Source organism: Mesocricetus auratus, unplaced genomic scaffold (assembly GCF_017639785.1).
Source record: "Mesocricetus auratus isolate SY011 unplaced genomic scaffold, BCM_Maur_2.0 Super-Scaffold_100676, whole genome shotgun sequence".
Lineage (NCBI taxonomy): Eukaryota > Metazoa > Chordata > Mammalia > Rodentia > Cricetidae > Mesocricetus > Mesocricetus auratus.
The window spans coordinates 131,691,295-131,755,395 of NW_024429266.1; the positions used below are offsets into that span (position 1 = coordinate 131,691,295).

At 40.0% G+C, this 64,101-nt stretch overlaps 5 gene segments (V, D, J or C); all 5 read right to left on the reverse strand.

Moving 5' to 3' along the window:
* Positions 1-13,224: 13,224 nt before the first annotated feature.
* Positions 13,225-13,800, reverse strand: LOC121136542. The segment is given in 2 exon segments: positions 13,225-13,547; positions 13,670-13,800. Coding segments are annotated over 2 exon segments (378 nt in total).
* Positions 13,801-26,300: 12,500 nt separating this feature from the next.
* Positions 26,301-26,886, reverse strand: LOC121136543. The segment is given in 2 exon segments: positions 26,301-26,629; positions 26,765-26,886. Coding segments are annotated over 2 exon segments (378 nt in total).
* Positions 26,887-40,464: 13,578 nt separating this feature from the next.
* On the reverse strand, positions 40,465-41,199 carry LOC121136544. The segment is given in 2 exon segments: positions 40,465-40,874; positions 41,066-41,199. Coding segments are annotated over 2 exon segments (459 nt in total).
* Positions 41,200-54,722: 13,523 nt separating this feature from the next.
* Positions 54,723-55,507, reverse strand: LOC101842437. The segment is given in 2 exon segments: positions 54,723-55,153; positions 55,348-55,507. Coding segments are annotated over 2 exon segments (465 nt in total).
* An 8,255-nt stretch (positions 55,508-63,762) lies between these two features.
* LOC121136545 overlaps positions 63,763-64,101 on the reverse strand; it is a 598-nt gene continuing 259 nt past the window's right edge. Inside the window, 1 exon segment of the V gene segment in view lies at positions 63,763-64,085. Within this exon segment, the coding sequence occupies positions 63,763-64,085 (323 nt within the window).

Sequence of the window (64,101 nt, forward strand, 5' to 3'; positions counted from 1 at the left end):
ATGTTACAATTCTACTTCAGCCTTGATCCAGGATATTGTTTCTTATGTTTTATTAGACTGTTGGTGATTTCTTTGTTCTGTGTGTTGTAATTGATATACTGAAATTTCATTTCCCAGTATTTCAATTGTGTTTTTCCCTTACTTACTTTTTCTTCCAAAGGCGCTGTTTTTATCCATCTTGCTTATGTTTGCCTATATCTCACGCACTTTCCTCCCTACAGCCTTGACTGAACAATTTTTAATTGTATATTTTGTATTGATTCATTATTTTATGAATACAATTTAAAAATCTTCACTCAACATTTTATGTATTTTGGTCTTTGAGGTGAGCCCTTGAAGGAATTGTGATCCTTTGGGAACATCACTTTGATTTGATTTTTAATGATCTTGTGTTTCTGTGTTATGATCTGTTGTACTATGTATTATTTATCTGTTAGCTTAAGTGCCTCTTTTGACTTACCTAAGGTTTTTCTAAATTTAACAATCTACACCCAAGGTTTCACTGCCCAGAACTACTCAGAGAACCATTCAGCTTTAAGATACTTGAAGATCTCCAGCCATTTTATATAGTTGTAAGACACTTGTTTCCTACCATATCTCCAGGTATTTTTACTGTGTACTTTTTCCCTACAGGTTATATACATCAAGAAAGTACAGAGAAAGAACACACAAGAGAAAAGAGAATAAAAAGGAAACCAACAAGAGAATGTGTGAGTATCCTTTTCCCTAAACCCCCTCAGATAGCAAAGTGTAGTTAATGCCAACTCTCAAAGCCCCATGTTGCTGGAGGCTAGCCACCCTGAAAACATTAATGGATATAATTTTTTGTCAGCAGATGCTGCCTTCTGGTCTTCACATTTCATATCATTTAATAAAAGTTAATTTTTAGTTAGTTATTTTGTGTAAACTCTGTGATGTCTATAATCAGGTTCCCCTTTCTTTCCCGACCTTGTGGGTGAAGGCCTGGAGATTTAACCTGGTACCCCTAAGTTGGTACTCCCTTCCAATACACCGTCATAGCCTTACTTGTTGGCCAGCCTTTGAGGGCAATCATTCAGGTCCCCTTTACTTTCCTGACCTCAGTGGATCAGGCAAAAAGCTAGAGATTAATTTAATACACCCTTCAGCTGAGGGCAATATTGAAATTACAATGCGGTTAAATTTTGCTTTTCAAGTGAATGATTATAATGACTACAGGTAAGAAAAATGTTTCTCATCTTCCTTACATGATTAAATACATTTCATATTACAGGGAAAAAACAAATTATCCCAAGGACACATATACACTCTTACCCAAGCACCTGTTATAGATTAACTGTATGGCCAAGCAAGCTATTCTTGTCAGGTCTTTTACTATAAGGTTGCATTTTGCAGTTACATAGAAAGGGCCATTAGTTTATTACTTATCTTGAAAGGTAAATCTTATAAGAAGTCTTAAAGAACTCACAAGCCTAAACTTTTATATATGAAAAAAGAATCAGTCAGTTCTACTTTAAATCTTTAGGGTATATACCCACTCATCAACAGTTTTTAATATAAGAAGATTGAGAGCAAAATGGGCATAAGGTATTAATCATAAATTTTGGTCATTAACCAGACCAGCAAGGAAAGCTATCAACCATCAGGCCACTTAGTATTTTTGACCCTAGCCTAATGAGTCAGACAACTCAGCCATTTGTCTTCAGGAACTTTAGCCTGATTTATTGGGCTATTCATCTTAAAATTCTTAGTAGGGCACCTGATCTAACCTGAAGTTAATTTGAAATTTTGTTTTAATGAATACTACATTAGTGCCTCTTTTCAGCACTAAGAGAATTAGAGCTACCCTGACTTCTGGACTCATGTTTATTTTTTTATTTTCATCATTAACCTGAGCAGTTGCTAAGGTAGAACTCATGAGCCTCAGCTGTAAAACATGTCCTTGTAAATTCTGTATAGGCTATCATTATTGTTGTCAAAATAGAGAGCAGAATTTAGGGACAGGTTGTCATCTTCACAATTCACAGATAAAAATTCCCAGTAGAATGGGATGTTTCCAAGAGACAAACGTGTTCTATTATAGGCAGTTGAGATCTACACAATTCTACTTACAACATACTAAACACCAGAGAAAGGGAGCTGCAGCAAACATGTAAAGGTACAGTAGAAGCAAAAGACATTCCAGGGTCTACAGTCCTGTGGCCTTGCCTAAATGAGGTTGAGCCATCGGGGAGCTTCCTTCTGGTGGGCTGACACCCGCAACTTCAGTTGCCAAGCAATGCTCCTCTGGCATGGCCAACAACAATTCATCATTAGAGTGAAGGGATGTTTCTCAGTCTCTACAACTGGCAACCAGATATGGAGAGTTCAGAGGGAGATATGACCCTAGAAACAAAGGCAAAACATAACACATTTTCTCTCATTTCAGGTCCCAAGAATGTAGAGTTCATATCTGTAATGTATGTATGCGTGAATTACTACATGAATGCATGTGTACAAGTAGGTGTGTATGTAGACAGTATTTTCTCTCCCACTCAGTCTTGCATCTATTTAGTCCTAAATAAACACACACACAGGCTTATATTAATAACAAACTGAGTGATATCTCAGGTTTCTTATTGGCTAACTATCTCTTAACTATTAATCCATTTCCATTGATCTGTGTATCTTCAGGTAGTCTTAGCTTACCAGTGATGTTTAGGTTTATAGCTTCCTCTGCAGGTACATGGCATCTCTGTGACTCACTTACTAACTTTCTCAATCCACATTAGGATTTCTTTCATAGCTAAATCCTGCCTGCCAATTACCCAAAATGGTCTCATTCATCAACAAATAAAAGAAATAAATATTTAGAGCATACAGAACATTCCCCATCATCTCCTCTTTTCAGTCTAAATAAAAAGTAAGATTTTAAATCTAGCATCATAAAATTATATGTAACAAAACAGTTATTTAGGAAGAACTATAGTTAACAATATTTAGTCCACTAACATTTTCCAAAATTTAAAGAAAATATTCTATCATCTATCTTATCTTTGTGAGCCTAAAGTTTAATAAGTAATGCATCTTTTATCATAACTAAGGAAAACCATAACCACATCTGTCTTCAACGTCCATCAAAGACCACAGGAGGATAATATATAAACTCCAGAATTGAGAGAAACATCTCACTGCCAGGACAGTCACATAAAGTTCGTCTGTAATGCTGAGCAACCGTCTTTAGCCTATATGCCCAAAACATCTATCAGACTTTTTATGAAGCAGGAATCTTGAAGGAACATTCTGTCCTTTGGCAAGCTCAGCAGTCACTTTTCTTTGTAACCTACTTGTCCAGTTTGTACAGCATGCTCTATAGCAGTCCAAGCAAGAACAGTTTCTTGTCCAAATGGATACTCTTGTCATGTTGAAGATAAGCTCCATAAATGAGTTTCTTTGATGGCCATCTTTCCTCTCTGATGTAATTGATGTTATCATGCTCATTTTCATGACAAACCCTAATAAACCATTTCAAATGCCATGTTCTGTAGGTCTTTGGAAGGTTTTGAAATATACCTCTGTATATCTAGAATTCTTAACTAACTTAAATTTTGACTATTATAAGTGACTATAATTTGTTTTTAATTATACATTACATTTTTAAATGAGTGTCAGGGACCTCCAGCCATCAGTCAGCTAGGCTGTATCACGTACTCATAGAGAAGACGTGACACTAAGACCACCCTGCTACCCCTTCTGACATAAAGCAAATTCCAAGTAACAAGCCTGGTGTTACCTGTCAGTTAAAGATTAGCTTAGTTTGAAAACTACAAGGTCTTCAGGAGATAGGCCTGAGCAGTAGTAAATTGTAATAGATAGGAACGGACCCTGCTGTCAGGTTACAAAGCAACATAGAAGGTCCTACACCTGACCTCTTGCCCTGTAGATTAGGTTGCCAGGCAACACAACAGGCCATCTTTCCCACTGACCTCTTGCCCCTGCAGCTGCAAATACACCTCTCCCATTCCCCTCCTCACTTCTCCTATATAAATCCCTTTGGGATGAAATAAAGTTGTCACCTTGATCAGAACCTGTCTTGGCATCCATTCCTGTATCCCCTGTCCTCCATCTTTCTCCTAGGTGTCTACCAGACCCACGTTGAATGTCCTGTGGGTCAGGACAAATGAGCAGTATAAATACAATGCATAAATAATATTACAAGCATACACATAACAAAATTGACCTTAAATTTGTATCAATAAACCCAAATCCATACCAATGCAAAGTATTCATTTTCATATCATATTCCCTTTTTCTTTAGGAAAATATTGCCTGTGATCACTAATCATTTCTAACCAAACTAATTTAAATGGAAGCAAGTATTTTATAAACAATATTTGGGTATTTGGTTGTAGTTTTCTCCAAACTGCTTCCTGCTGTTTGGGAGCACTATCAATCCCAAGGGGATCCTGAGAAAACCCAGAACATTGACCAAATCTGGCTGTAGTGGTCTGTGAAGCTGCATGGTCTCAGCTGTCTTTGATGTTGGAACACGTGGGCCACTGCTTCAGGGGGTCTTGTTTGATCAACCATATTCATCTAGAAGGAATCCACAGCTTTCTATCTGTGGAAACAAAAGCAGAAACTCCTTGCCAAAGTAACATCCTTAGATTTAAATTCAAAATATATAGGTTGGATTAATTCAGTAACATTTATAATCAAATGTTTTTAGCAGCTGCTGTGCCTTCCTCACCAGTCAAACAATTCAAAGACAACACAATAACATACACTATCTGGATGCTCCATGTCTTCTCCATCTTTACACTACCTTTGTTATTACTCTATTTATTTTATTTCATTTTTTACTTTAGGGAATTTTTGAGACAGGGTATCTCTGTGCATCTGTGGCTGTCCTGGGACTCACTCTATAAACCAGGCTGGACTTGAACTCACAGAGATCTGCCTGCCTGTGCCTCCCAAGAGCTGTGATTAAAGACATGTGTCACCACACCCAGCTACTCTATTTCTTTAAGGAATTCATCCTTTTCCTTTACTCTCCCAAGCCTACATATATTTCTAACACACTGTAGAACACTTCGAGGTTGTTTCTTCAGCTGAATCAGTCTTTACTGTATATCTCTATCTTTTTGACCACGTGAGTCTTTGATCTGCTAAAATGCAGGGCTAGTATTAAAGTGGCAGCTGTTTCTGCACCATTCCTTGGCTTCTTGAGAGTCTAGCTTCATAGTAGAGGTACTAGTGGAAGCCATGTTTATTTCCATGACTCTGCAGAGTTTCTAGGTCCATGAAACCATTCAGAAGAATGTCCCTGGCTCTTCCTAAACAACATACAATTGTTTTGCAGCACAGCCTCTTAAAAGAGTGTTGTGGTTTTCACCTCATACACTGAGTCAGGAAGCCTCTCCTAAAAGAACCATGCCTCTGTTTACCTCTAGCAAACAGAACACACATGAGAAAATGCTGCTACCTGGAAGCCAAGCTTGATTCTGTTCTTTTGTATTTAAAATCCATTTTTAAGCTTTTGTCAGGTTTTACATGAAAGTCTTGCCAAATGTTTGGGTGCCACATATAGACAAGTTACTGTCTCACATGGTCCTGCATCCATTTCAAATAAATACACAGAGGCCTATATTAATTATGAACTGTTGGGCTAATGACTCAGGCTTCTTATTGACTTACTATCTCTTAATCATTAAACCATTTATATTAATCTGTGTATCTAATGTGATCTTGGCTTACCTGTGTTGTCTGGGCCCCTTGCTTCCTTGGCAGCTACATGGCATCTCTTTGACTACACGTGTTAAATTTCTCTATCCTGTCTGAATTTGCCACCTGACTAAATTCTGCCTGTCCACTATCTGAATTAGTTTTATTATCAACCAATAAGAGAACCATATATTCACAGTATACAGGATATTCCCTCATTGTGTGTATGTGAATATGTGTGTTATTGTATATACATACATATATGTGCATATATGTATATGTATGTGTTGTATTGGTGGATGTTGGTATATATGTATGACAGAAACAGAGAGATAACAGTAGAAGAGAGACTAGACAAGAAAAGATAGCAGGAATGGAAAAGGGAAATTGTAAGGTTAGTGCATATGGTCAAAATATATGATACACTGTAAAAACATGGCTTTTAAGAAAATGGGGTAAAATGAATTTGCATCAATAAAGGATTTAAAGCTAAGATGGATCAAATGGCAAAGACACTTGCCACCTAAGCCTGATAGCAAACCTGAGCTTGATCTCTCAGAACCCAAGTAACAAAGAGAAAATCGAAAGTGGTGGGGCAAAGACTTCCTTACCATGATACAAAGAACAAACAAGTGTAATTACTTCCTCAATACCCAAAACAACAAGTAACCAAAGCCTAAACAAAATATTCTGTTGTTAAGGTAAGAAGACATCCATTAGTTACTTCTTAGGCAAACACCCTGGTATCAAAGCAAAACACACAACAGCCAGACCTTAGAAGAAACATTCTGTAGTTTGACTTTCAAAAACCAATGATAGGCTCTAACTCTCTGACCTAGTGTCAAGATGGAAGAGATCTGCTTCTAAGGGCCCCAACAATTACCCCTTTTTAATTTAATTATTAATGCCTGTGCTTCTGTCACAACACAGAGGACTGTGTCTATCTTAGGTTTTCTTCTTCTACCATTAAGCCTTACCTGTCATTAGTACACACATTACATTATGCGTGTCCTTTCTTGGGCCAACTGAAGGCAAAAAGATCTTACCCATCTTTGACTACCAGACTCTGCTTTAAAAGGTTAGGGGAGAGTGAATAGCTTGACGTCATGCACCTTTGACTCAAATTTCCATCAAGAGTTCACAAGCAACTTGATAATCATAGGCAAGGATATAATGCCAAGCAATTCTCATGTTCCTGTATCTACAATATCTCCTATAAAAGGAATAAAGAATGAACAACATGGAGTGGCCTATATAAATTTGTCCAGGATGGCTCTAGCAGTTTTACCTGCATAAAATCCAAATCTGCTTTTTTCAATCACCTCTGAATCCAAAGTCTCATTTGTATGATGCCTAATTTCTCTGAGAATGAGCTCTGACATTTTTCTATCCATTAGCATACTGTAGCAAAGTTGTAAACATTAAGAGGACATTACCATAATTATAGCATGATTATTAACTCTGAAAACACCATTGGCTAGATTACAATTCTCATAATTTTGATTCAGTCAAAGGACAACAAAATGTGCTTGTGATGGGTGAAATATGAATCTTTTTCATTTCCTAAAGTACAATTGCATTGATGTTTCTAACTTCTGAAAAATAAGTTTGACCTGCTATAGTCCTTGAATACTGAAAACTCACAGAAAGCTGTTGTTCCATTTCTCCCTATCAGGTTGTGGGGCCCCTTAAGTACATGCAATTTGGTTTGTCAACTCTTATACCACCTAATTCTGAATTCCAGTGATATTGTTCTGAAGAGAGGATATAGCTACACATCACCTCTATTATAGTGTTCAATTGTTACAATGGGTTTCTTTTCCAAGAGAAGAAGTCTCTGAGGCACTTGTTCTATTTCAACAGTAGAAATGAGTTTCAACTGACAATAATGAGTTCTACATCCCAATATATAGTCATGTATAAACTGCCAAGCATTCAGTCCTTGGTTGGATTAATAACTAAGTAAGAAGAGTAAAAACTCACAAAGGTTTGGAAACTTGGTACAGCAGGTTTGACAAGATGGTGGTAATAACTATCTGTCATCATAATGAACTTTCCTTATAGGTCTATAGAATGATGACATCAGAGGATCAGGAATATAGGTTCAGGATTCAGACTGCCCAGAGACTGCCAGCAGCGTAATTCCTTTCTCCACCCAAGGGGATAGGTAGGCCTGGGCCTGTTTACAGCCTGCCTTCCGGTGATCTGCACACAACTAGCCAAGGACAGGGTACTGTGCACTGCAGCTCCCATCCCAGCAGGAGCCAGACCACCCAGAGACTGCAAACATCCAAGTCCCATTCTCCACCCATAGGATAGGAAAACCCAACTACTGGTGCCATAAGCAGAATCACTGGAGACCTGGGCCCTGCACACTGTGGATCCCATCCCTAGAGGGTCCAGCCTTCTTAAAGATTGTGAAGGCCCTGGGACTAGGACTGCCTGTATCAACACAAGAGGAAAGCCACCAGAGTAGTGGACCTGCTCACACCCACCAGAAAAGAACCATGGTCCCATACCCACCAGGAGAGACTCATTCTGCATCCACTGGAAGAAATGATGGGAAGGAGAAAATGTAAAAACACACCCAGCAACAGAGGAACCAATATGACACCACCAGAGTCTGTAGGCTCTCCACCCACAAGACCTGAAAAGCCCAATGCAGATAAAGCAGATAAGAAAGACTGTGCAAACAATATCATTAAAATGATAGAGGTCCTCAAAGAGAATATGAGAAAATCCTTAAAGAAATTGAAGAAAAAACAAACCAAAGATTGCAAGAAATGGAAGGAAAAGACAAAACCAAAAATCCAACAAATGCAAAAACAGAGAGAAAAAAACAAAGTAAAAATTTCAAAAAACAATTCAAACAGTGCAGGGGTTGAAAGCAGAAATGGGGACAATAAAAAATCCTCAGACTGAAGGAATGCTAGAAATAGAAAAGCTGGGAAAAATGGTCAGGTACAACAGATGCAAGCATAACCAACATAATACAAGAGAGAATGGAAGAGAGAATCTCAGGTGGTGAAGATACACTAGGGGAATTAGATTCATTGACCAAAGAAAATCTTAAGTCCAACAAATCCCTAACACAAAATATCCGAGAAATATGGGACACTGTGAAAAGAGCAAACCTAAGACTAATAGGTAAAGAAGAAGGTGAAGAAAACCACTTCAAAGGGCAGAAAACATATTCAACAAAATCATAGAAGAAAACTTTCCCAACATTAAAAAAGTAAATGCCAATGAAGGTACAAGAAGCTTACAGGACACCAAATAGAATGGATCACAAAGAAAAAACTCTCTCGCCACATAATAATCAAGAACTCAAACATACAGAATGAAGAAGGAATATTAAGTGCAGTGAAGGAAAAGTGCCAAGTAGCATATAAAGGCAAATGTATCAGAATTGCACCTAACTTCTCCATGGAAATTCTAAAAGGCAGAAGGTCCTGGATAGATATTCTACAAACACTAAGAGACCACAGACTCCAGCCCAGATTACTATACCCAGTGAAACTCTCAATCACAATAGATAAAGAAAACAAGATACTTCCATGTAAAAATATTTTTACAAATTTAAAAAATTAAAAAAATTAAAAATAAATAAAACAAATAAAAAAATAAAAAAGATATTTCCATGAAAAAAACAGATTTGCACAATAAATATCCACAAATTAAGCCCTACAGAAAGTTCTGGAAGGAAAACTCCAACCCAAGGAAGTTAACTAAAACCAGTAAAATGTAGGCAACAGATAATCCCAATTTACCAACAGCCAAAAGAAAAAAGGGATGGAAATCCACATATAATTCCACCAACAACAACCATTCCAAAACAGAAAAGAATAAGCAACCAATGGTCATTAATATCCCTCAATAGTAATGGTCTTAACTTGCGCATAAAAAGACACAGGCTAACAGAATGAATTCAAAGACAGAACCCATCCTTCTGCTGTATACAAGAAACACACCTCAGCCTCAAAGACAGCAATTAACTCAGAGTTAAGGGTTTGGAAATGATTTTTCCAATCAAATTGTCCCAAGAAACAAGCAGGGGTACCATTATTCTATTATCGAACAAATTAGAGTTTAAAATTAAATCAATCAAAAGAGAAGGAGGTCATTTCGTACTCATCCGAGGAGAAATCTACCAAGATGAAGTTTCAATTCTGAACATCTAAGTGCCAAATACAAAGGCATCCACATTCATAAAAGAAACATTACTAAAACTCAAATCATATATAAAACCCCACACACTTATGTTAGAAGACTTCAACAGACCACTTCAACCACTAGACAGGACTACCAGACAGAAACTTAAAAAAGAAGCAAAGAAATTAATAGATGTTATTACCCAATTGGGATTAACAGATATCTATAGAACATTCCATCCAAATAAAAAAAACATACCTCTTCTCACCACCACATAGAACCTTCTCAACAATTGACCACATATTTGGGAACATATCAAACCTCAACATGTACAAAAAAATTGGAATAGCTCCATGCATCTTATCAAACCACCATTCAACAACAACACAAATTGCAGAAACCCTAAAAAACTCAGGAAAATTGAATAATATGCAATTGAACCACTCCTGAATTATAGATGAAATAATAAAAAGAAAGTAAATGCTTCTTAGAATTCAATGAGAATGAAGACAAAACATAAGCAAACTTATGGGACACTTTGAAAGCAGTACTAAGAGGGAAGAAGAAACTAGAGAATAGTTGCAATAGAGAATTACCAGCACAACTGAAAGCTCTAGAAGAAAAGGAAGCAAACTCACCCAGGAGGAATAGGTGCCAGAAAATAATCAAACTGAGGGCTGAAATCAATAAAGTATAAACTAGGAAAACAATACAAAGAATCAATATAACAAACAGTTGGTTCTATGAGAAAATCAACATGATAGACAAACCTTTATCCAAACTTATGAAATGGCAGAGTGTGAACATGCATATTAACAAAATCGGAAAAGAAAAGGAGGACATAACAAGGGACACTGATGATACTTTGAAAATCTGTACTCCAAAATTTGGAAAATTTAAAGGAAATAGGAAATTTTCTGGATAGATACCACTTGCCAAAAGAAACCATCTTCAACAAATGGGGCAGACATAATTGGATGGTGACATGTAGAAGACTGCAGACAGATCCCTGTCTATTGTCAGGTACAAAACTTAAGTTCAAATGGATCAAAGACCTCAATGTAAATCCAGCCACACTGAACATCTTAGAAGATAAAATGGGAGGTACCCTTGAAGGAATTGGTATAGGAGACCGCTTACTGAACATAACTCCAACAGCACAGACAGTGAGATCAACAATTAATAAATGGGACCTCCTGAAACTGAAAACTTTTGTAAGGCAAAGTACACAGTCAACATGGGAAAAAGACAGCCCACAGAATGAGAAAAGATATTTACTAACCCCCATCTGACAGAGGGCTGATCTCCAAAATTTACAAAGAATTCAAAAACAAGTCTCCAAAACACCAGAGGGTCCAATTAAAATTGGGGTTCAGAACTAAATAGAGAATTCTCAATAGAGGAGTCTTAAATGGCTAAGAGACTCTTGAGAAAGTGCTCAACATCCCTAGCACTAGGGAAATGCAAATCAAAACAACACGGAGTTACCATCTCACTCCTGTCAGAATGGCTAAAATCAAAAACACCAATGACAGTTTATGCAGGAGAGGATGTGGAGAAAGGGGAACACTCCTCCACTACTGATGGGAGTACCAACTTTTACAGCCACTTTGGAAATCAGTATGGGGATTCCTCAGAAAAATAGGAATCAGTCTACCACAAGAGCCAGTAATTCCACTCCTAGGCATATACCCAAAAGATGGCTATTCATACAAGAACATCTGTTCCACTATGTTCATAGGAACATTATTTGTAATAGCCAGAATCTGGAAGCAACCTAGATTCCACTAAACTGAAGAATGGATAGAGAAAATGTGGTACATTTACACAATGGCATACTATTCAGCAGAAAAAACTGAAATCTTGAAATTTGCAGGCAAATGAACAACACTAGAAGAAACCATCCTGAGTGAGGTAACCAAGTCAAAAAAAACTAACATGTTATAGACTCACTCATATATGGATTTTAGACATGGGGGAGTGCCAGCCTACATTCCCACTGCCAAAGAGTCTGGGAAACAGAACCTTCATCCAGTGATTGATGGAAGCAGAGGCAGGCACCCACAGCTAAACACTGAACTGGAATCCAGTGACAGAGAGAGAGAGGACTAATGAGCAAAGGGGTAAAGACTGGGATGACTTAACCCAAAGAAACAGCTGAACTGAACAAGAGGGATATCTTAGACCCCAGACTGATGGTTGTGTGGAAAGCATGGGACTGATTAATATTCCCTGAATGCAGGTGTCATTGAGGAGGCCTAGGAAATCTATTGGGCCTTGGGTAGTAGATCAGTATTTTTCCCTGGCATAAAAATTGACTTTGGGAGCCCAACCCACAAAGAGGGATGTTCTCTCAGACTGAACTATTGGGAAGAGCCTAGGCTCTATCGACTCTGGATATTCCCCATGGAGGACCTCACCCAACTTGGGGAGTGGAGTGGGGATTCAGTGGGGGACTAGAGAACCTGGTGGGTGGGGCAAGGGAGGAGGGAGGGAACTGAGATTGACATGTGAAACAAGCTTGTTTCTAATTTAAATTAAAAAAGAACAAATTTAGAAACCTCTTTAAATCATATTATAAAAAGAGGAATGTCATGATATACATAGAATTTAAAAAATAATCTTTTTCTTAATATGCAAATGTATTGATGTTTACAATCTTCCAGAACAAAGAGCACTAACTTATTTTGTCTTCCCAATAAAATGATAGTTATATGACTGTTGCTGGTGATTTCTGGACTACGTATCTTTTCTCAGAAATACTCTTATGAGCCCTCACATTAGATCTGAGAGTTGGAAAATGCATAGTACAATATCTAACAAAAACTGTAGACAGATTTAAGGATATAGGTAAGGGCTACAGTATCACCATCATGCTATTGCAGAGAGATGGGAGGCTTGGCACCCCAAAGTTATGCTACAAGGCCAAGTATCAGGAGCATGTGTTTACCCAGTCCACAAGTTCTTTGGTAAATGAAGTCTAAATTCTACTCAACCAGACTATCCCTCACTTACATTGCCAAGTTTCCTGAACACCTAACCCAACTCGATTTAAGCAAGTTAATGCCTGCAGAATGGATCCCAAATCCTGGCTTCTTGAAATTGTGCTGTCTTCTGTTTTGTTACATGATCTCAACTGAATATACAGCTCAGACCAACAAGTATTATAACCTATGCATTTACTGAAATTGAGATTGTAATGGTTTTTGGGATGTTGATGCTGAAAGGACTAACAATTGGGACACATGAAACTTGCTTGGCTGCTTATACTAACCACTCCAAAGTGTTCTTCAATGCCTCACAGTGCCTGACAATAGTTCTCAGATGATGCAGATACCCGAAGATGCAGGTGAGGCAGCACAGCCTCACACTTCTGCTTCTGTGGATGGTTTATGACATGGCATGTATCACTGTGGGAGGGTAATCATAACCTTGCTGACAGAAATAAATGCCAGCATCATCAGCCTGCATACTGCTGACTGTGAGAGAATACTGTGACCCAGACCCACTGCCACTGAACCTCGATGGGACTCCAGCTCCCAAGCTTTTTGCACCATAGATCAGGAGCTTAGGAGCGTTCCCTGGTTTCTGCTGGTACCAGTTTAAATAATTGCTAATGCCCTGACTGGCCTGGCAAGTGAGGCTGATTGTGTCTCCCAAAGATGCAGACAGGGAGGATGGAGTTTGTGTCATTTGGATGTCACATCTGCCACCTGAAATTAAAATCACAAAACACAGCCAATGAGTAAGCATGTGGAAAAACAAATTACCTGATAAATTCAGTTAGGACTAATCACATTGGGCTAAGCAAATGACCATTGCTGTGCTTCCTTACCTGGGAACCAGAGCAAAAGGAGCACTAGGAGCTGAGTGGGGAACCCCATTTCCATAGTGTGACCTTCTCAGAACTGACTACAGCAGACTGGACAGTCTTATGAAGAAGTCCTCAGGGCAGTGGGCTGTGCTCTGAGCACATGCAAATCCCCATGGGCTGTGCACAGCTGCAGACCTGGTTCAGTTCAGTAATTCAAAAGCAATCAGGGTCCCCACGAGTCTCAGGACAGACCAGTCATGAGCATGTTTTTGTAGAAAGAATGTGTGTTTCTCTGGGGAAAAGGGGAGCACATGAATCTTGAGTCTTGAGAGATGCATGTTATTTCTAATATTCCTTGTTTTATCACATTATTTTATTGGTACAGTTGTATCTAGGATGTGATCATTCAACATGGCACAATCTCAGATGTGCAAACAGAGTCATAGACTCATTTGTTTTCTTGATACCTATCAGTATTTTGGATGGCTAATTTTCCTTCTTTTAAAGGGAAAGTGGAAGAGTGAGTCAGCAGGAACTCAGAGTATTCTCCTAAGACGAAAGATGAATTTCTGTGCATAAAGTTCCTCAAGGTAGGAGTTTCTCTGAGACTCGGTCAGGTAGGTATCATTTGCAATGTGGTTAGAACCTGATGATCGTCAATGGAAGAGTATTGGAGTATTACAGCTTTGTGGGTATAAGTTAGAAAGATGCTTACATGGGAGGTGTAAGAGCTGATAACAACTACATATTGGTTTTAAGCTGAAAGATGGGACAAATACACAAGTTAATGAAAATAAAAGTAATTGAATATTGATTTAAAAGACATTTAATTTTTTCAGAAATGCATACATGAGTCATGCTTTTATACCATTTCACCCCACGTCCTTATGTTCCAACTCATTCTCTATGCCCCCAATTTCCCTCAATTAATGACCTCTTCTTTAATTTCTATTTGCACATAAACACACACACACACACACACACACACACACAGCTCACTACTGAGTTTTGTTAGTGTTTCTATATGGAATTATTTAGGCTGGGCACTGGGGAATAGAAAACCTATTGAAAACTCAGATAGTGTGCTGTAGATTTATCATTTGAGAATTGTAGCTTGATAAATTGATGCTGGCCACATCATGGTCACTTATTGTCTACATTTTGAACAGTTATATAACTCTGTAATACTTTATATTTAAAATAGAAAATTCTTTAATGAGGATTGAGAGCTTCAGATATTTGAGGGTACAGGCATAATTATTCATAATACACTTAATGCTTATATTGGATGAGAAAAATAGAAACTGTGTAAGTTCTCTACTAGGGTCGACGGATGCTCCAAGCAAAAATACTGCCTTACTTAACATTTCCAGGCATGAATACCCTCCCACTGAGCAAATCTTAAACCCATATGGGCCATCATTATTCACTCCAAATACAAAATGGCCACTACTGCAACATTGAGGATATCCTTCTGAGTTAGTTATTGCTGTGATTCTTGGGCTTTAGAGTCAGGAAGATCTGTCAAGTATTTTTCTCCCTGGGCAGCTTACATAGAACCTTACAGTAGTGGGTGATCTAATTATCGTAGAGGAGTCTTCTAAGTCAGATCCTGACAGATTCTTCAAATTCCTGTGAACAAAATGTGTAGTGTCTTTCTAAATAGTGTCTTACTTAACCTTCAAATTCTTGGGGGCAACCAAGGACAACAGCATTAGCATACAATGATTTGGGACTCTCTAGGAATTCTCTGACAAATAGCTCAAAAGGAAGTCCCCCATTTTTGACACTGGAATCACTGTTTGTAGCTCTTAGTGGTAGCATTATCATCCAATGTTATGTAACTCTATTTAAAATTCATATATATGTATATACATACATTTACATACATTGTATATGTACTGCAATGTAAATATAAAATTATTTATCTCCTTATAGTATTTCCAAACATATTTAATGTCAGTTTTTCTCTTTTCATCATTCATTTTACCTGTGTCTGACTATCTCTCTTTCTAGAACTTCTCCCTTCTCCATGGTCATTTTTTACTTTACTCATTTCTGCAGCTCTTTGAGGATATGTACTTACTTCTTGAGATTTGAACTTAGGGCCCACAAAATACACAGTATTCAAGTGTGCCTTCCTGGGATACTCATTAAGTTCCTTCTATAAGCAGATTTTTCAGCTATAATGAGAGAAGATGTCATTAAGAGAGAGATTATATGAATGGAACTAACTAATAACAGGAGCCCTTAGAATCCACATCTCAACTCAGAGAAATGCAGAAGTACTCATAATATAAACAGGACTTGATTGAGGAATAGTCTCTGATGATGGCCTTGGAATGAAGGGGGCCATGTATCAAATCATGACAAATGCATCAATTCAAATCTTGAAAGAGCTTGAACTGTGAAACCAGCCACACAATGCTTTGATATGAATGACTAATGTGAAATGAACATTCTTGAATTGTTTCTAAACCTCTTCTTCTGCCAATGGTTATAACCATAAAAATGAGAATACTTCAGATCAAATCAGTGTTAAAAACATAAACATGTTATTAAGATAGGCAAAACTAGGATTAAAACAATTTATTCATCTTGACTTAAAGGGCTATCTCCATTAAAGGATTAAAGAACACCATAGCCCTGAATGCTCTCTTGGACTCTTAATTCTAGTCAGGAATGAAGCAGGGCACACTGGTCTGTGATGATAGATCATTTATGATTTATTAAAGTTTGCCTGTGAATTCAAAAACAAGCTAAAGAGGTCAGGTGGTGGAGTGGTGGTGATACACACCTTTAATCCCAGCAGCCAGAAGCTAGTAGCTTTAATCCTCAGGATTAAGAGATAGACAGATCTCTGTGAGTTCACAGTCACCCAGATCTATACAAGACTGACCCAGTCCTAAAGAGAAACAACTCCTGACTTTGATTCTAGAACCTGGGATCACATGTCTTTAATCCCAGTTTTAGGGAGGTATATAAGGCAGGAGCAAGGCCTCAGAGCTGCCATTGTTTTCCCAACCACACTGAAAATAGGAAAATTCAGTATCAGGCATTTATTCTCCAGCCACATTGGCGATAGGAATACAATGAAGTCTCAGGATTCTTCAGTCACATTGAGGAAAGGTTACTGTCTGAGACTTGGTGGAGCCAGGATCAGCCCTTTCACCTGAGGTAGTGGTGAAATCTAGTGGCTTCAATGGCTTTGATTTTCAGGTTTTCTACTTGAAGCTTTAATCATGAATGATATATAACCATACTAATCCTTAGGCAGAGAGCACAATATTAGAATAGGCTGTGCAGACAGAGAAAAGCTGCTTCCACAGACACTGGCTGACAGGCTGAGCTTTAAATGCAGTTTGTGTTGTATGCTGAATCTCTGAAGAGGACACTACAACAATATTCATAGTAACAACCTGTCACATCTTCAGTCAGAATGCTGATTGTGATGAGAGTGAACTCTGTCCTAGACCCACTTCTACTGGACACATCAAGACGCCCTGGTAGATACCCTGATGAATGGAGGAAAGGCCTACTTCTACTTTTCTCAGTATCAGACTAAATAACTTGCTATTAGAACTCTGTGTAGACCCCTCCAAACTTGCATCTGATTGTGACCCTCGTTTTTGCAGACAGAGACCAGGAGACTCTCCAGTAAAACCAGTTCCCCCACACCCCCTCTAGTCCTCTCTAGTCTCCCCCTGAAGAAGCCTACTGTTCATAGCTTCTCCTTGAGGGAACAACTGGAAGTATTGTTAGCTCCTAGATCTGTTAGAGTATGTTTTAATCTATGCACACATTCAAAAATGTATCTAGAATTCCAAAATATGTAGTATATAGACACGGCTATGAGTTACAATCACTTCAAAATTCATTGAGTTTTATTGGCAGGATGGCTGCTGATGGCGAGTGTTGGTATAAGAACCGTTTTGACTGGCATTCCTATCACTTTTCCTAAGATATTTCCCCGATATATTATTATTATTCTTAACCTGTCACGTATTGAGATTTCAAGAGTCACATCTCTACTCAGCTTACTGACCAGGGCCTACAATCCAAGCATTTGTGAGGCTGAGGTAGGAGGAGCAGGAGTTTGCACCAACCCATACTAAACACTATATGCTACATAGGAACACAGTTAGACACTGTCTCAAATGTATGTATGTACACACACTTATATCTCCTATTGCATAGAGATCCATTAATGTGTTGTCATTGATATGAAGTTAACAACTTAGTTTCCTGTTCCTTATCACTGATTATTTCCCTTCTTCAGTGCTCCTGTTTCTATCACAGTCACCTGTATGTGTTTCCATAACCACAAAATCAAACTGAACTCGACATCCACAAATGCACAGATAGAAATAGTAACATTGAAGAAGGTCATTTTGTGTCTGTTCTGTGTTCATGACCATGTTCAATGATCACCAGAGGAACTCTGGAAGTTTTCTCTAAGGACCAGGAAAGAACTGAGGACAATCCAAGCTGCACTTCATTGCTGCTTACACTTTTGACAAATCCCCCAGATGTTTCAGGTACCCAACAGAGATTTTTCAGTTCTCTGGAGAAAATTATCAAAGTATACATTGTTATGTTGTCATCGGGGAGAGTGGTTATTTTCCATTTCTTTTAGAATTTATTTTGGATAATAAATTACATCTCTATATCTCCCAGTCAAATGTGAGAGCTATACTCATAAGTGAATATTAGACACAGAGCAAAAATACTCAGCCTATAATTAATAAACCCGGAGAAACTAGGAAGCAAGGAGGACCCTAAGAGAGATATCCATCAACACCAGGAGATGGGGAAAGAGACAAGATCTCTTAAGCAAATTGGGAACACCTAGGATGGAGGTAGGAGGATGGGGAGGGTCAGAGGAGAATATGAGGGATCAGGAATATTGAGGTGAGGGAAAAATACAGAAAGAGAGGAGGAAAACAGATACCTTAATAGAGGGAGTCGTTATGGGTTTAAAGAGAAATCTGGCACTAGTGAAATGTTCATGGATTCACAAGGATGACCACAACTAAAAATCTAAGCAATGGTGGAGAGATAGCTTAAATTTTCTTCCACATAATGATGTTGAAGTATACCTTATATGCAATCCTAGAGCCTCCACCCAGTAGTTGATGGAAGCAAAAGCAGAGATCCACAGATAAACACTGAGCTGAACTCCTGGAATCCAGTTGTAGAGAGGGAGGAGTGATGACCATACAAATGGGCCATGACCATCCTGGGGAAGCCCACAGAAACAGTGGACCTGAGCAAGTGGGAGCTCATGGACATCAGTCTGACAGCTGGGGAACTAGGATAGGTCTGAACTAGTCCCTCTGAATGTGGACATCAATTGGGAATACCAGGCCATGAAAGAGCAACAAATAGAGGGCAAACTTTTCAGTATATGTCATGGTAGAGTAAATCCTTGATTGCTTTTCTTCCCTTCTTATAACAACTGAAACCCTATAGAAACTATTGAGTATAAATAAATGGGGCTGGGAATGTAGCTCAGTTTATGGAAAGCTTGTCTAGCATGCATGAAGCTCAGGATTTGATTATAAAACTGTGTATGGAGGCTAACACATTAATTGCTGTCCTCAGTAGGTGGAGGCAGGAGGATGACATATTGTAGGCCATCCTTTTTTGCACATACAATTGGAGGTAACTCTGTGATACATGAGAGACCCTGTCTCAAGAACATAAATATACCTTACAAAAATGCCTAAGCTGAGGATTGGGAAGGTGAGGCACACCCACACATCTGCCTGGGGATGTTTGGCTCATATGGGGAGAAGAAATTACAGGCCTTCCTGGTGCTTCAAGGCACCATTACTGTGAACAAACATATTGTGGGGTATGGGAGAAAGAATAAGGCAGAATGGCTCATGTCCTGTGGAGAGAGGCAGATTTGAAAATGAAGACAGTAACAGGCTGATTGTGTAACCTGCTTCCCATCTGGGTCCGTGGTGAAATCCAGGTCTAGGCTGCTACCAAGGACCATGTCTGGGTCCATGCCTCTGCCACAACTGAAATCTCTGTTCATGTCTATGGTTCCTGTTACCACTGGAGGCTGTGATAATAGGGCTGAACAAAGTGGTACCTGCCCCTCACTGACTGAATCATTAGGAAGAGCTGGCCCTAACCCTCACTGGCTATAGCAGCACATGGGAGAATGGGCCCTGAACCTTTTCTGGGCAGCACAGTTGGGGATGCAGGTCACCTGGCCCTGAGAGCATGAGAGTGGGAGAGCTGGTCCTGTCCTGCCTCATCTGCCATGTGGTGTCATGGGCAAGGGAAAGATGCTGCCCCTGCCTCACCTCTGACCACCAGCAGCAGGGAAGAGAGAGAGCCTCAGGAGCATGAGAGCACTCAGGAGCATGAGAGCAGGATAGCTGATCATGTCCCTCACATAATATAATCCTGGGGAGAATGGGCACTGCACTTGCCTGAGCAACATACTAGAGCTGGCCCTGGTGGTGTGGGTAGTGCTCAACCTGCCCTGAAGGCATGAGTCTGGAGAAACAGCTCTACACCTTGCTGCCTGCTGATTGGTTAATATTGGAAGGGCATGCTGGAGAACAGCTCATTCTTGTAGTGAGGATAAGGGGGAGCTGGTGAGGTGACCAATTCAGCTACCATCCAGGCCCTGGACCAGGGCTATGAGTTGGCCCATCCCGACATCCACCTTATCAATGAACTGTTGGAGCATCTGAAGAGGCCTGTCCTTAAGTCAGGATGAAATGGAGCTATTTCAATGGGCCCTGACAAGATACCCCAAGGCTCTGGCATCTCTATCATCTTGGGGTTTCTAAGAAATTCCAGGCTTCCACTTTACAGCTTCATGCGATGGCCTTTCTGGGGCTTCATTCAGGGACACCCGTGACACATGCCTGGGCTCAGCATCTTTCCTTACTCTCAGAAGGATATTCTATAAACCAATTATTCTGTTGTTGACTCTAAAGCCAGAACTACGTGGCCAAAACTGCCAGATTCTTCTGCTTTCCAGGGCTGGAACATGACCCCCTCGTTGAATTACATCCTCACCAGCTATCTGATTTCCATAGTTTCTTTACTGCCTAAGCCTGGGTGTCCTGAAACTTGCTCTGTAGATCATACTGGCCTCAAACTCAGAAATCTGCCAGCCCCTGTTTTCCCATGCTGGAATTTAAGGCAAGTACAACCACACCTGCCTTCATGGTTTTCTTTAATTCCTTTCCCAAGTTGGAAACTTAGCTGGGTAAGTTCTTGCCCTGAGGTCACCACTCCTTTTATTCCATTTCTTTATCTATCACCTTGAACACAGGACTTACTCCATTTCACATCCAGGTGCTCCTCATATTAATCTACATGGTTTAATTTTTTCTTGTTCAGCCTGTTCCTTTTCATTATATGTCTTTCATTAGAGTTCCCATTAATAAGCACATGGCAGAGTCTATACAATGCTGTTTTTTCCTCTGTCAAAGGATTTAATCAAATCTATCACTTCAGCCTCAGGCAGACTTTTTGGGACAATGTCAAAAAAACAACCACATTCTTCACCAAAATTTCACAAGAAAAATATCCACGTAACATACTAAAATTTTTCTCTTAAAGCCCTTGAGTCAGTCCCCCACAATTCAAACCCAAAATATCTAGGATCTATAAATTAGATTTATGGTCTCTCTCTGTCTCTCTCTCTCTCTCTCTCTCTCTATATATATATATATATGTGAGTGTGTGTGTATGTATATATATATATATAACTGTCTCTCACACATGCACAGTATCATATGTATATATGTATATTCAGCAGCACTTCTGCTTTCTTCTTACTTTATGAGCTGCATTCTACTTTGATGTCTCCCCATTGATTTTGAACTTTGGAGACTGAGAATCCTCACTCTACCCTCATTGAGGGATATAATTTTGTGTCACCAGGAAATCATGTCTATTCTTTATATCTTATAATAATCAATATAATTTAAGATTTTTGGAAGGGACAGCAATATGCCAAGTGAAATATTGTGATATCTTATCCTATTCATCTATCTAATGAAAACTCTTTGATCAGTCACTGTAGAACACAGAGCTTCATTAGGAACAAAGTCTTGTAGATAACATAGTCTAAAACCTAACTATCCCAAAAATGTTTGGGTGGGAATAAACTTGTTTTATAGTTAATGTTCTATTACTGTGAAGAGACACCATGACCAAGACAACTTATATAAAGGGAAGTCATTGGGCGTTGGCTTACATTTTCAGAGGTTTAGACCATTATCTTCCTGATAGAAACATGGGGACAGATAGGCAGGCATGGGACAAAGAAATTACATCCTGATCAACAGAGAGAGGGAGAGGAGAGAATGAGAGAGGAAAGAAGAGGAGAGGAAAAGAGAGGATCACCTAGGACAAGTGATACTTTCCAAAGGCTTAGCTCTGGTGACCTTTCTCCTAATGTCATTCTCTGCCTCTTGATTTCTGTCACCTCATGATAATGTCACTAATTATGAATCATCAGTGGGGTTACCTAAGGATTATGTTAGAAATATCATGGTCATATCACTTCTCAATGACTGGATATACCAGGTGAGAACCAAACATTTCATGCACAAACCTTTTAGAAGATAATTTATAGACAAACCATACATGAATATATTAAATGATGACACCTATCTCTTAAGATTTTTATTTTATTTTTATTTAAATTAAAAAATCTTATTTTACATACCAATCCCAGCTCCGTCTCCCTACCATCCTCCCATTCCCCCCATCACCCTCCCATCCACTCCTCAGGGAGTGTGATGCCTCCCATGAGATACCATCAAAGACTGTCACAGCATTTGGAGCATGGCCTAGGCACTCTGCCTTTAACTAGGATGGTATAGTATCCCTCCATAGGGAATGGACTCCCAAAGCCATTCACGCAATAGGGATAAATACTGGTTTCACTGCCAGAGGATCTCATAAGACTGTTCAAGCCCCTCAACTGACACACTCAGGGAGCCGGGATCAGTCTTATGCCGGTTCACCAGATGTGAGACTGGCATCTGTGAGCTTCCTCTTTCTCAAGTCTGTTGTTTACTTGGGATTCCCCAGCATAGTCTTGCCCCTTTGCTCATCACTCCTCCATTATCTTGAAAATATAAAATATTCTATGTAAATTGATTGTGGCTAATGGAATTTACATGTAAAATTTTAATGTCCTAAAAATATGAAACAAATATAAAATTTTAATGTTCTATATGAGAAGTTATGAGGGTTTAATATAGGTCAAGGATGGAAAAGAGTCAATGCAATCCCTATGAAAATTCCGGCACAATTCTTCACAGACCTGGAAAGAACATTAATCAATTTTATATGGAAAAACAAAAGGCCAAGGATAGCCAAAACAACCCTATACAATAAAGGAACATCAGGAGGAATCACCGTACCTGATTTCAAGCTTTATTACAGAGCTATAGTCCTGAAAACAGCTTGGTATTGGCACAAAAATACGCAGGTAGACCAATGGAACCGAATTGAAAACCCTGATTTTAACCCACACACCTATGAACACTTGATTTTTGACAAAGAAGCTAAAACTATACAATGGAAAAAATGGTGCTGGCATAACTGGGTACTGGTATGCAGAAGACTGCAGATAGATCCATGTTTTTTGCCTTGTACAAAACTTAAGTCCAAATGGATCAAAGATCTCAACATAAATCCAGCCACACTGAAACTTTTAGAAGAGAAAGTAGAAGATACTCTTCAATGAGTTGGTACAGGAGACCACTTCCTGAACATAACACCAGTGGCACAGACACTGAGATCGACAATTAATAAATGGGACCTCATGAAACTAAAAAGCTTCTGTAAGGCAAAGGACACAGTCAACACGGCAGAAAGGCAGTCCACAGAATGGGAAAAGATATTCACTGACCCCCCATCTGACAGAGGGCTAATCTCCTAAATTTACAAAGAACTCAAGAAGCAAGTCTCCAAAACACCAAAGGATCCAATCAAAAGGTGGGTTACAAAACTAAACGGAGAATTCTCAATAGAGGAGGCTAAAATGGCCAAGAGACACTTAAGAAAGTGCTCAACATCCTTAGCCATCAGGGAAATGCAAATCAAAACAATTCTGAGATACCATCTTACTCCTGTCAGAATGGCTAAAATCAAAAACACTGAAGACAGTTTATGCGGGAGAGGATGTGGAGAGAGGGGAACACTCCTCCACTGATGGTGGGAGTGCCAACTCGTACAGCCAATTGGAAAGCAGTATGGAGATTCCTCAGGAAAATGGGAATCAATATACCCCAAGACCCAGCAATTCCACTCGTAGGCATATATCTGAAGGAGGCAAATTCATACAACAAGGGCATCTGCTCCACTATGTTCATAGCAGCATTATTTGTAATAGCCAGAACCTGGAAGCAACCTAGATGCCCCTCAACTGATGATTGGATAGAGAAAATGTGGTACATTTACACAATGGAGTATTACTCAGCAGAAAAAAACAATGGAATCTTGAAATTCGCAGGTAAATGGATAGCACTGGAGGAAACCATCCTGAGTGAGGTAACCCAGTCACAAAAAGACAAACATGGTATGTACTCACTCATACATGGATTTTAAACATGGATCAGGAGAGTGCCAGTCTGCACTTCCACTGACAGAGAATCTGGGAAACAAGAAAGAACCTAGAGGATATGCACGGTACCCAAGAGAAGAGAAATGATGCAAGATCCTCTGAACAGATGGGGAACACAGTGAGGAGTGGTGGGGAGGGGGACCTGGGAAATAGAGAGGGGGAGAAGTGGAAGAGAGAGTAGGGCATGGAGGAACAGGAAGTTCGACTGGGGGGGGGTAGGATGGGGGAAGAGGGAATCATAGGTTAGAAGACATATCAGGCACCATTGTGACCTCTAGTGATCTAAATGGATGACACCAATGGGCAAGATAAGCAATAGTGGAGAGACCACCTTGAATGCCTATTCCTGATAGTGAACTTGTTGTCTACAACCATTCTGGAGCCTTCATCCAGTGACTGATGGAAGCAGAGGCAAACACCCACAGTTAAATACTGAAGAGAACCCAAGGAACCCAGCGACAGAGAGAGAGGAGCAAAGAGCAAATTGGCAAAGAATGGGCTGGCAAAACCAGTAGAGACAGCTGATCCGAACAGGGGAAAGCTCTTGGACCCCAGTCAGACAGCTGGGAGGCCAGAATGGGAACCATCCAGCCCCTCTGAATGTGAGAGTCAATGTGGAGGCCTGGGCTATCTATGGGGTCCTGAGCAGTCGATCAGTGTTTATCCCTGGAATACTAACAGACATCGTGTGTCCATAACACAAAGAGGGTTGCTCTCTCTGCCTGGACTCTTAGGGAAGTGCCTGGACCCTACCCTGAATGAAATGATAGACTCTAGATATCCCCTATGCAGAAGAAATTGGCAATAGGGTGGGAGGATGGGGGTGGATGGGGGGAAGCAAGCTTATTTCTTTCTTTCCTTTTTTTTTTTTGGTTTTTTCAAGACAGGGTTTTTCTCTGTATTGTTTCAGAGGCTACTGGTCCAGCCCAGACTCGAACTCACAGAGATCTGCCTGCCTCTGCCTCCCAAGTGCTGGGATTAAAGGCGTGCCCCACCACCGCCCAGCAGGAAGCAAGCTTATTTCTAATAAAACAAAGGGATACATACTCAATAAATGGTGCTTATATAACTGGTTGTCAACATGTAGAAGAATGCAAATAGATCCATGTCTATCACTATGTACAAAACTCAAGTCCAAATGAATCAAAGACCTCCAACTACACTGAACCTCATAGAAGAGAAAGTGGGATATACCCTTGAATGCACAGACACAGGAGACCACTTTCTAATTAGAACACCAGTATCACAAACACTGAGAGCAGCATTTAATAAATAGCACCTCCTGAACCTGAGAAGTTTCTGTAAAGCAAAGAACATGATCAACAAGGCATAATGGCTCACTGCAGAATGAGGAAAGATCTTCATTAACTCCAATGTTGACAGAGGGTTGATCTCCAAAATATCCAAAGAAGTCAAGAAACTAGATATCAAACTACCAAATAGTCCAATTAAATAATGGGGTACAGATCTGAAAAGAGAATTCTCAACACAACTATCTCAAATGGTGAAAAGACACTTAAGGAAATGCTCAACATTCTTTAATCCCAGGTCTTATAAGGCAGACATAGGAAAATTTCTGAGTTCAAGGCCAGCCTTTCTATATAGTGAAATCCAGACCACCAGACCTTCGTGGTGAGACCCTGTCTCAAAAATAAAACAAATAATACATAGATTAATAATATTAAGCAGTATTTGGAAATCAGATAATTAACAATGTATAATATTTAAAATTATTTTTATTTAAATGGCTTGGTAAAGTTTCCTTTAAGTTTCAAATAATTGTCTAAGTAAAAAATATTAAATCTGAAAAATGTTTGAGAAATAATAAGCTGGGACATCATTCATTAGTAGCAAAATTATTTGATTATAAGGTAGTCAGGGGAAACAAAAGCTCTCATGGGCATAAAAATTTTCTGTTTTGTAGATTCCATCCTTTTTCTAACAAGTCTTACACAGACCCTAGTTGAGGTGCCTCAAGGGAAATATATCTGAGGAACTGAGTCTTACTATACAGCAAAAACAGGAGGTTTTTGCTTAGACATAGAGGGCTGTGGGAGGACGGTCTAATCCTTGCTGACAATAATAGGTTGCAATATCATCAGCTTCCACAGGGTGGATGGTGAGAGTGAAGTCAGATTCAACCTCATCGCCACTGAACCTAGCAGGGATCCCAGATGCTAGGCTGTATACATTGTAGATCAGGAGTTTGGGAGGCTGTCCTGGCTTCTTTTGATACCAATGCATAAGATTTATGCCAAATTTATTGACACTCTCACTGGACTTGCAAGAGATGGTGACTTTTTGTCCCAGAGACACAGACAAAGAAGCTGGGGACTGAGTCAGAACAGTGTCTCCAGTGGAGCCTGGAATGATAAACACAAAACTACTATTGCAGATGTACAGGAAGCATCTCACTGTAATACATGTGACTCCAGTGAACAACATCCCAGAAGGATGTGAAACAATACACACTCCCAACACTTCCTGTACCCACTCACCTGGTAGCCAGAGTAGCAGCACCAATAGCGAAAGATTAACTGGCTTCATCTCTGAGAGCTGAACTAGAGCTTTCAGTCTTAACACACTAACAAGCAGCCCTTAAAAGATGCTTTGAGCAGCCTGGACCATTGGCTACTGGTGCAACATGCAAAGCAGCTCAGTAAACCTAGTGCTTGGAGGGACAACCTACTGTTGTTTCAGTGGTAATTGAGGTTGAAAAAACATTTACAGAGTAGCTCAAATATGTCCTAAGGAATTTAGTGATTGCCCTATTGAATCTTCACTTCATTTCTTTACAATAATTTTATATAATGTATTCTGGTCATGTTTTTCCTCTCCCTACACCTTCTACATGCTTCCTAACTCCCTAGTCATCCAATTTAATAATCCCTCTCTTTTTCTTTCTTTCCTTCTCTCACTCAAAACAAAAAAGTGAAAATCTAAACAAAAAAACAGTAAGGCAAAAAGAATTACTGCATGAATGTTCTAGTATAAAGAATAAGAGAATTTTAGAATCATTTTTGAAATTTCAATAATACTAACGTTTTCAAACAACAGTGCATTTCACATTGTGATCCTTAGCAAGAAGAGACAGCATGTGGATCTTACACAATGGTGAAAGAATATGGCTTCCTTTGGTTTCATGGGGAATTTACAACACTAAGTGGCCATCAAGACAAGTCTATAAATGACATCAGGAGCTGAGACTATGAGAGACATGTGTATGGAATGCAGATAATTGTGAACAAGCAGGAATTCCCCCGCCCCCTTAACTATTCCAAAATCTAATATTAGGCCAACAAGATACTCTAAAGGCAGATCAGTTGTACCACTGGACATACAAAGGGTGGGGTGTACCTAGTTACCCAACTGCCACTATTTCTGTTCTTGTCACTAGAAGTTAGAACTGACAAAGCTAAGTTTTCTTGCCACAAAATTTGGTGCTCCAAAGATTAAAAACTAATGTTAGATTGGTTTTGAAAACATTAAACCAAAAGCTATTAACTTAAAAGGCTATCTAAGAAAATAAGAAATTAGTTAAACAATTTTAGTTAAACATTCTACTATATAAACATGAACAAACATGGGGAACATCATAAAAGTTTTTCAGCATTATAATTTTTTTTGTAACAGATGAAAACCATTACAGAAAACTGCCAATCAAACTATAGACTTGCCAAGTCTAATCCCAATGGATACATCTACAAAAGAACTCCCTCAACTAAGACTGTGTGGTCAGAAAAATTGTAATAGCCAGAGGATCTGGAAGTTTGTTAAAAGTCTGTGTTTTTGAGTGTGGTCAAAATTTCCACCTATAAAGTCTCATGAATGTGACTGCCTAAACACTAGCTGGACAAGGACAGCAACAATAGACATGGCAAAGGGAATGGCGGAAAGACCACAGGCCAAAACTCTATACAAAGAAGCAACAGACCCCTAAGTGAGGCTGAGTGTGGAAGAATCTTCTCCAGGGAAAAGCACACCAACTAATTACCCAGTACCATATCGTCAGCACTGAAAGCATACTTACAAGCTACATTACACAGACTAAGCAGGTTGTATTTAGGAATAGGTAGATAGATATGTAGATGATAGATAGACAGATATACAGACAGATGTAAGAAACCCTAATGGAAAATAGTCCTTTAACTTGAAAAAGATTGGAAAGAGTATATGGGAGGATTTGGAGCAAGAAGAGGAAAGGGAGACATGACATAAGTACATTATAATCTCAAAAAATAAGTAATAAAGACTTGAAAAATATTATGACTATAATAATTGGCCTATTAGTTGCATGTGACTTTATATATTGTAATACAGCTTATTTATATTTTTATTTGACAAGATGTCATATTTTTGAAGTTAAAAAATTTTAGGCAAGATCTCTAAAAAAATAAGTTGAGTAATACAAATTAATTTTCAGTCAACTTGACAAACTCCTAAAGCTCAAATTTTTGCCGTCTTTCTCCTCAGTGTGTGTGTGTGTGTGTGTGTGTGTGTGTGTGTGTGTGTGTGTGTAAGAATGACCCATATCTATCACCTTTCACGAAAGTAACTTCAAATGAATCAAAGGCCTAAATTAAAAGCCTGAAGCTTATCCATGTGGTGGCTCATGTCTCTAATCCCAGCACTCAGGAGGTAGAGGCAGGTGGATCTCTAACAGAGAAATAAAATACAGGGAAAAAAAGAGCTCAAAGAACAAAGAGTAAAAAATACAACAAGCAAACCCAAATAGCTCAGTCAAAAATTAGCTTTGTGATATGAACAGAGTGTTCTCAAAAATAAAAATTAAACTGACTAAGGAATATCTTTAAATGTTACCATTTCTAGCAATTAGAGAAGTGCAAATCAAAACAACTTTGAGATTTCATCTTACCACAGGCAGAGTGGCAAAGATCAGCAAATGAATGGAACAAGAAAAACCCTGACCGAGGTTTCAGAACCAGAAAGGTAAATATGGTATAAATTCCCTTATAAGGGGATACTAGCTGTTGAGTAAATTATAACCAAACTGTAATCTGTAGACACAAAGATTATAGGTAAAGACGAGGGGTGGAGGATATCAGGGATCTCCCTGTATGGGGAAAATAGAATAGACTTTAGAGGTGGTCCAAGGGGGGTTTGAAAAGAGGGGGGGGTCAATTACTGGAGAGACAGAATAAAGGGAATAGTACAAGGAGAGATGGCTGTAATAGGAGTGGGCACTTAGGGGTTGTGTGGAAGCCTAGAATTGTAGAAACTTCCTGCAAGCTATGAATGTGATCCCAATGAGGGCTCCTAGCAATAGAGGATACAAGTCTCCACTGGCCATCTCTTGTGGTCAGATGAATCTTCCAGTGGTAGGAATAAGTTGCTTTCGATTGAGTTCCTGGACAAGAAGAGCCCCTTGAAAATTCACAAACAATGTAGGCTGTTGCTAAGACAAAAGATTGTTCTCTGAAAACTGACAGTGGGAGTCCATTATGGAGGATAAAACCCACAGAACTCACTGAGCATGAAGAATTCAGGCTGGTGCCTACACAACCCTCACACTTAAGTTCTATTCTCTTTGATGTGGGAAGGTACTTAGCAGGCGACAAAATGTGGTGGATTGAAAGAAAATGACCCCCGAAAGGAAGTGGCACTATAAGAGGTGTGGGCTTTAACGGCAGGAATGACACCAACTGGAATCAAGGCTACCTTAATATGCCTTCCCATGATGGTGAGAACGATGACTGCCTTCCTTATATGGCATCCTAGAACTCTCATCCAGTGGCTGATGAAGACGAAGGCAGACACCCTCAGCTGTGAACCGTATTGAACCCCTGGAACTCACTTGCAAAGAGGAGTGATGACCAAGGGAATCGGGATTGGGCTGGCGAGGTCCACAGGGGCAGCTGACCTAAACAAGGGGCATCACATGGACTCCAGACTGATGATTGGTGGGCCAGCATGGGACTGATCCAGACATCCTCCCCCCAAACCTGGGTGAGAGAAAGGAGGCCTTGGCAATCTGTGGGACCTTGGAGAGTGGAGCAGTAAATACAGAGGCATACACAGGGACTCTGGGAGCACATGCCACGTGTAGGGATGCTCTCTCAGCCTGGACACATTGGGTAGAACCTGGAACATTCCTGGGATAATGTGATGGACTCTGGAAATCCCTGATGGAGGCCCTTGCCCTCCCTGGGGAGTGGAGGGAGGTTTCAGTAGGGGTGAGAGGTTGGAAGGATTGTGGGGTGGAGGAGGAGAGGAGGGAGAGGGAACAGAAAGTGACATGCATAAAAAGTCAAATAAAAATATGGGGAAAAAAGAAGTGTGGCCTTATTGGAGGAAATGTGTCACTGTTGGAGGATGCCTTAGTCTCGTTTGCTCAAATTTGCTCACTTTGACTTTCAGTCAACTTTCAAATCCTTCTACCTGCACACAGCCATGCTCCTGGTTAGGCTGATAATGGACTGAACATCTGAAACTGTAAGAAAGCCACTCCAATTAAATATAATCTTTATAAGAGCTGGCATGGCCATGGTGTCGTTTCACAACAATAAAAACCCTAACTGAGATTCCAGTGCTTGGGGATTGCCTGGGAACTGCCACAGAGCTTCCCATGCCAGCAGGAGCCAAGCACCCCAGATCCCAGGTCTTCTCTTCCACCAACGAGACCAGGGAGCCAGCAGGTCCAGTGGCAGTACCAAGTAAAACAGGCCCTGCATCCAGGCCTGCATTCCAGTGCCTGGGGATTGCCTGAGGACTGCCAGAGAGCTTCCCATCCTGGCAGGAGCCAAACACCCCAGATCCCAGGTCTGCTCTTCCACCAAAGGGACCAGGAGACTAGGCAGGAGACTATGCACCAAAGATTCCTGGGCTTCTTCTTCACCCATGGGACCAGAACTAGGATGAGGAATAGAAGAGCTACCAGAGTATTGGGCTTGCTTTCACACACCAAAAGGGAAATCTAGGCCCCTAATCACCAGACCAGTAGGGGCTCTTTCAGCACCCACTAGAAGAAGAGATGGAAAAGACACAAAACAAAAACACACTCAGCAACAGAAAAACAAATATGACACTGCCAGATTCTAGAAACTCCACACCAGCAAGACTCCAACATTCCAATGCAAATGAAGTAGAAGAGAATGACTTTAAAAACAACTTCATGAAAATGATAGAGGCCCTAAAAGAGGATATAGGAAAATCCCTCAAAGAAATGAAAGAATAAACAAACCAAAAAATGCATGAAATGGAAGAAAAAAGAAACCAAAAAATGCAAGAAATGGAAGAAAAGGCAAACCAAAAAATGGAAGATGGAAGAAAAAAACAAACCAAAAAATGCAAGAAATGAAAGAAAAAACGAACCAAAAAATTCATAAAATGCAACAAATGGCTGAATAGATAAAGCAAAAATTGCAAGAAACAATTCAAACAGTACAAGAGTTGAAAACTGGAATAGAGATAATAAAAAAACACAAACTGAAGAAAGGCTGGAAATAGAAAAGCTGGGCAAACTGTCAGGTACTACAGATACAGGCATTACCAACAGAATACAAGAGATGGAAGAGAGAATCTCAGGTGTTGAAGATACACTAAGAGAAATGGATTTATCAACCAAAGAAAATCTTAAGTCCAACAAATCCCTAACACAAAGTGTCCAGGAAATATGGGACACCATAAAAAGACCAAACCTTAGAATAATAGGTATAAAAGAAGGCGAAGAACACGACCTCAAACGGGGAAGAAAACATATTCAACAAAATCACAGAAGAAAACTTTCCCAACCTAAGGAAAGACATGCCAATGAAGGTACAAGAAGCTAACAATGCACCAAATAGAGTGGATCACAAAAAATGTCCCCTTGCCACATAATAATCAAAACCCCAAATATACAGAACAACGAAAGAATATTAAGAGCACTAAGGAAAAAGGCCAAGAAACATATAAAGGCAAACCTATCAGAATTACACCTGACTTCTCCGTGGAAACTCTGAAAGCCAGAGGGTCCTGGATAGATATTCTACCAATACTAAGAGACCATGGATGCCAGCCCAGACTACTATACCCAGCAAAGCTCTCAATCACTATAGCTGGAGAAAACAAGATATTCCATGACAAAACTAGATTCAAGCAATACATATCCACTAACCCAGCCCTACAGAAAGTTCTGGAAGGAAAACTCCAACCCAAGGAAGTTAACTACAACCAGAAAAACATAGGCAATAGATAATCCTAATTTACCAACATCCAAAAGAAAAAACGGGTGAAATTCCACACATAATTCCAACAATAACAACCATTCCAAATCAAAGAAGAATGAGCAATCAATGGTCATTAATATCCCTTAACATTAATGGTCTTAACTCTCCCATAAAAAGACACAGGCTAACAGAATGGATTCGAAGACAGAAACCATCCTTCTGCTGCATACATGGAATACACCCCACCCTCAAAGACAGATATTACCTAAGAGTTAAAGGTTGAGAAAAGATTTTCCAATCAAATGGAACCAAGAAACAAGAAGGTGTACCAATCCTAATATCTAACAAATTAGACTTTAAAATAAAATAAATCAAAAGAGAAGAAGGAGGTCATTACATACTCATCACAGGTGAAATCCACCAAGATGAAGTTTAAGTTCTAAACATCTATTTCCCAAATACAAAGGCATCCACCTTTGTAAAACAAACAGTACTAATACTTAATAAATGTGACCTCCTGAAACTGTGAAGCTTCTGTAAGGCAAAGGACAAGTCCACAAGAAAAAAAGGCAGCCCACAGAATGGGAAAAATATTCACTAAACTCAAAACTGACAGAGGGCTAATATCCAAACTTTACAAAAAAAACTCAAGAAGCAATTCTCCAAAACACCAAAGGATACAATTAAAAAGTGGGCTACAGAACTGAATAGAGAATTCTCAATAGAGGAGTCTAAAATGGCTAACAGGCACTTGAGAAAGTGCTCAACAAACTTAGCCATCAGGGAATTGCACATAAAGACAACACTGAGATACCATCTCAATCCTGTCAGAATTGCTAAAATCAAAACCACCAATGACAATTTATGCTGGGGAGGTTGTGGTAAAAGGGGAACAGTCCTCCAATGCTTGTGGGAGTGCCAACTTGTACAGCCACTTTGGAAATCAGTATGGAGATTCCTCAGAAAAATGTGAATGAACCTACCACAAGACCCAGCAATTCCACTCTTAGGCATATATCCAAAGGAGGCAAATTCATACAACAAGGGCATCTGCTGCACTGTGTTCATAGCAGCATTATTTGTAATAGCCAGAACTTGGAAGCAACCTACATGCCCCTCAACTGAAGAGTGGATAGAGAAAATGTGGTACATTTACAAAGTGATGTACTATTCAGCAGAAAAAAATTGGAATCCTGAAATTTGCAGACAAATGGATGGTACTAGAAGAAACCATCATGAGTGAGGTAACCCAGTCACAAAAAGAGAAACATGGCATGTACTCTCTCATATATGGATTTTAGATATAGATCTGGGGAGTGCCAGCCTACAATCCCATTGTCAGAGAGTCTGGGAAACAGAACCTTCATTCAGTGGCTAATGGAAGCAGAGGCAGACACCCACACCTAAACATTGAGTTAAACACAAGGAACCCAGAGACAGAGAGGGAGGACTGATGAGCAAAGTGGTTAAGACTGGGCTGGTTTAACCACCAGAAACAGCTGACCTGACAAGGGTTAGCTCTTGAATCACAAACTGATGCCTGGGAATACAGCATGGGACTGATCAAGACCCCCTGAATGTGGGTGTCAGTGAGGAGGCCTAGGAAATCTATTGAGCCTTGGTTAGTAGATCAGTATTTATCCTGGGTATAAAAATGGACTTTGGGCTCCCATCCAACAATGAGAGATGCACTCACACCCTGCACTCTTGGGTGAGGGTCTAGGTCCTTCCCTGGATGAAATGACAGACTATAGACACCCCCGTGGAGGGCCTCACCCTCCTTTGGGAATTTAGGGGATATTGGGAGGTTGGTGGGAGGGCATGGGAGGATGGGAGGGAAAGGGAGAGGGGCCTGGAAATGACATGTGAAGCAACCTTGTTTCTAATTTGAATTTAAGTTTAAAAATAAAAAAAATTAAACACAAAAATACCCTGAGACTCCAACCCAGACAGAAAACTTTTGACCTACAATCTGTCCTGTCTGTATAATATGCTAGGAAAATGGTGGTGCATAATGTGTGGGAGAAGCCAGCCAAGGATCTATGAGGAAGCAGCTGCAGATGCCTATAGCAGTAACCAATGTAAAAATTCAAGTTAAAATGGAGAATAATTAGAGAGAGAATAATTGGTACAGGTAATTTTAATTGTCCCCACTTTCTTGAATGGAGGGACTCCCAGTCAGTAACAAATATGAAAGGTTGACACAAGCAATGAGTCAAAACATAAAGGGATATCCATGTGACAATTGTTCATCTTCTCCAAAAGTCCCAGTGACAACCACACTGTCCAGACTAACAACTAAATGGCCACTAGAGACATAATAAGACGGGACTAATCAGTGGTCTTTAGAAGTCATCCTCATCCACACTAGGTGAACATTTCTAAGACAAGTCAACCAGTACCTCAGGAAATTCATCCTCTCAGAGGCACACTAAACGTGTCATTTGTTTGGATTCAGGGCTGTAGATTAACACTGCATACTTGAAGCCGGGCGGTGGTGGTGCAAGCCTTTAATCCCAGCACTTGGGAGGCAGAGGCAGGCAGACCGACAGTTCGAGGCCAAGCTGAACTGACAGTCTCCAAAACGTGGGAGGATGGGAAGGAAAGGGCTAGGGACCTGGAATTGACATGTGAGGCAACCTTTTTTTCTAATTTAAATTTAAAAATAAAAAGAAAAGAAAAGCTAATGAGTTTGAGACAGATGAGCATCTGTGATGGACACAAGGATGCAGATCAGAAGCTAAGCAGTAAATCACCTGCAGGAGGCTACAATTACCTTAGTATCCAAAAACCACACAAAGACACACCCAAAATAGGGAATTACAGACCAATATCCTTTATGAACATTGACACAAAATACTCAATAAAATACTCGAAAAAACAGATCCAAGAAAATGTCAGACAAATCATATACCATGATCAAGTAGGCGTCATCCCAGGGATGCAGGGATGGTTCAACATATGAAAATCCAGCAATGTAATCCACAATATAAACAAACTGAGAAACAAAAATCACATGATCATTTTACCAGATGCTGAAAAAGCCTTTGACAAAATCCAACACACCTTCATGATTAAAGTCCTGGAGAGATCAGGGATAACAGGAACATACTTAAACATAATAAAAGCTATATACAGCAAACCAACAGCCAACATAAAACTAAATGGAGAGAAACTCAATGAGATTCCTCTGAAATCAGGAATAATACAAGGCTGTCCACTCTCTCCATATCTCTTCAATATTGTTCTTGAAGTTCGTGCTAGAGCAATAAGACAACTAAAGGAGATAAAGGGGATAAAAATTGGAAAAGAAGAAGTCAAATTTTCACTATTTGAAAATGATATGATAGTCTATGTAAACGACCCCAGGAATTCTACCAAGTAAATCCTACAGCCTATAAGCACTGTCAGCCAAGTTGCAGAATACAAAATTAACTCAGAAAAGTCAGTAGCCCTACTATATACATACAATAAAGTGGATGATAAAGAAATCAGACAAACATCACCATTTACAACAGCCACCAACAACATAATATATCTTGGAGTAACTCTAAACAAACCAGTGAAAGACCTGTATAACCAACTTTGAGTCTTCAAATAAAGGAATTTAAGAAGATACTAGAAAATGGAAAGATCTCCCATGCTCTTGGATAGATGGGATCAACATAGTAAAACTGGTAAAAGCAACATATAGAGCCAATGCAATCCCTATCAAAATATGAGCAAAATTTTTCACAGACCTTGAAAGGACAATCCTCAAATTTATATGGAAAACAAGAGATCCTGCATAGCCAAAACAACCCTAGACAATAAAGGAAATTCAGGAGGCATCACCATCCATGACTTCAAGGTCTACTATAGAGCTATAGTCCTGAAAACAGCTTGGTATTGGCACAAAAACAGATAGGTAGACCAATGGATTTTAATCAAAGACCCTGATATCAACCAACACATCTTTGAACACCTGATCTTTGACAAAGAAGCTAAAACTATACGATTGTAAAAAGAAAGCATCTTCAACAAAAGGTGCTGGAGTAACTTAAGTCCAAATGGATCAAAGACCTCAACACCGATCCAGCCCCATTGATCCTCTTAGAAGAGAAAGTGGGAACTACCCTTGAATGAATTGGTATAGGAGACCACTTCCTAAACATAACACCGGTAGCACAGAACTGAGATCAAGGGACCACCTGAAACTGAGAAACTTCTGATAGGCAAAGGACACAGTCAACAAGACAAAAATGGAGTTCACAGAATGGGAAAAGATATTCACCAACCCCACATCAGACAGAGAGCTGATCTCCAAAGTTTACAAAGAACACAAGAAGCAGGTCTCCAAAACACCAGAGGATCCAATTAAAATGGGGGGTACAGAACTAAATAAAGAATTCTCAATAGAAGAGTCTAAAATGGTTGAGAGACACTTGAGAAAGTGCTCAACATCCATAGCAATTAGAGAAATGAAAATGAAATCAACTCTGAGATGCCATCAAACTCCTGTCAGAATGGATAAAATCAAAACTACTGATAACAATTTGTTCTGGAGAGGATATGGAGAAAGGGGAACATTCCTCCAGTGCTGGTGAGAATGCCAACTTGCGCAGCCAAGGTGGAAATGAGTATGGAGATACCTCAGGAAAATGGAAATTAGCCTACCATAATATCCAGCAATTCCACTCTTAGGCATATACCCAAAAGATGTGCACTCATACAATAAGGATCCCTGCCCAACTGTGTTCGTAGCAGCATTATTTGCAATAGTCAGAACCTGGAAGCTTGAAACTTGCAGGAAAACAGATGGCACTCAAAGAAACCATCCTGAGTGAGGTAACCTAGTCACAAAAAGAAAAGCATGGTATGTACTCACACATATATGGATTTTAGAAATGGAGCAGGGGATTGCCAGCCTTCAATCCCACCACCAGAGAGTCTGGGAAGCAGGGAAGGACCCTAAGAGAGATATGCATGGTAACCTGGAGAAGGGTTATAGGAGAAGAATTCCTAACTGGTTTGGGAGCATGGAGGAGGGGAGAGGAGAGTGATTTGGGAGAAAGATATGGGGAGAAGAGGAGAAAGGAAGACATGGGAGAGCAAGAAGGTTGAGCCAGGGCAAGAGTAGAGGAGACAAGGATGAGAAATTCCGTAATAGAGGGAGCCATTATAAGTAGGAGGAGAGATCTGGCACTAGTGAGATCTTCACACATCTACAAAATGACACCAACAGACATTAAGGCTACCTTAAATGCCCTCCCCTGATAATGAGATTGACAACTATTTTATATGCCATCCTAGAAACCTCATCGAGTGGCTGACAGAAGCAGAGGCAGACACCCACAGCTAAAAACCAAACTGAACTCCTGGAACGCAGTTGCACAGAGGAGTGTTTAGCAAAGGAATCAAGACCACACTGATGAAACCCAGAGAGGCAGTTGATCTAAACAAGGGGGAACTCATGGACCCCAGAATGGTGAATGAGAGACTAGGCTAGGACTGATCCAGACACACAAAAAACCCAAACTGGGTGTCAGAGAATAGGCCTCACAATTTATGGGACCTTAGAGAGTAAATCACTATTTATTCCTGGCATAAATATGGACTCTGGAAGCCTATTCCACATGGAGGGATGCTCTCTCAGCCTGTACACATGGAGGAGGACCTAGGCCCTGACTGAGATTGTATGTCAGACTCTGAAAATCCCTCATGGAAGGCCTTACCCTCCCTGAGGAGCTGAAGGGAGATGAAGTGGGATGGGGGTTGGGAGGAATGAGGGGCCAGGAGAGGAGGGGAGGGAAAGGAAACTGAGAGTAACATGTATAAACAGTTAAAGAAATAAAAGAAAATGAGAATAATTAGCTGTCATCATAATCTCCTTTCATTATAGGTCTGCAGAATGATGACATTAGAGGATCAGGAATATAGGTTTGGCAGATTACACTGGAATTCATCTGGGAAGGCCTCAGCAGTAATGATGTCATCAGCTCTGGCATCCCTCTGCTCTACACACTGCACCAAGCTTCATTTTTTTCCTGTGGAAAAAAAACCACAAACATGCCCTTGACCCACATTAAACATGATTGGGTCCTTTACAACACAGCCTGAGGGTATAATTCCACCTTATTTAATTTTTTTTTAACTTGTGTTTTCAAATCTCCACAGGCACATTAATTGTATTCTCCATTTGAACTATCACTTGTTTACAAGTTCTGTGAATTGTCTATGGGAACTAGCAACACAACTGCCCTTAAGAATTTCACTAAGGGACTCAAGATTCCCAGTACACAATTTTAATAGGGCTGTAGCCTCTGAATATCTACCAATAATTTTTGAAAAATCATTAAAAATATGTAAGCTATATTTCTAATTCAGATTGTAAAGCTCCCATTACATAACAGGCAGCATTTGCATTTTCACAGATACTTGGCTGGACAGGGCTGAATGGAATGGCAGCTAATGGTCTCATTACCTCCTGCCAAATCCTGCATTAATCTCCATTCTCCAGAACTTTTCCCAACCATGAAAAAACAAGAATTCTAGGACAGGCACAGGGTCCAGGTTTGAGCAACAGCTGGCCAGGCTTACTGAGAGGGTCGGGGGGAGGCCACAACTTCACTTCCCTGATTCCCAGTACAGCCCAGAGATGGCTCCAGTGTGAGGGAGGAAGATTTACAAAATCAAAAAATTCTAAAAATTTCTGGACTTGCTACAGTGTTACACAAGATCCTATGGACTCAAAACATACCCAAGTATACTACGTATTGGTGGTGCATGCCTTTAATCCCAACACCCAGGAGGCAAAGGTAAGCAGATCTCTGTGAGTTGGAGGCCAGCCTGGTCTACAGAGCAAGTTCCAGAACAGCCTCAAAAGCAACACAGAGAAACCCTGACTACTCTTTTTCCATTTCTCCAGTTATACACAATTTTCATTTCAGAGTTTTCTGACCACACTTCACATCACATTTCTCTGAGCACTCACATTTCTTCTTTTCTCATATACTGGCATCCACCACTTCACTCTCTATGTCCAAGCCCTAGCATCTGGGGTGCCACCTGCAGTAACCCTGCTTTGCAGGGGCATCTGTGTGGGTACACACAGAGGGGTCTTCTGTCAATCCATGCTGGTTAGTTTGGGCCCTTCTTGGAAGGAGGCATGTGGATTGTGGAAAGAAATAAGCAAGACACAAGAGACAGAGTCAGGACAGCACACAATAAATACCAGGATCAGTCCCAAGATTATGACACAAAGCTCTTATAAACCCCAAACAATAGGGGACAGCAAAAGACTCCATTACCAAGATACAAGAAACAAGTAAGTGTATTTACCTTTTCAATACCCAAAACATTAAGTAACCACAGCCTAAACCAAATATCCTGTTTTCAAGGTGAGAGATTCATTAGCTACAAGTTAGTCCAGATATCCTGATGTTAAGGCAAGACACAAAATAACCATTCTGCGGTTCAACCTTGAAGTATCAACAATAGGCTCACACTCTCTGACTGTATGTCAAATGTAACAAAGCCAGGTCTATTGGCCCTGACAAACAACTTAAAGTACTCCGAACCCCTAAAACATGAAGCATCACATGTGTTCGTAGAAGGATGCAAACAGTTACACAAAGATGGAGGTGTAACTATCTAAAGTGTAATAAAAATTTAAAAATTAATGAAAAGTAAAATAAAAATCTGAGAAAATGGTCACCGGTAATTAAGAAAGCAACACAAGGTCTAGAAAAAGCAGGAAACACATTTTCCTAGAGCTTCCAAATCGAAATACAATTGGCCATCAACATCACTTCAGACCATAGTAGCTTCTGTGAGGCACCAGAGTCCAGAACTATAGAAAGATAAATCCTTCATGTTCAAACAATAGTTTGTGATAATGTGTTACAGAAGGAATAGAAGGATAATACTGAGTTATTTTTGCACTTTTGTATAAAGGTGTTTCATAACAAAAGACATAAGAGACATTGAACCCATTATTTTATCTGGGCTCTGCAAACATTTTCATGAGTGTTTCATGAGAGTCCATACTCTCAGGCAGAAGAGGGAAGTATGCAGGCCCAGAGCTGTGTGTGGTGCAAGCAACTGCTGAGCCTCTCAGGGGAGGTTTTTGATAGAGGCTGAAGCACTGTGGGAGGAGTACTATAATAATGCTGACAGAAATAATCTGCCATGTCTTCAGCCTGGACACTGCTGATGCTGAGAGTGAAATCTGTCCCAGACCCACTGCCTATGAAGCGATCAGGGATCCCAGTATGCCGAGTGGATGCCCAGTAGATCAGCAGTTTAGGAGACTGCCCTACTTTCTGCTGGTACCAGGCCAAGTAGTTACTGCTACCATATAAAAGACTCTGACTGGACTTGCAGCTGATGGTGACCTTCTCTCCTACTGACACAGCCAGGGAAGATGGAGACTGGGTCATCACAATATCTGCACAGGCACCTGCAGTCAGGAAAACCAATAATAATGTATAATTTTAAAAAATTTAATACATATAAATTTATCATTTAATGTACTTGTAGCGCCATATTGTCAAAGTACTATGACATAAAAAACATTACACGCTTGCACATATTGTAAATATCTTATGCACAATAAAGTGACTCTGAAAAACATTCTAATACTTTTCTCACCAGATATCCAGAGCAGAAGAGACATGAGGGCCTGGGTGTGTGACTCCATATTGCTCCCCCTGTCTGTCTGATGATGCTCAGGTCTCACTATCCAGGCCTGACTTATAAACTGCAAGAGGCTGGGCTTGGTTGGAGGGACACATGCAAAGCAGTCAGCAAATACAAAAGGTGGTGCCTGGGCAGTAGTTGTGAGAATGACTGGTGTTAATCATCAGGCAAATGTACCATCACAGAAAGCATGAGGTATCACTGGAAGATGTTGTCTTCCAACTAGGCAACAGATATCTACTAGATTCTCTAATATAACCCTTGGTTAAAATACAAGACATATTTAAATCAGGTGACCTTTGCAGAAACGTTAGGAGAGCTATATCAAATTGACAGTGCTACGGAAACATGTTCAATCAAATTACCACAACAAATTAGGCAATGTAGAGTTTATAAAAAGTACAACAAAAAGGCAGGATGTACAGAAGAAAAGAGGAATGCCAAAAAATAAGAGAATTCATGCAAATTTTTCTCATTATCTCCCATCTTCAAACTCACTCTTAATACTAAGGAAAATAAACAGTGTCTCAGATATTTGGGCTGCAGATTCTGGGCCAAACATGGAATACAGATGCAAGGAAAAGCCCATATTCACTCTTTGGAGATCCTGGGGGCATTAATTTAAACCAGAGTTCAGAGGAATTTTCATCTTAAAGCAAAGGTAAGCATAACAGAACCTGACAAGTATACATACTCATTACAACTCCAGGAAACAGAAAGAAGGCTTTAAATTGAGGGAATGAAAAGAATGAGATTTCTTCAAGAAGTTATGTATGTAGACCAAAACTGTCAAAAAGTGTTTAGTCCAGAAATGCATATTCTAGAGTAATCTAGAAATTAGCAGTATTGAAACTACGTTAAGATGGTCTTGCTGATATACTAAACAGGAAAAGACTGTCCCAGAGGGGCACAACTATCCCTAATCAACTAACAGTTTTATAGAAACCAACAGACCTCAACATCAGAGATTGTTGCCATATAAAGGGAAAAAATTTGAGTATGAATGAAAATCAATAGTTATAAGGAAAATCACATTACCTGCCTGGATTTAAGGTTAGTGGTCTCTGAAAATAAGTAGCAGAATAAATTAGAAACCCACTATTATGTATAAAGTACAAGAACCAGAAAAATAAATGAATACATAAATTATGGCAATGAGTCAAGATTCACATTTGCAACTCCAAAACTGGGGAGACAGAAGCAGGAATATCATGAATTTGAGGCCAGCCTGAGGTATGTGACTTGTTCTAGGCCAGTCTAATCTCTGCATGCAGACAATCTCTCAAAAATATTTGTCATTAATCTACTGATTCCAAAGATCCTTGTAGTATTTGGTATCTGAAATTATTACTCTGTTAACCACTTAGCATTAATATTAGAATATAATATAAAATTAAATCTGCATTTTAGCAATAAGCACTTCCCTTTTATTTTATTTAAATATATAATTTTATACAATACTTTTCATGTTTAAAATGATAAATTGAGTCTTCAGTCCTCTCCATCCTCTGCCCTGTGCTTGTGGTGAGTGGGGGTTGTGCCCCAGGCCCCAACTCCCAATATCCACCTGCTTCTGTCTTCCTATGCCTACTCTGCACCTAGAAGGGACCTGCCCCACCAGAAAGGACCATCCTGACTCTGTCCAAACCTCAGTCCTCAGTTCCGTCTAGTGCCCTCCCTGAGCTTGAGTCTTCAGTCCCCTCTGGCCTCTGCCCTGTTCTTAAGATTGTCCCAGACTCACCTGCACCCTGAGATGCATCGGAGGATTGGACCTGTTTGAAAGCACCTGATGGAGAACCTTAGACCTATACCCACCAGGAGAAGAAGAGACCCCACCAGCTCCCACTGAAAGAAGGGATGGGAAGAATGCAATATTAAAACACAGGTAACAACAGAAAAACCAATATGATACCACCAGAGTCTAGAGACTACACCAGCAACACTTGAACATTCCAACTCAGATGAAAGAGAAAAGAATGACCTTCAAAACAACCTCATGAAAACAATAGAGGCCCTCAAAGAAGATATCAGAAAATCTCTTAAAGAAAGAGAAGAAAAAACAAACCAAAAAAGGCAAGAAATCAACAAATCTCTAAAAGAAAGCCAAGAAAAAAACAATCAAACAGAAGAAGGAAACAATTCAAACAGTTCAAGACCTGAAACCGGAAATAGAGGCAATAAAGAAAAAACAAACTTAGGGATGCTGGAAATAGAAAAGCTGAATAAATGATCATGAAATACAGATGTTAGCCTAACCAACAAAATACAAGAGAAGGAAGACAGAATCTCAGGCACTGAAGATAAATTAGAGGAAATAGATTCATTGACCAAGGAAAATCTATAATCCAACAAATCCTTAACACAAAATATCCATAGAATGTGCGGAGAGTGTCGGGATTGGTGACACAGAGACCAGTTGCCAATACAAAGAAAACTTTCAGCAGGCCCCAAGAAGGCTCAAGAAAACTTCCCAAGAAAGGCTTCTCTCAAGAAAAACTTCTGCTCCCTACCTTACCCTGGCTGGTTCTGCTCTGACACCAGAGACTGTGGTGGGTGGGTCAGGAAGAGGTGGTTAGTCTTTGGAAAGGGTCTAGGTCAGGGTGTTCCCGTGGGCGAGCTCTTTTCAGGAACTTATTGCTCCAGTAAACTTTTCTTATGGACACCAGAGGATTGTTTTCAGTAAACATGTTTTTAGTAAACATTGTCTTACAGCTGCCTGCTCCCAGGCTGATGGGGAAGTGGATCTCTGGCCAAGGTCTGTTCCCACACAAAGGACACAGTTAACAAAGCAAAAAGGCAGCCCACAGAATGAGAAAAGATATTAACTAACACTACATCTGACAGATTTACGAAGAAAATAAGCAAGTATACAAAATACCAAAGGATGCAATTAAAAAGTGGGGCAAAGAACTAAATAGAGAATTCTCAATAGAGGAGTCTAAAATGGCTGAGGACACTTAAAAAAGTGCTCAACATCCTTAGTCATCAGGAAAATGCAGATCAAAACAACTCTGACATGCCAACTTACTCCTGTCAGAATGGCTAAAACAAAAACACTAATAACAATTTATGCTGGAGAGGATGTGGTTAGAGGGGAACATTCCTCCACTGCTAGGGGGCATGCCAATTTGTACAGCCACTTTGGAAATCAGTATGGAGGTACCTCAGAAAAATGGGAATCAGTCTACATCAAGATCCAGCAATTCCACTATTAGGCATAAACCCAAAAGATCCACATTCATTCAACAAGGATATCTGTTCTACTATGTTCATAGCAGCATTATTAGTAATAGCCAAAACCTGGAAGCAACCTACATGACCATCAACTTAAGAGTGGATAGAGAAAATGTGGTACATTTACAAAATGGAGTACTACTCATTGGAAAAAAATGGAATCTTGAAATTTGCCTGCAAATGCATGGCACTAGAAGAAACCATCCTGAGTGACGTAACCAAATCATTAAAGACAAGCATGGTATATACTCACTCATATATGGATTTTAGACCAGAAACAGGGGAAGGCCAGCCTACAATCCCCAGCCAGAGATTCTGGGAAACAGGGAGGACCCTAAGAGAGATATGCATGGTAACCCAGAGAAGGAGAACAGGACAGAATCTTATGAGGGAATTGGAAGCACGGGAAGGGGGGAGGGGAGTGAGGAACCTGGGAGAAAAAGAGGGGGTGAAGAAAAGGGCAGAAGGGGCATGGGGGAGCAGGAAAGTTGAATAGAGGGAAGAATAAAGGAGAAAAGGATGAGAGATAACATTATAGAAGGAGCCATTATAGGTTTGATGGGAGATTTGGTACTAGAGAGATGTCCAGAGGCCTACAAGAATGACATCAATTGGCAATCTAACCAATAGTGGAGGTGCTACCTTAAATGCCTTTCTATATAATGTGATTGATGACTTCTATGTATTCCATCTTAGAGCCTTCATACAGTTGCTGAAGCAAGCAGAGGCAAACACCCACAGCTAAACACTGAACTGAACTTCTAGATCCCAGTTGCTGAGAGGGAGGAGTGATGAGAAAAGAGGTTATGACTTGGTGGGTGGAACCCACAGAACCACAGAAACAGCTGACCTGAGCAAGGGGGATCTCATAGACCCCAGACTGATAGCTGAGAGGTTAGCATGAGACTGATCCAGACTGCCTGAACATGGGTGTCAGTGAGGAGGCCTCAGCATCTTTGGGGCCTCAGGAAATATATCAGCATTTAGCCTGGTCATCCAAATGGACTTTGGGAGCCCACTCCATGTGGTGGGATGCTGTCTCTGCCTGGACACATGGGGGAGGGACTAGGCTCTGCCCCAGATCATATGACAGACTTTGCAGATTCCTTATGAAGGGCCTCACCCTCCTTGGAGAGTGGAGTGGGGATTGGGGGAATGTTGAAGGAGGCCGGAGAGGAGGGGAGGGAGAAGGAACTGGGATTGACATATAAAACCAACTTGTTTCTAATTTAAATTAAATTAAGATAAATGAATTTAAAAATAATCAGCCATACAAAAGTAATTAATTATAAAGGAATCTATTGTTTCAAGACAGTTACTATCTCTAATAGGAGATTCCTTAGTTCTCATTCAGATATCTATTTTAAGGTGGAGACTTCAAGGTCTCTTGTCTTCAGGTATGTCCAAAAAGCCTAGGGATGGGATCTTAATGTTCTTTAATACTTTTCTTGTAGTACTCCAGTCCTCATTTCTACTAGCATCATTATGTAGATACTTAGATATGTATATTGAATCATTATACTCTTACTCTCATACTATACAGTAGGGCCCATAGATGAAGGACATAGACAAGACAAAAATATATCTGGGAAATGGGCTTCCAAAACTGTGGTAATAAAGAGGAGCAGAAAATAGGAGGAAACTGACAAAACAGTTGACCTCAACAACTGGGAGCTCACTGGCTCCAGACTAACAGCTGGAGAACCTTCATAGCACTGAACTTGGCCCTTTCAATGTGAGTGACAATTGGGGTGTTTGGGAAGTTTATGCAATCACTAGCAGTGGAAATGGTATTTATCTCTAATATATGAACTGGATTATTGGAGCCCATTTCCCAAAGTGGGAATACCTTGCTCAGCATAGACACAAAGAGGAGGGCCTAAACTCATGTGACAGATTTTTATGATTCGCCATGTGAGGCCTTATCCTCTCTCAAGAATGGATGGAGCTAGGGTGGGGAGGAGGTGGGGTGAGCAGGAGGGTGGGAGTGGGAGGAACCTGGGATTGATATGTAAAATAAATATAAAAAAGAACAAATTCAGAATCCTCTAAGTCATAATGTAAAAAGGAGGAATGTCATGACATACCTAGAAATTTAAAGAAAAAAAAGACTCTTTTTCATAATATGCAAATGTATTGATGCTTAAAATCTTCCAGAAGGCAGAGCAATAACTCACTTTGTCTTTGCAATTAAATGACAGTTATATAACTGGTGCTGGTGAGTTCTGGACTATGTATCTTTTCTAAAAGAAATACACATTTATGAGTCCTCACATTATATCTGCGAGTTAGAAAAAGCACAGTCCAATATCCAGCAGCAAACTGTAGGCAGATGCAAGGATAAATGTAAGGGCTACAATATCACCATCATGCTGTTGCAGACAGCCTTAGCATCCAAACTTATGCTACAAGACCAAGTATCAGGAGCACATGTTTACCAAGTCCACAAGTTCTCTGGTAAATGAATTCTAACTTCGGCTCAACCAGACTATCCCTCAGTTACATTGCCAACCTTCCTGAACACCTGACCCTTCTGGATTTAAGCAAGTTAATGGCTACAGAATAGATCCCAAATCCTAGCTGCTTGCATCTGTGCTGTCTTTTCTTTTGTTTCATGATCTCAACTGAATATACAGCTCAGACCATGAAGTACTGTACCTATGATTTACTGAATTTCAGATTGTAATTGTTTTATTGCTGATGCTGAAAAGACTAAAAGTTGGGACTCTTGAGACTTGCTTGGCTGCTTATCCTAACCACCCACCCCCAGTGTCTTTCATGCCTCACAGTGCCAGACAATAACTCATCTGATGCAGATACCAGAAGAAGCAGGTGAGGCAGCATAGCCTCACACTTCTGCTTCTCTAGATGGTTTATAACATGGCCTGTTTCACTGTGGGAGGATCATCATAACCTTGCTGACAGAAATAAGTGCCAGGATCTTCAGCCTCCAGGCTGCTGACTGTGAGAGAATACTGTGACCCAGGCCCACTGCCACTGAACCTTGATGGGACTCCCCATCTTCTAAGCTGTTTGCACCATAGATAAGGAGATTAGGAGTTTTCCAAGGTTTCTGCTGGTACCAGTTAAAATAATTGCTAATGCCCTGACTGGCCTTGCAAATGATGCTGATTCTTCTCCCAAAGATGCAGAAATAGAGGATGGAGTTTGTGTCATTTGGATGTCACATCTGCCACCTGCGATTAAAATCACAAAATAGAGCCAATGCAGATCAATGAATTACAGTTGAATTCGGTAATCCATGGGAAACACAGCTTCACAGGAAAATTTTAATGGTTCTCTCAGCTCTGCCACCCTCAGTGAGGATATACAGAGCAAAAGAATAAACATTGTTCAAATAACTTCTAAATAAGTACTTATGATTAAAGGTAATGAAACTTTTTTATTATCATTTTTATTTTAATTTTAAATAGCATGTTTTACATGTCAATCCCAGTTCCCTCTCCCTCCCCTCCTCCCACACTCCCCTTCCCCCCCCAACCTCCCACCCTATTGCCAAATCCTTCCACATAGGGGATATCTAGAGTCTGTCACTTCACTCTGGGTAGGGTCCAGGCACTCCCCTAAGTCCAGGCTGAGAGAGCATCCCTCTTTGTGCTATAGGCACATGATGACTGTTTGTATTCCAGGGATAGACACTGATGCACAGCTCAGGGCCCCATAGGTTGCCCAGGCCTTCTCGCTGACACTCACATTTGGGGGGTCCAGATCAGTCCCATGCTGGCCTCCCCACTGTCGGTCTGGGGTCCAAGAGCTCTCCCCTGTTCAGATCAGCTGTCTCTGCTGGTTTTGCCAGCCCATTCTTTGCCAATTTGCTCATCACTCCTCTCTCTCTGTCACTGGGTTCCTTGGGTTCAGTTCAGTGATTAATTGTGTGTTTGCCTCTGCTTCCATCAGTCACAGGATGAAGGCTCCCGGATGGTTATAGACATCAAGTTCATTATCAGGAATGGGCATTCGAGGTGGTCTCTCCACTATTGCTTAGCTTGCAATATAATAATAATCTTTGCACTTCTAAACATGGTTAGTGACTACTAGATGATCTTTTGTTTCTTATAAATTCTTCTCATTAAGACAGTGTACTATTCAGCAGAAAAAAATAATGGAATCATGAGATTCGCAGGCAAATGGATGACACTAGAAGAAACCATCCTGAGTGAGGTAACCCAGTCACAAAAAGAGAAACATGGCATGTACTCTCTCATATATGGATTTTAGACATAGATCTGGGGAGTGCCAGCCTACAATCCTATGGCCAGAGAGTCTGGGAAACAGAAACTTCATTTAGTGGCTGATCGAAGAAGAGGCAGACTCCCTTGGTTAAGTACTGAGCTGAACTCAAGAAAGCCAGTAACAGAGAGGGAGGACTGATGATCAAAGAGATTAAGACTGGGCTGGTACAGAAAATGTTGACTAAAGTATGGAAGGCCGTCAAAACTCATGGAAATTCCATATGATTCTGCACTAGGTATTTTCCTGAATAAATACAAATCTGAATTTCCTCAGAGTCCGTTGTTATATCCCCTTTTCATTTCTGATTTTGTTAATGTGCATGTACATGCTCTGCTGTTTGGTAAGTTTCGGTAAAGTTTTGTCTATCTTGTTGATTTTCTCAAAGAACCAACTCTTCATTGCATTGATTATTTGTATTGTTTTCAGAGAATCATCGAGTCATACTTTGAAAATTTGTACTCCACAAAGTTCTAAATTTTAAAGGAAATGGATGACTTCCTGGATAGCTATCACTTGCCAACATTAATTCAAGAACAGATAAGCAATTTAAATAGATTTATAACCCCTATGGAAATAGAAGCTATCATCAAAAGTCTCCCAACCAAAAAAAGCCCATGTCCAGATGGTGTCACTGCAGAATTCTACCAGAAATTCAAAGAGCAGCTTATAACAATTCTTCTGAAAGAATTCCATGAAATAGAAGCAGAAGGGTCTCTGCCAAACTCTTTCTACGAAGCTTTAATTACCTTGATCCCCAGGCCACACAAAGACACAACAAAGAAAGAGAATGTCAGACCAATCTCTGTCATGAACATTGATGCAAAACAATCTATAAAGTACTGACAAATTGCATCCAAGAACAGATCAAAACAATCATTCACCAGGATCAAGTAGGTTTCATCCCAGGGATGCAGGGATGGTTCATCAATGTAATCCACCATATAAACAAGCTGAAAAACAATAATCACATGATCATCTCACTAGATGCAGAAAAAGCCTTTGATTAAATCTAACACCCCTTCATGATAAAGGTCTTGGAGAGATCTGGGATAACAGGAACATATCTAAACATAATAAAAGCTATACACAGCAAACCAACATCAAACTAAATGGACAGAAACTTAATGCAATTCCACTAAAATGAGGAACAAAACAAGGCTGTCCACTCTCTCCATACGTTTTCAATATTGTACTTGAAGTTCTAGCCAGAGCCATATGACAACAAAAGGAGATCAAGGGGATACAAATTGGAAAGGAAGCTGTCAAACTTTCACTATTTGCAGATGATATGATAGTTTACATAAATGACCCAAATAACTCTACCAGCGAACTCTTACAGGTAATTAACACCTTCAGCAAAGTGGCAGGCTACAATATCAAACTCAAGAAAATCAGTAGCCCTACTATATGCAGATGATAAAAGGGCTGAGAAAGAAATCGGAGAAACATCACCCTTTACAATTGCCACAAACAATATAAAATAACTTGGGGATAATGCTAACCAAACAAGTGAAAGACCTGTATCACAAGAACTTTGAATTTTTAAAGAAAGAAATTAAAGAAGCCCTCAGAAAATGGAAAGATTTCCCATGCTCTTGGATAGGTAGGATCAATATAGTAAAAATGGAAATCCTGCCAAAAGCAATCTACAGATTCAATGCAATCCCCATTAAAATACCAGCAAAATTCTTCACAGACCTTGAAAGAACAATAATCAATTTTGTATGGAAAAACAAAAGACCCAGGATAGCCAAAACAACCTTACTCAACAAAGCAATATCTAGACACATCACCATGCGCGACCTCAAGCTCTATTATAGAGCTATAGTCCTGAAAACAGTTTAGTATTGGCACAAAAATAGACAGGTAGACCAATGGAATTGAATTGAACACCCTGATATTAACCCACACATGTATGAACAGGTGATCTTCAACAAAGAAGCTAAAAATATACAATGGAAAAAACAAAGCATCTTTAACAAATGGTGCAGGCATAACTGGATGCTGGCATGTAGAAGAATGTGGATAGATCCATGTCTATCGCCATGCACAAAACTTAAGACCAAATGGACAGAGTCAACAAGACAAAAATGCAGTTCACAGAATGGGAAAACATATTCATCAACCCCACATCAGACAGAGAGCTGATCTCCAAAATTTACAAAGAACACAAGAAGGTCTCCAAAACACCAAAGGATCCAATTAAAAGGGGGGTACAGAACTAAATAAAAATTCTAAATAAATTAGTCTAAAATGGTTGAGAGACACTTGAGAAGGTGCTCAACATCCATAGCAATCAGGGAAATGAAAATGAAATCAACTGAGATTCCATCAAACTCCTGTCAGAATGGCTAAATTCAAAACTACTGATAACAATTTATGCTGGAGAGGATATGGAGAAAGGGGAAGATTCATCCACTGCTGGTGGGATGCCAACTTGTGTAGCCATTGCGGAAATCAGTATGGAGATACCTCAGGAAAATGGAAATTAGCCTACCACAATATCCAGCAATTCCACTCTTAGGCATAAAGCCAAAAGATGTACACTCATACAATAAGTGTGTGGCAGCATTATTTGCAATAGTCAGAATCTGGAAGCTTGAAACTTGCAGGAAAACAAATGGCACTCAAAGAAACCATCCTGAATGAGGTAACCCAGTCACAAAAAGAAAATCATGGTATATACTCACTCATATATGGATTTTAGACATGGAGCAGTGGATTGCCAGCCTTCAGTCCCACCACCAGAGAGTCTGGGAAGCAGGGAGGACCCTAAGGGAGATATAGATGGTAACCTGGAGAAGGTGTTATGGGAGGAGAATTCCTAATTGGATTAGGAGGAGGGAGGAGGGTAGGGGAGAGTAATTTGGGAGAAAGATATGGGGAGAAGAGGAGAAAGGAGGACATGGGAGAGCAGGAAGGTTGAGCCAGGGCAAGAGTAGAGGAGAGAAGGATGAGAAATTCCATAATAGAGGAGCCATTATAAGTTGGAGGAGAGATCTGGCACTAGTGAGATCTTCACACATCTACAAAATGACACCAACAGACATTAAGGCTACCTTAAATGCCCTCCCCTGATAATGAGATTGACAACTATTTTATATGCCATCCTAGAAACCTCATCGAGTGGCTGACAGAAGCAGAGGCAAACACCCACAGCTAAAAATCAAACTGAACTCCTGGAACCCAGTTGCAAAGAGGAGTGATGAGCAAAGGAATCAAGACCACACTGATGAAACCCAGAGAGGCAGTTGATCTACACAAGGGGGAACTCATGGACCCCAGAATGATGAATGAGAGACTAGGCTGGGACTGATCCAGACACACAAAAAAACCAAACTGGGTGTCAGAGAATAGGCCTCACAATTTATGGGACCTTAGAGAGTAAATCACTATTTATTCCTGGCATAAATATGGACTCTGGAATCCCATTCTATATGGAGGGATGCTCTCTTAGCCTGTACACATGCAGAAGGACCTAGGCCCTGCCTGGGATTATATATCAGACTCTGAAAATCCCTCATGGAAGGCCTTACCCTCCCTGGGGAGCTGAAGGGAGATGGGGTGGGATGGGGGTTGGGAGGAATGGGGAGGGCAGGGGAGGAGAGGACAGAAAGGAACCTGAGTGTAGCATGTATAAAAAGTTAAAGAAAAAAGGAAGCATGAATAATTAGCTGTCATCATAAACATCTCCTTCCTTTTATAGGACTGCAGAATGATGACATCAGAGGATCAGGAATATCGGTTCATCAGATCACACTAGAACTCATCTGGGAAGGCCTCAGCAGTAATGATGTCATCAGGTCTGGCATCCGTCTGCTCTACACACTGCACCAAGCTTCATTTTTTTCCTGTGGGAAAAAACCAAAAACCTGCCCTTGATCCACATTAAACATGATTGGGTCCTTTACAACACAGACTGAGGGTATAATTCCTCCTTATTTTTTTTTGAAGTTGGGTTTTCAAATCTTCATGAGCACTTTAATTGTATTCTCCATTTGAACTATCACTTGTTTACAGGTTCTGTGAATTGTCTAGTGGAACTAGCAACACAATTGCCCTTAAGAATTTCACTAAGGGACTCAAGATTCCCAGTACACAATTTTTAATAGGGTGGTAGCGACTGAATATCTCCCAATAATTTTTGAAAAATCATTAAAAATTTGTAAGCTATCTTTTCTAATTCAGCTTGTAAAGCTCCCATTAGATGAGAGGCAGCATTATCATTTTCACAGATACCTGGCTGGGCAGGGCTGAGTGGAATGGCAGCTAATGGTCTCATTACCTCTGCCAAATCCTGCATTAATCTCCATTCTCCAGACCTCTCCCCAACCATGAAAAAACAAGAATTCCAGGGGGAACTAGAAGCCATGATATGAACATTACCCAGCTGTCCCTATACTAACTGTTGGGCACCCTGCACCCTCTCCTCTGCTAAAGGATATTGAACCACCCATACAGATGCCCTGGGATCAAGGGCCATGCTGCCTCCTGACACTCCGCACTGAATGGATTCAAATAGCAGTCATGGGAGGGGCAACCCACCAAACTTTCCAGTCTCCTCTGCTCCTGGCTCTGAGTTATGGTGGTAGCATGGGCCAGACACAGCCAGAGCAGCAGGTAAGGTGCCACCCAAGTACTTAGGGCAGGCACAAGGTCCAGGTTTGAGCAACAGCTGGGCAGGCATAGTGAGAGGGTCAGGGGGAGACCACAACTTCAATTTCCTGATTCCCAGTACAGCCCAGAGATGGCTCCAGTTTGGGGAAGAAAGATTTACAAAATCAAAAAATTCTGAAAATTTCTGTACTTGCCACAGCGTTACACAAGATCCTATGGACTCAAAACATACCCAAATACACTAGGCATTGGTGGCGCATGCCTTTAATAACAACACCGGGGAGGCAAAGGTAAGCAGATCTCTGTGAGTTGAAGGCCAGCCTGGTCTACAGAGTGAGTTCCAGAACAGCCTCAAAAGCAACACAGAGAAACCCTGACTATTATTTTTCCCGTTTCTTCAGTTACATGCAATTTTTATTTCAGAGTTTTCTGACCACAGTTCATATATCTCTAAGCACTCACATTTCATCTTTTCTCAAATACCGGTGTCCATCACTTCACTCTCTATGTCCAAGCCCCAGCATCTGGGGTGCCAGCTGCAGGAACCCTGCTTTGCAGGGGCATCTGTGTGGGTACACACTGAGGGGCCATCTGTCCATCCCTGCTGGTTAGTTTGGTCCCTTCTTGGAAGGAGGCATGTGGATTGTGGGAAGAAATTTGCAAGAGACAAGAGATACAGTCAGGACGGCACACAATAAATATCAGGATCAGTCCCAAGATTATGACTCAAGCTCTTATAAACCTCAAACAATAGGGGAAAGCAAAAGACTCCATTACCAAGATACAAGAAACAAGTAAGTGTATATACCTTTTCAATACCCAAAGTATCAAGTAACCACACCCTAAACCAAATATCATGTTTTCAAGGTGAGAGATTCATTAGCTACAAGTTAGTCCAGATATCCTGATGTTAAGGCAAGACACAAAATAACCATTCTGTGGTTCAACCTTGAAGGATCAACAATAGGCTCACACTCTCTGACTGTATGTCAAGATGGAACAGAGCCATTTCTCTTGGCCCTGACAAACAACTTAAAATACCCCAAACTCCTAAAACATGAAGCATCACATGTGTTCTTAGAAAGATGCAAACAGTTACACAAAGATGGAGGTGTAACTATCTAAAGTGTAATAAAAATTGAAAAAATAATGAAAAGTAAAAGAAAAATCTGAGAAAATGGTCACCGGTAATTAAGAAAACAACCCAGGGTCTAGAAAAAGCAGGAAACACATTTTCCTAGAGCTTCCAAATGGAAATACAATTGGCCATCAACATCACTTTATACCACAGTGGCTTCTGTGAGACACCAGAGTCCAGAACTATAGAAAGATAAATTCCTCATATTCAAGCAATGGTTTGCCGTAATGTGTTACAGAAGGATTAGAAGGATAATACTGAGTTCTTTTTGCACTTTTGTATAAAAGTGTTTCATAACAAAAGACATAAGAGACATTGAACCCATTATTTTATCTGGGCTCTGCAAACATTTTCATGAGTGTTTCATGAGAGTCCATACTCTCAGGCAGAAGAAGGAAGTGTGCAGGCCCAGGGCTGTGTGTGGTACAAGTAACCGCTGAGACTCTCAGGGGAGGTTTTTGATAGTGGCTGAAGCACTGTGGGAGGATTACTATAATATTGCTGACAGAAGTAATCTCCCATGTCTTCAGCCTGGACACTGCTGATGCTGAGAGTGAAATCTGTCCCAGACCCACTGCCTATGAAGCGATCAGGGACCCCAGTGTGCCGAGTGGATGCCCAGTAGATCAGCAGTTTAGGAGACTGCCCTGCTTTCTGCTGGTACCAGGCCAAGTAGTTCTTCTGATTTCCACTGGATAAAAGACTCTGACTGGACTTGCAGCTGATGGTGACCTTCTCTCCTGGTGACACAGCCAAAGAGGATGGAGACTGGGTCATCACGATATCTGCACAGGCACCTGCAGTCAGGAAAACCAATAATCATGTATAATTTTAAAAAAGAATTTAATACATATAAATTTGTCATTTAATGTCCTTGTAGTGCCATGTTGTCAAAGTACTAAGGCATAAAAAATATTACACCCTGGAACACATTGTATATTTCTTATATACAAAGAAGTGACTCTGAAAAACATTCTAATACTTTTCTCACCAGATATCCAGAGCAGAAGAGACATGAGGACCTGGGTGTGTGACTCCATATTGCTCCCCTGTCTGTCTGATGATGCTCAGGTCTCACTATCCAGGCCCGACTTATAAACTGCAAGAGGCTGGGCTTGGTTGGAGGGGCACATGCAAAGCAGTCAGCAAATACAAAAGGTGGTGCCTGGGCAGTAAGTGTGAGAGTGGCTGGTGTTAATCATCAGGCAAATGTACCATCACAGAAAGCATGAGGTATCACTGGAGGATGTTGTCTTCCAACTAGGCAACAGATATCTACTAGATTCTCTAATATAACCTTTGGTTAACATACAAGACATATTTAAATCAGGTGACCTTTGCAGAAACAATGACAGTGCTAGAGAAACATGTTCAACCAAATTACTACAACAAATTAGGTAATGTAGAGTTTTTAAAAAGTGCAACAAAAAGGTAGGATGTACAGAAGAAAAGAGGAATGCCAAAAAATGAGAGAATTCATGAAAATTTTTCTCATTATCTCCCATCTCCAAACCCACTCTTAATACTAAGGAAAATGAACAGTGCCTCAGATAATTGGGCTGCAGATTCTGGGCCAAACATGGAATACAGATGCAAGGAAAAACCCATATTCACTATTTGGGGACTCTGGGGGCATTAATTTAAACCTGAGGTCACAGGAACTTTAATCTTAATGCAAAGGTAAACATAACAGAACCTGACAAGTATACATACTCATTACAACTCCAGGAAACAGAAAGAAGGCTTTAAATTGAGGGAATGAAAAACAAGATTTCTTCAAGAAGTTATGTATGTAGACCAAAACTGTGAAAAAGTGTTTAATCCAGAAATGCATATTCTAAAGTAATATAGAAATTAGCAGTATTGAAACTACGTTAAGATGATCTTGCTGACATACTAAGCAGGAAAAGACCGTCCCAGAGGGGGCACAAACATCCCTAATCAACTAACAGTTTTACAGAGAACAATAGATCTCAACATCAGAGATGGTTGTCATATAAAGAAAAATATGTTTGAGTATGAATGAAAACCAATAGCAATCTGGAAAATCACAGAACCTGCCTGGACTTCAGTTTACTTATCTCTGAAAGTATGTAGAAGAAGTAAATTAGAAACACAGTATTATGTATAATGTACAAGAAACAGAAAAATAAATGAATAGATAAATAAAATATGGCAATGAGTCAAGATTCACATTTGTAATCCCAAAACTAGAAGAACAGAGATAGGAATATCCTGAGGCTGAGGCCAGCCTGAGGTATGTGACTTGTTCTAGGCCAGTCTAATCTATGCATGCAGACAATCTCTCAAAAATATTTGTCATTAATGTACTGATTCCAAAGTTCCTTGTAGTATTTGATATCTAAAGTTATTAATGTGTTAATATGTTAGTATTAATCTTAGAATATTATTGAAAATTAAATTTGCATTTTAGCAAAATGCACTTCCCTTTTATTTTTAATTAGTATATAATTTTATACAATACTTTTCAGGTATAAAATGTTAAAGTGAGTCTTCAGGTACTCTCCATCCCCTGCCCTGTGCTTGTGGTGAATGGGGGTTCTGCTCTGGGCCCAAACTCCCAACATCCTCCTGCTTCTGTCTTCCTGAGCCTACCCTGCACCTAGATTGGACCTGCTTGAAAGTACCCGGAAGAGAACCTTAGACCCATACCCACCAGGAGAAGTAGAGACCCCACCAGCTCCCACTGAAAGAAGGGATGGGAAGACAGCAATATAAAAACAAAGTTAACAACAGAAAAACCAATATGATACCACCAGAGTCTAGAGACTACACCACCAACCCTTGAACATTCCAACACAGATGAAAGAGAAAAGAATGACCTTCAAAACAATCTCATGAAAACGACAGAGGCCCTCAAAGAAGATATGAGGAAATCCATTAAAGAAAGACAAGAAGAAAAACAAAAACATGCAAGAAATCAACAAATCTCTAAAAGAAAGCCAAGAAAAAACAATCAAACAGAAGAAGGAAACAATTCAAACACTTCAAGACCCAAAACCGGAAATAGAGGCAATAAAGGAAACACAAACTTAGGGAATGCTGGAAATAGAAAAGCTGAGTAAATGATCATGAACTACAGATGTAAGCATAACCAGCAAAATACAAGAGACTGAAGACAGAATCTCAGGCGCTGAAGCTAAATTAGAGGAAATAGATTCATTGACCAAACATAATCTATAATCCAACAAATACTTAACACAAAAAATCCAAGAAATATTTAACACCGTGAAAAGGCCAAATTTAAGAATAACAGGTATAGATGAAGGCAACAAGCACAACTCAAAGGTACAGAAAATATATTCAACAAAATTGTAGAAAAAAAACTTTTCCAACGTAAAGAAGGACATGCCTATGAATTTACAGGGAGCTTATTTGCTGCCAAATAGACAGGACCAAAAATAAATGTCCCTTTGCCACATAATAATCAAAACACAAAACATACAAAGATTACTCAGTGGAGCAAAGGGAAAGGGCCAAGTAATATATAAAAGCAAAAGTATCAGAATTGCATCTAACTTCTACATGGAAACTCTGAAAGGCAGAAGGTCCTGGATAGATGTTCTACAAACAATAAGAGACCAAAGACTCCATCCCATATTACTATACCCAGTGAAACTCTCAATCACAATAAATAAAGAAAACAAGATGTTTCCTTGACAAAACCAGATTTACACAATAAATATCCACAAATTCAGCTCTACAGAAAGTTCTAGAAGGAAAACTCCAACCCAAAAAAGTTAACTACAACCAGAAAAACATAGGCCATAGATAATCCTACTTTACCAACAGTCTAAAGAAAAAAGAAGTAGAAATCCACATACAATTACAACAATAACAACCATTCCAAAACAAACAAAACTGAGCAACCAATTGTCATTAATATCCCTCAATATTAATGGTCTTAACTCACCCATAAAACACACAGGCTAACAGAATAGATTGGAAGACAGAATCCATCCTTCTGCTGCATACAAGAAACACACCTCAGCTTCAAAGACAAATGATACCTCAGGTTTAAGGGTTGGGAAAAGATTTTCCAATTAAATGGACCTAAGAAGTAACCTAGTATAACTACGCTAGTATCTAACAAATCAGACATCAAACCAAAGTTAATCAAAGAGATGAAAATGATCATCTCATATTCATCACAGGAAAAATCCATCAGGATGAAGTCTCAATTCTAAACATCTATGCCCCAAATACAAAGGCACCCACATTTGTAAAAGAAACACTAATAGAACTCAAATCACACATTAAACCCCACACACGTATAGTGGGAGACTTCAACACCCCTCTCTCACCACTGAACAGGAGCACCAGACAGATACTTAACAAAGAAACAAAGGAAATAACAGAAGTTATGACCTAATTGGGCTTATCAGGCATCTATTAATATTCCATACAAACAAAAAAGAATATACCTTCTTCTCAGCACCACATGGAATCTTCTCTAAAATCGACCACATATTTGGCAATAATGCAAACATCAACAGATACAAACAAAAGGAATAACCCCCTGTAACTTATCAGACGACCATGGCTTAAAATTAGAATTCAACAACAGCACAATTTGCAGAAACCCCATAAACACATGGAAATTGAACAATGCTAAATTGCATCACTTCTGGGTAAAGACAAAAGAAAGAAATCAAAGATTTCCTAGAATTCAATGAAAATGAAGGCCCAACATACCCAAACCTTTGGGACACACTAAAAGCAGTCTAAGAGGAAAGTTCATACCAGTAAGTGCCCATATAAAGAAACTGGAGAGTAGCCACATGAGAGAATTAACAGAACACCTGAAAGCTCTAGGTTAGGAAGTAAACTGACACAGAAAGAAGAGACTCCAGTAAATAATCAAATTGGGAGTTGAAATCAATAAAGTAGAAAAAATAAAACAATGCAATCACTGAAACAAAGAGATGGTTCTTTGAGAAAATCAACAAGATAGACATACCTTTATCCATCCTAATCAAAAGGCAGAGAGAGACCATGCAAATTAACAAAATCAGAAATGAAAAAGTGGACATAACAACAGACACTGGGTAAACCCAAAGAATCATCAGGCCATACTTTGAAAACCTGTACTCCACAAAATTGAAAAATTTATAGAAAATGTACAATTTTCTGGATAGATATCACTTAAAAATTAAATCAACAACAGATAAACAACTAGACCAATAATGCCTAAAGAAATAGAAGCAGATACCAAAATTCTCCTAAGTAAAAAAACAGTCCAGGGCTAGATGGTTTCCGTGCAGAATTCTACCAGAAATTCAAAGAAGAGCTAATACCAATAATCTTCAAATTGTTCCACACAACAGAATCAGAAGGATCATTGACAAACACTTTTTGCAAAGCTACAATCACATTAGTACCCAAACCACACAAATACACAACCAAGATAGGGAACTACAGACCAATCCCCCTCATAAACATTGATGCAAAAATACTCAAAAAAAATACTCGAAAATCAAATCCAAGAACACATTAGAAAATTCATACACCATGATCAAGTAGTATTCATTCCAGCAATGCAGGAATGATTCAACATAAGAAAATCTATCAATGTATTCCATCATATAAACAATCTAAAAAAGAAAAAGCAGATGAATATCTCCCTGGATGCAGAAAAAGCCTTTGACAAATGCCAACAACCCATCATGATGAAGGTCTTGGAGAGATCAGGGATAACAGGAACAGTGAGAGGTACCCTTGAACGAATTGGTACAGGAGACCTCTTCCTGAACATAACACCAGTAGCACAGACACTGAGATCAATAATTAATAAATGGGACCACCTGAAACTGAGAGGCTTCTGTAACGCAAAGACACAGTCAACAAGACAAAAAGGCAGCCCACAGAAAGGGAAAAGATAGTTACTAACCTCATGTCTGACAGAGGGCTGATCTCCAAGATTTACAAAGAGCTCAAAAAGCAAGTATCCAAAACACCAAAGGATCCAATTAAAAAGTGGGGCAATGAACTAAATAGAGAATTCTCAATAGAGGAATCTAAAATGGCTGAGAGACACTTGAGAAAGTGCCCAACATCCTTAGTTATCAGGAAAATGCAGATCAAAACAACTCAGACATACCATCTCACTCCTGTCAGAATGGCTAAATAAAAAACAATGACAATTTATGCTGGAGAGGATGTGATGAGAGGGGAACACTCGTCTACTGCTGGTGGGAGTGCCAACTCACACAGCCACTTTTGAAATCAGTATGGAGGTACCTCAGAAAAATGGGTATCAGTCTACCAAAAGACCCAGCAGTTACACTCTTAGGCCTATACCCAAAAGATCCACATTCATACAACAAGGATATCTGTTCCACAATCTTCATGGCAAATTATTGTAATAACCTGAACCTGGAAGCAAACTAGATGCCTATCAACTGAAGAGTGGACAGAGAAAATGTAGTACATTTACACAGTGGAGTACTACTCAGTGGGGGAAATAATGAAATCTTGAAACTTGCAGGCAAATCAATGGCGCTAGAAGAAACCATCCTGAGTGAGGTAACCCAGTCACAAAAAGAAAAGCATGGTATGTACCCACTCATATATGGATTTTAGACCTGAAACAGTGGAGCTCCAGCCTACAATCCCCAGCCAGAAAGGTTGGGAAACATGGAGGACCCTAAGAGAGATATGCATGGTAACCCAGAGAAGGGTAACAGGACAGAATCTTCTGAAGGGATTGGCAGCATGGGGGAGGAGTGAGGAATGTGGGAGAAAGAGAGGGGGTAAAGAAGAGGGAAGAGGGGGGCATGGGAGAGCAGGAAAGTTGAATAGGGGGAAGAATAAAGGAGAAAAGGATGAGAGATAGCATAAAAGGAAGAGCCATTATAGGTTTGAAGGGTGATTTGGTACTAGTGAGATGTCCAGAGGCCTACAAGGATGACACCAACTGGCAATCTAACCAATAGTGGAGAGGCTACCTTAAGTGCCCTTCCATATAATGTGCTTGACGACTTCTATGTATACCATCCTAGAGCCTTCATCCAGTGGCTGAAGAAAGCAGAGGCAGACACCCAAAGCTAAACACTGAACTAAACACTTGGAACCCAGTTGCAGAGAGGGAGTAGTGATGAGCAAAGGGGTTATGACTTTGCAGGTGAAACCCACAGAAACAGCTGGCCTGAGCAAGGGGGAGCTCATAGACCCCAGACTGATAGCTGAGACGTCAGCATAGTATTGATCCAGACTTCCTGAATATAGGTGTCAGTGAGGAGGACTCAGCATCTTTGGGGTCTCAGGCAATATATCAGCATTTAGCCCTGTCATCCAGATGGACTTTGGGAGCCCATTCCACACAGTGGGAAGGTGTCTCTGCATGGACACATGGGTGAGGGCCATAGCTCTGCCCCAGATCATATTACAAACTTTGGAGAGCCCCCATGAAGAACCTCAACCACCTTAGAGAGTGGAGTGGAGATTGAGGGAGGTTTGAATGGATCATGAGAGGACAGGGAGAAAGAGCTGGAATTGACATGTAAACCAAACTTATTTCTCATTTAAATTAAATTAAAATAAATAAATTTTAAAAAAAGAATCAGCCATACAAAAGTAATTAATTACAAAGGAATCTATTGTTTCAAGAAAGTCAGTGTCTCTAATAGGCGATTCCTTGGTTCTCATTCAGATATCAATTTTAAGGTGGAGACTTCAAGGTCTCTTGTCTTCAGAAATGTCCAAGAAGCCTAGGGATGGGATCTTAATGTTCATTGTTCTCCACAGTACTTTTCTGGTGGTACTCCAGTCCTCATTTCTACTAGTATCTTTACGTAAATGCTTAAATGTATATTGATATGTATATTGACTCATTCTACTCTAAGTCACATACTATACAGTAGGGCCCATAGTTGAAGGACACAGACAAGACAAAGAACATCTGGGAAATGGGCTTCCAAAACTGTGGAAAGAAAGAGGAGCAGAAAATGGGTAATATTCCCTCCCTTAGGAAACATGTGGTTATTGGGGGGGGTTGGTGGGAGGGCATGGGAGGAGGGGAGGAAAGGGAGAGGGATCTGGGATTGACATTTGAAGCAACCTTGCTTCTAATTAAAATTTAAATATAAAATAAAAAATAAAATGTATGTATGTATGTATGTATGTATGTATGTATGTAAAAAAAGAGAAGAACACAAGGGGGAACCAACAAAAACAGTTGACCAGAACAACTGAGACCTCATTGGCTCCAGACTGACAGCTGGAGAATCTGCATAACACTGAACTGGGACCTCTCAATGTGGGTGACAACTGGAATGCTTGGACAGTTTATGCAATCACTAGCAGTGGAACTGATATTTATCTCTAGTACATGAACTGGAATTTTGGAGCTCATTTCCCATGTTAAGATACCTTGTTCAGCCTAGACACAGAGGGGAGAGCCTAAACTGATGTGAAAGATTTTTATGATTCCCCATGTGAGGCCTTACCCTCTCTCTAGAATGGATGCAGTTAGGGTGGGGTAGAGGTGGGGGTAGCAGGAGTGTGGGAGTGAGAGGAACCTGGGGTTGATATGTAAAATAAATATAAAAAAGAACAAATTCAGAATCCTCATTAAATCATAATGTAAAAATGAGGAAAGTCACTACATACCTAAAATTTAAAGAAAAAAAGACTCTTTTTTATAATATGCAAATGTATTGATGCTTAAAATCTTCCAGAGTGCAAAGCAATAACTTACATTGTCTTTCCAATAAAATGACAGTTACATAACTGATGCTGGTGAGTTCTGGACTATGTATCTTTTCTCAAAGAAATACACATTTATGAGCCCTCACATTAGTACTGAGAGATGGAAAAGCACAGTCCAATATCCAGCAGCAAACTGTGGACAGATGCAAGGATATATGTAATTGCTGTTGCAGAGAGATTGGACTTTGGCATCCAAACTTATGCTACAAGACCAAGTATCAGGAGCACATGTTTACCCAGTCCACAAGTTCTTTGGTAAATGATCTCTAACTTCTACTCAAACAAACTATCCCTCAGTTACATAACAAACCTTCCTGAACACTTGACCCACCTGGATTTAAGCAAGTTAATGGCTACAAAATAGATCCCAAATTGTAGCTTCTTGTATTTGTGCTGTCTTCTGTTTTGCTTCATGATCTCAACTGAATATACAGCTCAGACCACAAAGTATTGTAACGTCTGTATTTATGGAAATTGAGTTTGTAATTGTTTTTGTGTTCCTGATGCTGAAAAGACTAAAAGTTGGGACTCATGAGACTTGCTTAGCTGCTTATACTAACCACTCCCCAGTGTCCTTCAATGCCTCACAGTGCCTGACAATAGCTCTCAGATGATGCAGCTACCCGAAGATGCTGGTGAGGCAGCACAGCTTCCCACTTCTGCTTCTCTGAATGGTTTATAACATGGCATGTATCACTGTGGGAGGGTAACCATAAGCGTGCTGACAGAAATAAATGCCAGCATCTTCAGCCTGCATACTGCTGACTGTGAGAGAATACTGTGACCCAGACCCACTGCCACTGAACCTCGATGGGACTCCAGCTCCCAAGCTGTTTGTATAATAGATCAGGAGCTTAGGAGCTTTCCCTGGTTTCTGCAGGTACCAGTTTAAATAATTGATAATGCCCTGACTGGCCTGGCAAGTGATGCTGATTGTGTCTCCCAAAGATGCAGAAAGGGAGGATGGAGTTTGTGTCATTTGAATGTCACATCTGCCACCTGAAATTAAAATCAC